The sequence below is a fragment of the Emydura macquarii genome, unplaced genomic scaffold (genome assembly GCF_026122565.2).
Source record: "Emydura macquarii macquarii isolate MOO-44397 ecotype Brisbane River unplaced genomic scaffold, CSIRO-AGI_Emac_v2 contig_3692, whole genome shotgun sequence".
Taxonomy (NCBI): domain Eukaryota; kingdom Metazoa; phylum Chordata; order Testudines; family Chelidae; genus Emydura; species Emydura macquarii.
Window position 1 is genome coordinate 10,139,115 of NW_027133829.1, and position 71,565 is coordinate 10,210,679.

At 49.1% G+C, this 71,565-nt stretch overlaps 1 protein-coding gene across 1 annotated transcript; it reads left to right on the forward strand.

Moving 5' to 3' along the window:
* Window positions 1-24,042: 24,042 nt before the first annotated feature.
* On the forward strand, window positions 24,043-34,266 carry TLX1 (T cell leukemia homeobox 1). Its single transcript, XM_067537162.1, has 3 exons — window positions 24,043-24,520; window positions 28,347-28,548; window positions 34,035-34,266. The coding sequence occupies exons 1-3, from the start codon at window positions 24,043-24,045 to the stop codon at window positions 34,255-34,257; spliced, it is 903 nt and encodes a 300-aa protein (XP_067393263.1). The 3' UTR covers window positions 34,258-34,266.
* Window positions 34,267-71,565: the final 37,299 nt, after the last annotated feature.

Here is a 71,565-nt window from a genome sequence, read left to right on the forward strand (position 1 = left end):
CCTGTGTGTACTGCATCTGCACCTTTAGGATTCCGTGGTGTAAAATATTGATTTAAATTATATACAATTTACATTGTATGCAACAAGCTGGAGGGGGGGGGGGGGGACGCCCTCACAAGGAATGGTAGGAGTGGAGGTCAGGGTTGTGTGTCAGGTTATAAGTAGACGGCCAAATCAAGCATTCCTCGCTAGGACTAAATTCCTAGCCAAGGTATTGGGAGTTTGCCTGGGGGAAAAGCGAATAATAATCTCTCGATTCGATTCCTGTTGGCAGGAAACTTGGCTTTGGATGAAGGCACCGAGCAAGAACTGGGGAGTTCAATTCCTCTCTCTGCCAAAAGTTCCCTGTGGGTCCTTGGGCTCGTCACCTGATTTCTCTGTGCGTCAGTTTCCCCTTCCACAAAACGGGGCTCGCTTTTCTGCTGTCGGTTGTCTGTCTTGTCTATTTAGACTGTAAGCTTTTCTGGCCAGGGGCTGTCTGTCTGTCTGTCTGTCTGTCTGTAGGCATAAGTACAGCAACTAGCCCAAGGGGGATTTGATCCTGGATTGTGACCTCTAGATGCTGCTATAATGCAAAATAAAATAATAATAATCATGGTTATCCTTCCACCTGCTTTAAAGGTCTGAGCCTGCTCCATTTAAACCAACAGCTGAACTCCCACTGAATTCAGTGATGCAGGATGGGGCCCTAAATGGGCAGGACTCCTAGGGCTGCCTTAAAATTGTTTCCCTCCCAAGATAATTAAGATCAAGTTTGCCAAGGGGCAATCTATTTTTCCTATGGACAATCTTTCCCCAGTAATCTATTCAGCTTCCACCACTATGCAATTTGGGTGGCTCCCCCCCCCCCCTCCCCGCATATTAATTCACAGCGGTTCAATAATTTGTAACCATAAAGGAGGCAAAAATATTGTTCGGGCAAGTTTGTAAAATCTTGCCCCCCCCCCCCCCTCTCTGCCCCCACCGGGCACTTTGTACTCATTCCGCGCAGCAGCGAGCTCCGGCGTCAGTGTAATAAGGAGAGATGCTGAATAAAAGGAGCCACGTTTCCAGTGCCATCAATTACAGCTGTCAGGGAGTGGTCCAGGGATCAACAGCGCGGGGAATCGTTCTGTGCAGCGTGCTTTATAGAGCAATTAAACATTCCCCGAATGGCGTTAATTGCTTTTAATGCGCAGAAAGTGCGGCCTGCCTTTCAAACGGATGGTTGGCAGAAAATCGGCTCCGCAAAGAGTCCCCCCCCCCCTCCCCGCCCTTTACCTGTTTGGCGGCGCTCCGGGGTAGTTTAAAAGTTCTCCCCCACGCTGGTGGGGGTCCTGGGATGGCAGGACGTCCCCCATTCTCGGCTGCCTGTCCCGGCGCTCTTCCTTCCGCAGGCCGGGCTGGAGAATTGTCTGCTGTGAAGACAGAGAAACCAACTGGGACTGGCCCACACGGATGCTGTACCTGGGGTTTGCTGTGAGCCAGGCGAGGCAGAGAAAGGACAGGCAGACTGGGAGGAGCAGAGGAGGGATGACGGACAATTCGTGGAAGTGCAGTACAACAAATGTATACTCTGCATACTCACTGCTGGGGGGGAATCCTGGCTCCGCTGATTTCAGTGGGGCCAGGATCTCACTCGGTGATTTGAAGGGACTCCTACGATGACCTAGTGTGAGTTCTCCCGCACGCACAGATCAGGGCATTTCACCTGCTACTTGGTGCATCCAGCCCCACCGCTGATGCTGGGCCTAGGGCCGCGCCGTGGGAGGAGACAGCCGGCCTGAGCTCGGATGGCCCCCGTGTGAGTTGCACCACGGCGCTGCACGTGAACAGCCCCCGGAGACGCCTCCTTCTCTGCTGTGGCGTTGTGTTGTGGCACCGCTGTAACAGCCTGTCCCGGCAGGGAAAAGAGGGAGAACACCCTTCTGTCTTCAGCGAACTGACTCTGGTTCCTCGGGTTTGGCCCGCTGCCATGCTAGCTTGACCGTCGGTGCCCCTGAGCTGCAGAACCCATTGCAGGGAATTGTCTGTGCCATAGGCACGGACAAGCCAGACATCCGAAGTTACCCCCCCACCCCCACCCCAAACCACGCTTCCCCTTCCTCGGTGCTAGATTAGCAATGCTCACATGGGACGCAAATCCCAGCCCCCCATCTCGGGATTACTTTCTGTCCAGACAGGAAGGCCGCAGGCGATGGCTCCCTTGCAGATCTGAGCTACTTGCGGCCCAGATCGCCGGCTCCGTCCGCCGCTCCCCTGACACAGACACTGCGTGTCTCCGCAGAACTGACGCCCCCGCGCGCTGGGGTGGCGGGGCGGATGCTGCGCGTGCTTGTGTTTCTGCTGGGGCAGCAGCACACCAGAAAGTATCCCCCCCCCCCCCCGTAAAACTGTCTCTTCTTGCTAGCGAGCCGGGGGGGAGGGGTAATATCTTTCATTCGGACCCACTTCGGGAGTGAAAGAGACACGCTTTCAAGTTTACACGGAGCATCTCGTCTCTCCAAGATCCTGGGACCGGCTCCACGGTCTCTTTCTAGGTTGTTTTAAACCACAGCCTCAGTGCAAAGACAGAGCTTTTGAAATTCCCCACACTCATTTTTCAGAGATTATTTACTCTCCAGCTGGCCCCTGGCCCCCATTGTCCTGCCTTTTCATCCCCTCTCTTCTGGCTCTCTTCTGAAAGATCTGCTCCAGGAATTATTCCGAGCAAGTTTTCTGGCCTGGGTCATGCACCAGACCAGATGATCCCAGCAGAATCTTTAGCATCCGCCCAGATGGATCCGGAGACCGCAGCGCCCTCAATAATAAGCCAGTGGAAGCTGAGATGAAGAAAGAAAGGCTTCATTGTGCTGAACTCTGACTTCCCACCAGGGTGAGTTTCAAGAACAATCATTCTAGCGACGTTTGTTAGCAACGCTGTGCAGCGCCGAGCACATGGCGGGTGACTCAGAATAAGGGCGACAGCAATACAAAGAAAAAGCCACGGTAATCAGTGGTGTCGCGATTTCAAGACGAATAACAATTGCAGGGACAACAGGGGAGCAATGGCTGTATCCAGCAGTAATCGCAGCAGTGATAGCAAGTGAAACAAGAGCAACCTTGGGAATAAGCGGGGAAAGGGACAAGTGTCACGGTGACACGAACAATTGTAATAGCAGCGACAACACAACAGCCAGGGTCGTAATGGTCACAGTGACCACAAAATGTGTCAGTACCAGCACTACCAAATACTGCTGCCTTCGCCTGTCCGCACCAGCGCTGCAGAGGGAAATGGGCGTTCTGGGTTTAAATCAAACGCATGCTTGAAATGATGTGGCCCCAGCCCTTTTCTTGCAGGCTGCACAGGGGGGAAATACCTCGCGTGATAGGCTCTCTCTGCATCCCTCTCCTGTCCGCAGGAGAAGCTCGGCACACCTTGACTGGCAAGCCAGCCTCGCCCCCGCTAAAGCTGAACTCTTTGCCTGACGCTTGACTAGGAAAATGAAGGCCCTGGGGTGAAAACTGCTCCCACTTCAGTGACTGGCGGATTGCTTCCCAAAGGCGGCTGAAAAGAGCTGGAAGAGCCGCCACGCACATTTCCCCGAGCCCCAAGTTTTCTTTCTAGGTGGCAAATGCACCTTTCTCCCCTGGTGTCTGTCTCTAGATACTGAAATCTGAGCTTTCTTTCTGTGGCGGAAACTCCAAGATAACATTGCAAAGGGAGCAAAAGCAAAACCTGTAGTGTGTGTGGGGGGAGGAACGGGGGAACTTTTTTTTTATTTATTTGCCCTCCCTGTGAGAGAGAGAAATTATCCCAGAGGGGGTGTTTTAGGAAAATAATCCCTTGGAAATGAAACAATTTGGTGATGTGACCATCTAATAACCACCAGCATCACAAGGCGGGGTGAAATCTGGCTGGGTTATCAGTGAGGCATTTTTGTCCATAATTTGACGGCGGGGGGGGAGATCTCAGACTTAGTTCCTCTCAGTTTGTTTCAGAGGCGTAGCCAGAACTGTTTTTTGGTTGACACAGGTGGGCGCAGGCCTTGTGTCACAAGTGAAACAGGCAGATCAAAACGCCAGATGGATTGCTTAAAATCTGCTTGGGTGGGCCTGCTAGCCACTGGCTTGTTTGCATGGACTTTCGTTTGCATCCTTTGGAAATAACCTGGCCCTTTCTTTGTTGTACTCTTGGTGGCGATGGAAAATTCATCCAAAGCCTTTTCAATGGCCATCTTAATCAAGCTGACATATCCCTCTCCGGTGGCTTTATTAATCCAGATTGAAGGAGGGTCTCTAAACACCCCCTCAGGAACGTGCGGGAAGGGGAAGGGGAGCTTCTCTCTTCGACCTGCTTGCGGGGAAAGAGGGGGATCTGCAGGAGCTAATAAAGACCAGGGCTGGAAATGGATTGTGAGCGCTCAGCAATGTGCTGACTCCAAACCGTGCTGGCCAGACTGGGGCGCCTGCATTTAACAAAAGCAACAAGGAGCAGTAATTGCCAGCATTTCCAGCCCCTGCCACGTGTTGCCGTAGTGCTCGCTCTTGTCCAAGCGCGCCCATCGCCTCCCAGCTAGATCCCCTCTCTAGCTGCAAAAAGTGTCCACTTGAATTTCTAAGGAGCGGTTCTGACGGGAAACCGGGGTGGGTTGGTTCAGAACGGGATGCTGATTAAACTGGATTCTCCCCCCCAACGCTCCCATCCATCTGTTGGGCTGGTTGGAAATTGCACTTTGTAGTTATGCACTGTCTGAGCTGCTACATTGGATCTAGTTTCTCTTCCCTACAGTCCTTCGTCAGGAAAAACTCCCCCTGAAGTCTGAGGCCTGGTCCACACTACAGAATTAGGTCAACGTGACGCTGCTTACATCAACCTAACTCTGTCTACACTAAAATACAGTTCCCACCGATGAAACTCATCCACTACACCGAAGGCTGGCCCTAGGGCAAATGGTGCCCCAGGCGAGAAGCATTTGGGTGCTCCCACTCCATTTGTTAAACCTTTGAATATCTTATTTTTATCACATTTGTGGCCCATTTCACGACTTTGAGGCACAATTTGCATGCACGATTTATCCCTGTCGTATAAGACGATACATTCGCATGCTAGAATCTGTATATCGGTATTTATTCATGCTCTATATAAGCAAATAAAATTAAAAAGTTTCTATAAGCTTGGAGGAAACTATTTTTTAAGAATAACTGAAATATACTGACACCAAGAAATGGAACTGTGCCCCCCACGATTGGGGGGGCCAGTATTAAATAGCATCACTGGAGGCGACAGCCTTAGAATGTTAATCCTAGTCCATTGGTTCAAATGGTCGCTTTTTTGGCCTTCGCCCTCGCAAATTGAAAGCACAATGTCAGAGAGATCTGAAAACTCGCCAATGGCATTTTCAAGCGCGAAAGTAGCAAGTGATCTCAGCCTCTCGTTGGCTGACGTCGATGGAAGATACGTTTCAATGCACCTGAGCTTCAAAAGGCGGCGCTCACCCCTCGCAACTGTGACTGGTGGCGTGAGCAGAATCATTGAAAACGGGAAATCAGCTGACAAAGTGCTCTGTTTTTGTTGCAAAATATCTTACAAAAATGAATAGTAGAATCATAGAAGATGAGGGTTGGAAGGGATCTAATCCCACCCTCGGCTCAAAGCAGGACCAACCCCAACTAAACCATCCCAGCCAGGGCTTTGTCAAGCTGCATCTTAAAAACCTCTAAAGATGGAGATTCCACCACCTCCCTAGGTAACCCATTCCAGTGCTTCACCACCCTCCGAGGGAAAAAGTTTTTCCTAATATCCAACCTAGACCTCCCCCACTGCAACTTGAGACCATTGCTCCTTGTTCTGTTATCTGCCACCACTGAGAACAGCCTAGCTCCATCCTCCCTGAAACCCCCTTTCAGGTAGTTAAAGGCTGCTATCAAATCCCCCCTCACTCTTCTCTTCTGCAGACTAAACAAGCCCAGTTCCCTCAGCCTCTCCTCATAAGTCTTGTGCTCCAGCCCCCTCATCATTTTCATTGCCCTCCGCTGGACTTTTTCCAATTTGTCCACATCCTTCCTGTAGTGGGGGGGCCCAGAACTGGACACAGTACTCCAAAAAATGCTCCAAATACCCAGTTGCTGCTTGCGCCTTCTGGGTATGATTACTGCCATAACTTAGCCGATGCTCTGAAGCAACATGAAAAGTCACCAGGCCATTTTACGGCCTACTCCAGATGGATGAGGATCGATCCCAGACTCAAGCTGAATGAATGCCGAGAGGCAGAAAACCAGCAAACCCAGTACTGAGCTCAGTTACCCCAAGCCTGGTAAACCCCCCAAGCCCAGTACCCCAGGTGGTGGCCAGGGTCGCCTGCCCCTAAATCCGGCTCCGTCTACACTGAGTTAACTCCACCTCTGCGAGAGGCGTAGCGCTTAGGTCGATGTAGTTAGGTTGACGCAGTATCAGTGTAGACACGGCATTGCTTACATCGACTGTTCCTGCCTTTCAGACGCTGCCCCACCGTGTCTCACTCTGACCGCTTAAATTGGTGCAAGCGCTCCCACCGAGGACACACACAGCCGACACAAGGCGTGTGGACATGCCAAAGCAGTTTAATTACTGCGGTGGCTGTAAATCAACATAAGGTAGGTTAATTTTGTAGTGTAGATGTGCTCTGACAGAGGACTGGGAGAGTGTGGCAGTCAATGGGAATCTTTAATGGAGGGTCAGGCCCCATTAACTAAATAAACTACAGCTCATTTCTTTCTTAAAAAAACCCTGGCGTAGGATGTAACAAACAACTATCAATTAGCTAGCCATTCAAGGATTTTGCTTTCAATTTATCTCAATGGGAAAGGGGCTGTTGGTACCAATACAGACAAATCTATAGTCTTTGACTTTAATGAGACTATTCCGGAGGGCATAGCTAAGCATGTGCAGAAGTTTTTGCAGGATCTAAACCTGAGTGTGGAAGCTGAGTGGAGTAGCAATAAATTAAAATCCATGGCTGATATGTTGCAGATCCGTGCTGCTCTGCATCTGGGAATTGTGGCTGTTGGCTCTTGCGTGACTTTCTAAGAACACTTGGGAAAGAATCAGCTTTTGAATTATTTGGATCTCTTTCCTCCTGACATCTGCTAAAATCCAGGGATCTGGGTTACCAGCCTCTAGAGTCGCAAAAATTAAAACAAAAAAGCCAAACCCCCCCACATTTTATTGGCTAGTGAAATGAGTTTTTCCATCACATCCTGTTTTTTCTTCAATGCAGGAGCTGACAATGCAGGAGTTGTGGAACCATCTGATGGATGAATTGTTGTTTCTTCATGGTCACCTCTTCCAAGGCTCCAAGCTGGGGATTTTTGGAAATAAAATAATTGCTTGAAGTTGTGACGTGGATAGCTTTGAAAAATCAGAACCCTCATGAGTAAGCTTAACAATTGCATGAAAATGAAAATTAAATGTCAGTGGTTCTAAATATTGTAGTACACAAATTCCAGGCTGAAATAAACTACTACAATTTGGAGTTTAAATTAGAGTTCACAGACTTTGCATTCAAGAACAACAAATCATTTGGTTATAGATGGAAACCCCTGGCATCAGTGGTGTCGTAAGTGTCTTAGACACTTGCAAAATCCCATACTTACAGTCATTCTGTGTAATAAATTATTTCACAGGGAAGATGGGAGAAGAAAAGAATTTCTGGAAAGGATTGCTTTGTCTTTGTGGTGAGCAAAGGAGTGAATAATCACACTTGATTTGCAAAGGTCTTAAGGAAAAAAAGGAGCTTCGTGGGATCCTAGTGTTTTCTAATGTGTCAGTATCAAGATGAGCCATATCGAAATTCCTTTTTGGTGTTACTAACGGTAACTTATTGAAATGAATAGAGTTGTTAAACTCTAAGGTAAACATTTCAAAAGCACTTAAGGCCCTTTGACTTTCAATGAGACTTTGATTCCTTGCGGCCTAAATCATTTTCGAAAGCAACATCTCCAAATATACTTCTTTCTTTTTTTTTTTTTTTTAACCCTAAGCTATTTGTTACCCCTAATATTGTTTATTCACTTTCTGGACATAGTCAGCTTGGAACCTGTGAAAAGAGACTGGTCGGTTTCACGTCCTGGTTCTCTAATGATAGCACAAGTCAGCTGTGCTTAAGGAAAGAAAAAATCTGTTGAACTATTCCCTCCAATCTGCACTTTCTGCTTTCAGGACTGGAGCAGCCGGTGAAAGACTATTCTTGTGTTGTTTCCTATCCAGACAAAGCAAGAAAGACCTACAGAGAAATAACTCGTCTGATTAGATTTTCAGCTCCCCGCTCCCACCTTCTCTCCCAAAAACTTTGGATAAACTTCTGAGAATTGAACATATTTTCCATTATTCCTCCCCCGCCACCACCAAACCTCTGACCTTCTTGAGAATTTTGTGCCATTACAAATATTCTGTAGAGTCTCAAGCCCATACCCTAGGTGTCCCTAAACCTCTGACTGGTAGAAACTGGGGCTGGACAACAGGGGATGGCTCACTCGGTTAATTGCCCTGTTCACTCCCTCTGAGGCATCTGGCACCAGCCACTGTCAGAAGACAGGGTACTGGGCTAGATGGACCATTGGGCTGACCCAGTACGCCTGTTCTTATGTTGTATCTACACTGTTTCCTTTATTGCCAGGGCTAGAAGCACAAAGAACTGTTGTTTTCTTGCTCCGGGGAGCGGTGTGGGTGTAATGTTGCACTTTCCACATTAGTCCAAAAGAAAATGATCAGCGGTGTATCCACAGAACCAGTCAGGATGGCTAGCGGCAGTGAAACGTTGAGCAACCACATCTAAGGATTTCTCTGCTGAGACTAGCAGTTCAGTTAATGCCTGTTTGGCAGAGGGCTTTGTGATTTGGACTTTCTTCCCCTGGGAGCTTGTCGGAGACCCATCAAGCTCAGTTCACACAGGCAACTGAATAGTCCTAAGATGGTAATTGCTTGCATTGCCCTCAATATGCTCAAAGCAGCTAAGTATTTAAGATAATGGCTGCAATCAAATCTCATGCTCCAGGGCTTCAGTTTGTCACCAGCTGGGGTCAGGAAGGATTCCCCGTCCCTGGCACTGGCCAAATGTATTCTGTGTGTGGAGTGAGATGGGAGCTGTTTGCCTTCCCCTGCAGCATCAGAGCCTGACCATGGCTGGAGATGGGACACAGGACAGTTGGACGGGTGCTCCTGACATAGTTCAGAAGATCTCTGGATGCCTGGCTGGTGTGCCTTGCTCCATGCTCAGGTCATTCCGATCACCAGTTCTGGGGTCAGAAAATGTTTTCCCCCTGGTCGGATTGGCTGCAACTCTGGGGTACTTTCACTTTCCTCATCGGAGCAGCTCGTCTATTCAATATCCTGCTACTGCAAGGGTCTCGGCCAGCGGTAGCATCTCAGTCTCTCCTGTGGTTCACAGATGAGACTCCTAAGGACTGGAATGCTGTAAGCTAACTGAAGTCGTTGGGCTCTGTACAGGGGCAGCTGGGTGGGGTGGCCTGTGATCTAAAGGAGGTCAGACTAGAGATCTAACATTCTCTTCTGGCCTTACTCTCTGTGAAAGTTCTCAAGGTCCTCACCATTCTGGCCTGGACTGGAACCAGTGATTCAGAGGTGAAAGCGCTTTGTCCCATTCCCAGTTCCCTGAGCCATCCAGTTCCCCTTAGCAGCTTTTCTTATGAAGGGAAAAGCTTTGATTATCGCTCGGAGCAATTATCAACAGCTGTGAAAGGCTTCTGCGATAGATGGGGCAGGGCTTAGTAACGTGAGATGGGGGGCCAGTCTAAGTGAATATAGGCATGTACAGTAGCTGCATATTGCTTCTACTGGCTCATCAGAGGATTTCGTGGTCCGTCCGCATGACCTCTGCTAAAATAAAGAATCTGTAGATCAAAGGTAAATCAAGCTGAAGACGTCCATGCCAGGGCAGTTCATCCCCAGGGTTTAGTGTCCTGCTACTAGGGTATATGGAGTCACAAACCTAAAATGAAGAGAAGGAAGTGGACTAGGAACTAGTAAAAGTTCCTCTAAAGGGCGGAAGCTGTATGTGTGGGACTGTTGCAGACTGTCATGCCGTGCGGCTAAGAGCTCTTCAAGACCTTTTGTGTGAGTGACTTAATAGTGAGAGAAGGTGGATGAGGAAATATGTTTAATTGGATCAACTTCTGTTGGTGATTGAGACAAGCTTTCTAGCTTCCCAGAGCTCTTTTCAGGGCTGGGACAGGTACTCGGAGTGTCACAGCTAAATACATATATCCTGGGACTGACCCAGCTACAATAGTGTCTTAATAGTGGTACTATTGCTGCCCACAGAGTTTCCATGATAAAACCCTGTGTTCAGGGTATAGGTCCATTCCTCTCTGGGTTTCAGCTAGATCTTGGCCCTGGAATGAGTTGGGGTTTTTTTGTGAGTGGGGAATGGGGGTAGAGGGGAGACAATCTGGACTGGTGTAAAAAAAGTTGTAATGGTTCCCTTTAGATTTTGCATAAAGATTCATTCCTAAGCTACATTAGATCTCTGGACTACCGTGGCAGCTGTGCTTCAGCAGGACCGGGCAGATCTGCAGGTCCTGAAACGGAGCATGCAAGAGCTGATGATAATGCGCTCTCCATCAAGAGGATCCAGTTATGGGACAGTCTTCCAGTCAGGCCCGTCCAGAGTCTGACCATCTTTAGCAAACACTGCAAAACCTTCCTCTTCAAAAAGGCCATTCCAGCATGAGAATCCTGCTCACAATGCCGAAAACCCACCTTTTGCTCCCCAAAAATCTCCCCAAAATCAGAAAAAAATTAGCCTAAAATTAATTAAAAAAACAAAAACAAAAACAAAGCTCCTAGTTGAAGTGAAGTTTTTATCCCCAAAAGGGAGAAGAGCCAGAAATTCCACTCGGGACTTTGCTATGTTTATTGATTTTACCTGGAAGGCACCCAGATCCTATGGCAATGGGCAGCACTATACAACACTAATATATATACATGAATTGCAAGGTTCCTAGACTCCCATACTTATGCCCCATCAGAGTCAGTCGGATTAGTTGCATGAGAAAGGAGTTCGCAGGGTTAGTGGCTGAGAAGTGTCATGGTTGGATAATTGGTTGATGATCACTGTGAAGTGGCTGATAGACCTTGTGACCCGTCTGTGCCTAGGGTAGCCCACTGAAAATGCCGAGAACAGGGCAGGCTGCAAAAAGGAGAGAGCAGATTCTCCGTGCTCTGGTGGCTAACACCGAAGTTAGATTCACCAACCAGTCACGAACAGTGCTCCTGATTTCCCACACTGGTTATCAAGAAGCCCCCCAAAAAGAAAGAAATACACAGCCCCCTTTACTGCATTTCAGTCTCTGGCTCCCAGTTAGCAACTAGGTCCAGTAAAGTGAGAAGTTATTTAAAACTCTGTTCACTGTATAAAATGTTTTCCTGATCTCCAAAGGGTCAGCCACATTACTAGATCAAAAAACCTTTATTAAAGATAATGTTTAAAAAAACGATCAGGTACAGGGTTTAAACAAAAGTGTTTCTCAACATCCAGGCATGATGTACAGATTATCAGCAGGTACAGAGTTTGGTTGGAAGCTGGAGCATACAAGGAAAGCATAATCTGACCCAAAATAAATTGCTAAATTACTAATACTAAATTACTAACTACTAAAGTACCCAAAATCCCACACTGCCAGCCAATTCTTTAGTAAATAAAACTAAAGGTTTATTATAAAAGGAAAGAAACAAACAAGATGAGAGCTGTTAAATGGTCAAAGCCATCAGATATATACAAATGCTTTGAAAGTCCATATATATCAGCGTCTTAGCAGTATTGGAGTTTGCAGGCTTGTACAGTCCCTCTGGTGTACATCCAGTACCTGGATGGGTCTCAGTCCTTTGTTTCACAGCTTCAGTTGTGGATGAGTTGATCCAAAGGTAGGAAGCAGGAATGAAGACAAAATGGAAATGGTGAAGCTGCATTTTATAGTTTATGCCATATGGCTTGTACATCCTGTGTTTCAAACACAAGCTCATAGCCTATGGGCAGGGAAAAGCTCTTAGAGCTCCTGTCCACACACAGGCGTGCTTCTACATGTCCTGATGACTCATAGGCATAGCCCCCAGGTTTCTCTCCCTGGGCTTATTGTATAGATGATGGCCCTTGACTGGCCTTCAATCAGGCTGGACAGTGCAGAGGTTGGGGAGGGGGGGGTGTTACCCAGTGGCACAGCACAAGTTTTGGATACAGAAATATCACACACACATTCATAGCTTACAATACAAAGCTGATACACACACGTAGAGGAGCTGATCATATTCAGCAGATCAGAACTTTTCCAACGGTACTGACATGGCATGTCTTGCAAGAATCACTGCCATGTTGTCCTCTTGATATTAACCATATTCTAAGGGGTCACTCAGATTTCAGACAACATCGCAGGCCTCATTCTGGTTCCCAGCGGACAGGTGTCAGTATCAAAAAGCCACCCCCAAAATTAGCGCGAGCGAGCACTGCAGTTTGAACGCTCAGCGCCGCACTGGGCCGCAGCGCTCAGTGTGCTAGAGCAGGCACAAATGGAGGCTGCAGCAGGTCTGTAGAAGATCTGCACGGGGGAGGAGGCTGCCCGGGTCTGGAAAGGAGAAAAATCGACGCGCTGGGGCAAGAACATCTGCTCTGACCCGGACGTAGAGCGTAGCACCCGCCCTGACCTGTGGGCCTGTCTGTCCCATCCCAGGCAGGCCGTGGTAGAGTGGAATATCTCCCCCAGAGGCACTGCTTGTGTCAGTCCTCGCCGCATTCAAGAGTCAGGAGTCCATAGACTGAAGACTGGCCACCTCTGGCCATCTTCCAATAGTCTCGAGTTGCTTTGAAGAAGCTGGTATCGCGCGTCTTGAGACGCATCTTCCGGAGTCCATCGGTACAAATGGATTATTGTGAAAGAGCACCATGTGCTGCAGTAGTCTGCCAGCAATGGAGGCAAAGGAGTTCCTGGATAGGCGTAGTGTCCAACCTGTGGGGCCCTTGGACGGTCTGGCTCAGAAGGAAAATTAGAACATAGATTCTCAGACTCTTCTGTGGATCTCTCCGGCTGTCTAAGGGCTTGATTCACCTCCCTCTGAGGTCAACGGGGAGCCGTTCCATTGACATTAGTGGGAGGCGGATCGGGTCCCAGATCACGAGCGTCACCTCTTGCCCCAAAGCTCAGAAATTCAAAATACAGCTGGCAAATCCGTCATCCGCTCTCCCCTCTGTGTAGCTGGGAGTTTCAAAAGTCCAGCGCGGGGGTGACCTCCCACCCCGTTAGTGTTGTGCTATCAACACTTTGCCTCTCTCTAGCACTTTCCATCTGAGAAAGTCAAGGCGCTTGACCAGCATGGATGAGTTTCAGCTGAACATGCCCCCTTGCGAGGTAAGGAATTATTACTGGTCTGTGTTCGGACAGCACCTAGCACAGGGAAGTCCTGGTCCCCAACCGTAATCAAATCCACGGGCCTTCCTTCCACCTGAGTGGTACCAGTAATTCCTGTGCACTTCATGGTGTCATGGCTCCCTGCCTGAACCACAAGCCCATCCTGCCCATCAAGGACCTCGTTTCAGGCCTTCTCTCCAGATATTCTTGCTCTCGCGTGTTGTGGCCAAATCCTCACCTGGCTGCTGCTGCTGTAGTTTCCTTCCTACAAAACACTCGACCATGGCTAGGCAGCTGATGAGCTCAGCTTCCCACTTACGGCCTAGAGCGGGCGGCCCACTAGCCTGGGGCTTGGGAGAGCTGAGTTCTAGCCCCAGCTCAGCCCCTGGGTAACTTAGAGCAAGTTACTGCATCTCCCTCTGCCTCAGTTTCCCCATTTGTAAAGGAATGATGCTTCCTTCCTTTGGCAAGCGCTGTATCAGAACAAGGCCTTATTACTGCCCTAGCCCTCTCTGTCTCACTGTTACCAGAGGATCCGTGTGTTGAATTCACCTCATGGACTTTAAGGTCAGAAGGGACCATCATGACCATCTCGTCCTACACATTGCAGGCCCTGGAACTGCAGCCACCCACTCCTGTGATAGACCCATAACCTCTGGCTGCTACTGAAGTCTTCAGATCGTGATGTAAAGACTTCAAGCGGCAGAGAATCCACCATTTCCGCTAGTTTAAACCTGCAAGTTACCTGTGTCCCATGCTGCAGAGGAAGGCAACCCCCCCTTCGCCCTCCCCCCCCCCCCATCTCTGCCAGTCTGACCCAGGGAAAATTCCTTCCCAGCCCCAAATATGGAGATCAGTTGGACCCTGAGCACATGGGCAAGACCCACCAGCCAGACCCCGGGGAAAGAATTCTCTGCAGGAGCTCTGAGCCTTCCCCATCTAGTGTCCCATGGCCGGCTGTTGGAGATACACCCCTGTAGCATTTCATCCTCATTGTAAACTCGATGGGCCCATCTGGTTGCTCGGTGTGTAGACGGTGCCCTGCCCGGGGCTGGGGCCCTACCACAGGGTGTATAAAGAGAGCATAACTCATGCTGCTGGGTATTCTCTTGACAAGGCGGAACCTCTGACTAGGTGTGGGGCGGGAGCTAAGTTTCCCCGAGTTACTGCACACAGACAGTGCATACTTTTGTCTGCGTGGGGCAGCAGGGCAGATCAGCCCCTTTCCCTGTGGGTTCAAATCCCGCCCAGCGCTCGGCCCTGGGGCACTCTGCAGAACACAGCTGCGGGAGTGGTTTCCACTCCAACCGGCCTGAAACCCGGCGGCATTCCTGCGCCCGGCTGTTGGGTGAACCTTCCCAGCGCCCGGCTGCCTTGGCTGGCCGGGATTCCGCCACCTCTCTCTGCTTATCTCGTCTCTCTGCCCGCTGCTTCCCGCAGCAAAACCCCCCGGCCGCGCTGGGAGCGCAATTAAGCCGGAGAAGGGGGGAAACTTCTTGAAACCGTCATCGGCTCCTTTCCCCTCCGTCTGAACGCTCCTGCGCTTCCTAACCACAAGGACTCTGGCTGATGGAGCTGGCGCCAGCAGGTTCCCAGAAGAGTTCAGAAGTCAAGAACTCCGGCAGGTAGCGGGGGAGGAGTGGAAACCCGATCCCCTCCCGGCCAAGCGGTGCAGGAAGGGGGGGACCCAGAGATGGGATCCGGGCCTTTTCTCCGGAGAGGGGGATGAACAGGAGGGCTGGGCTGAGGACACCGCCATCGGCCGAGCCGGTCTGGGGAGTGAACCTGCGTCTGGCTCGCCACAGACCCGGTTCCCCTGCGCTCTGCCGGGATCGGTCCCCAGCAGGAAACCAGGCCACTGCCTCCTCCTGCGTGGATGCAGACGGCAGCAGGGGGTGGGTGCTAGAAGGGAAAGTCCCTAGACCCCATTCCCGGGCCTTTTCCCGTCACCCCTTTCTGCGCCAGGGAGTTTGCGTGTGGCCGGTGGGGGTGAGTGTGTGATGCCTATTGCCGTTGCTCTGCGTGCATTTTTGTGTCTGTTGCGCACGTGCCTGCTTGTGTGTGACAATCTGCAGCGTTGTGTCCTGGGAGTGGTGCACATGTTTGTGTGGGTGTTTGGGGGAGGGGGAGAGGGGGGAGTGCCTGCGTGTGAACATACATGGTCGGGGGAATATGTGTGTCATTTATCTGTTGTGAATCTTTCTGCGTGTGTGTGTTGAAGCTCAGTTGAAGATCATATTATATAACTGTTGTGTATCTGTCGTGCATCTCTGTGCGCGCACACAGGTACACAACAGATATGTGTATATGTGTACACAGAGAGAGATGCACAACAGATATACAGAGACATGTAAATGAAATGCGTGTGGAGATCAATTGGAGATCGTATTATATAACTGTTGTGTATCTGTTGTGCACCACTGTGTGTATGTACACACACGCAGATGCACAACAGATAGGTGTATGTATATATACACACACACAAAGAGTTGCACAACAGATATACAGAGACATGTCAATGAAATGGTGGGTGGTGTAGAGTTGTGGAAATGTGTGTGGTGCATATTTAGACCTGACAGTACTGAAAAGCAAACCAATGAACCATGCAGCGAAAACAAAAATCTACGTTTGAGTTCTCCAAAATCCTCCCCCGCCGTGATCATTTCCTCCGTGGATCCTCAGGGTCAGATGTCCCCGTGTGTGCTGCTTCCAGAGACGAGGTGATGAAAATCGAGCCTGATACAGATTCTATTTTTCATGTCCGTCCCCCCCGCAGTCCCCCCCTCCAGTTGTTTTTCTTCTGTTTGAAAACGGGCCCCCTTCCACGGCAACTTTTGGCGGCGTGATCTTTAAAATGAACGGGGGCTGCGGGCCTGGCGGGAGGCTCCATAAATTGGTTCTGACACAGGACAAAACCATCAGTGCAAATATTTATTTAGCACTTAAGGCTCGGCCGAGGATCTCTCAGGACACGCGAGAAGGCTTTTTGGACAGAGGCGCTCGATAACTGCCTTCGATTATTTTTTTTGGGGGGGAGGGGCATCCCTGAGGTTCCTGGGGGGTGGATTGGGGAGAGAATATATTTCCGAACAGATGATTCCTTCCTCGAGAGCAGCCACTCACTTAGCATCGCCCATCTGGTGAAGGCCTGATATTCTATAGCTCGGGGAGGAATTATTGCAGACATGAACTTCTAAAATAAGTCCCAGGCATTCATTACAGAGGAAGGCGGTCAGTGCCTACCAGGGAATTTTAGTCTCCTTCAGATAGCAGGCGTCACTTTTCGCGATGCCAGATTAATCACGGAGACTAACCATCGGCAGCTCCCTAATTATAAAATGATCAACAGTGAAGAACACGCGCTCCGGTCATCATTTCAGGCCCTATCCGTTTGTCCGCCTCTCTCGCAGTCCGTTCAGACCCTGCCCGTCTGTTCAGCTGATTGCCGACTCAGCCTGACCACGCGTGAAGAATGTTAGCAGTGGAGGATTTCAGAGCCACGCTGACAAGTCCCGCGTCCTCCCCCCCTTTGCTAATTTCCCAGCCAGCCCCGATGTCCAGACGCGCTGTGAACAATTAAAGAATTCTCTCCCCGACTGCAGAATCTAGCCACATGCCAGCTCCTTCTAATGCCTCACCTGCTACGGACGAGTGTTACTTGAAAGACTTACTTACTTCTGAGAATAATTGTCTCTATATTGATTTAGTTGGGGAAGGGGAAAGTCTCCACAGCCTCCCGCAACCGTTTGCAATTAATTTCTATTTTCATTTAGCTTCTGCTCTCTCCAGCGATGGGAAGCGATGTTTCCCACCAAAGGGCTTTTGTCTCTATCCCCTGTAATAATGACTCCCAGCGCCCCTTTCTAAATAATCTTTAGGCCCTACCAGGCTAGCATCGCTTTTTAATTATTTACCTGTTAGTGAAATGCGGCAGGTTTTTGCTAATGGTCTCTGTTACGGTGGGCTGACAACTCTCCAACTCGAGGCAGCAGATCACTTCATTAAACTTTAATGTCGGTCAATTGCCCAGCATGCAAAAAAATTACAGACGGTGATCGCCTCTAAAATATTAATCCGTTAATGCTTGCTGTTAAATAAGCACGTCCCCCGAGCGCCTGCAAATCAATTCCTCAGAATGCACTCCTCATTTGGACACAAGCTCGGAGACGTTTTTCCTAGATGATTATTAACTTGTGTCAATTGCTCACCCAATTAGGGGCACAGGAGAAAGGGGGCTTCGGAAAAACTCGACTCCCTGTAAAGGCAACGCGCAATATTGCAACAGCTGCAGACTTTGAACTCTGTTGAGTTGGGGACTTGAGCTTCGAAGAGATATTTTACGGCTCCCTCTGAACAGCCAGGTTCAGTTTTGTTCACTTGACAGCGGGGAGATGTCAAGATGACGAATCACGATTGATACACATATAGATAAATAGATGCCTGCCTATATAGACAAGCAAAACCGCCCCGGTTTAATCCGAGCCACTAAAACCCCGGCGCCAAAGATGTGTGTGTTTCCCGGGTGCAACCCAGACCTGGCTCGAAAACAATCCGAAACGCTACATCGCATTTCGAAAGCAAAGCGTGCTGAATTTCCACGTCCTCGTTGGAAAAACATTTCCCTGGTTTCACGGCGCACATTTGCCAATGATATTTTCGAGCTTTAAAAATGAAAGTTGACTATGATCAGATCAGTGGCATTCTGAGGAAATAAAAAGGTTTTAAAAAAGTGGGGAAAACACATCGCAAAGGGAAGAGAAACAATGAAAACAGGGCAAAGAGCTAGTGACAGTGAGACATGCAAAGTGAACTGGAAGAATTCCGAAACTCTTCTAACGCCGTATCCCACACAACACGCAATCACACTTGCACACACAAATCAACACCGAGACACACTTTCACGCACCAGATGTCCGCAGGAGTGCCAGTTTTTGTTCTCTGAACTATCCCCACAAGAACAAACGATCTATATTTTGCCAGTGTTTTTATTCACGGTAGTGAGTGTGTGTGTGTGTGTGTGTGTGTATGTGTGTGTAAGAATGAGGCTTTCGCGGCTATTTGTAACTCTTCACCTACGTGTCTCTAGGTTTGCTTCTTTAGCAGAGGAAAACGCGCTCACACGTTAATGAATCACTTGTTCCAATTTGTGTTTGAAACTCACCAGGTCCAATGGCTGCATTTCAGGACCTACGAATTTCAAAGTTGGCCGAACAATCATGGGCGGCGATGTGCTATTGTGGATCCTGTCTCTGCTGTTATGGCTCCTCAACCTTAAAAAACCACAATTTACCCTCGGCAGTCACTTTAGCTGGTTGTTCTTTAACGATACTCCCCTAACATTTGGAAGGACTGGCTGGCGTGTCATTGTGTATTCAGGCTAGGTTCGGTAAACTTTCATCTGGGTCCCAGTCTGTACAATATGAAAACTCTTTCTTTCTTTCTTTTTGAAAGGGTCACTAAAATCCCTGGGAAAGCTTATTTCTACACCTAGGGTTGTAAGTTTAAACGAGCTCCCGACACCCCGTGGTTTGAGTTCTGCGATCACCTTTCCAGGCAGAGCTGCACGTTTATAAAGTGAAACGTTTATTTCGGAGGGAAGGAAGGATTTGGAATAAAATGGCTTTCCGCGATTGAATCTGCAGCCAGGGGAGTTTCTTTTTGCTCCGCTCCACGGAGGCTGGATTTCTTTCTCACTGATAGTTCTGTCTGTCTGTCTTTCTTTCTTTTTTAAACAAAGCTGTCCTTCTGATTTCGGTCAGGATCTCTGCTTAAAAAGCAATCGCAGAGTCAGGGCTCAGGCCAGTCAATCCGATTTGAATCCTTCTGAACTCAAAACGCATCTGATTTCTCCCCACTGCCACTCAGCTGAGGCAGTCTTTGGCTTCGCGTTGGGTAAACGGGGACGCGGAAGTTTCTTTCCCCTATTAATTAGTGTCTAAAAGTTAGGGTGGCTATTACATTCCTAATATTCGAAATGCTTCCTTGGGGAACGGCCGGGACTAGAGATGAAGGATGTCAAAGCAGAGCTGATGCAGGCAATGAAAACAAGGACTGGGAAGCCTGGTTCGGCTGCTGTCTCTTGCAGAACTCGGCCTGTCTGCAGTGGGTTCAGGGCTTTACCCGAACCGAGGGTGAGATTATTAAACGCGCTCAGCGGCGCTTCCTTTTACCAGGGCAGAGGCCAGAATTTCTCCTTTCTGACCTGATCCAGCTCGATAATTATAGAAGGGGACCAGGACAGGCGCGGAAAAAAGAGGCGATTTGCTTTTCTGCTGTTTTAGAAGGATTTCAGCCTGTTCAATGCATGGGAGTCGCATCGTTTTAGCTAACTGCCTCACGCGATTCAATTCCACTGCGCTTGAACTTGTCCTTCCTAGCTGGATATTTATTAACCCCCCCCCCCGTTCTTGTTAATACTCCCCGCACTTCAGTTGACTGATGATTTCTTTTTTAAATAAAAGTCATTTACTTTTCCCTGCACAATTTAGGGGTGACGGGAATTCGCGAAGGAAAATAATTGAACACATTTTTTTTGGGGGGGGGGCGGGGGGAGGGGGAGGAAGTCGTGGGGGAAAAAAATGTTAACGACCATTTCAATTTCCATTCGGACCGTCCCATTGCCTCGGAGTGCAGGCGCAGACCCGAAGGGCAGCGCTGAATAAACGAATCCGTGCTAAGCGGAGAGACTCGCCCACACACCAGCCGGGGCGGGGGTGTCTTTTTTACACGAAGCAACCCAACACCCACCCTGCTCCGGGCAAAACAAGCCTCTGAGAGGACAGATGGGAACGTGCGTCTTGCCCTGGGCCCAACAGAACCCACGGGTCCCATTGAAGCCTCGGTCAATTCTGTGGCAAAGCCCAGGCCCTACGTGTCCGTCGTTAGCCACCGACCCACAGAGAGACTCGAAGATCCTTCCCTCAGTCTACCCCAGCCATAGCATCTGATCACAGCTCTCCAGAGTGGCCCCGTCCAGGGACCGAAGCCCACCGAAACCAATGGAAAAAATTCCCACTGATCTCCACGGGCGTCGGGGCAGGTCCATGGGGCCCTCTGCTGCGATGCAAACTGGAGGTCCCCAGGAGCTGGCCAACGGGGGCGAGGTCCCCCCCCCCATCAGAAATGGCCAGGCCTGCGGGCTGTCAAAGCAGATTAAAAATAACCCCAGGAGCAGCCCTGTGTGTAATGCTTCCCACCTCGCTCAGAGACGTGTATGTGCGTCTGGGTAGTGTCCATCCCGGCCGACGAAATCTTCGCAACTTGGGTCTGTTTGTGTCACCTCCTCCACAGAGAAGTCAGTCTGCATACAATACCTCGGTCAGCACTAGCTGTACCTTCCCCTACTATCTGCCTTCATCGCCAGGAATCTAACAGGAGGGGCCATTGGGAAGGAGAGAAAAATACTCTGCCTTACTTTAAAAACAAGAAAACCCAGCCCCTTCTCGAAAGGCTCCAAACCGTCTTTTCTGCCAATCAAGACGGGACAAAGGTCTCTCCCAGCCCCGTCTGCGGGACAAAACAATTCTTTCGCCCTGCTGGTTCGGGCCGTAGCGAAGTGTAAAGCTGGCCCGGCCCCAGAACGCACCGGGCAGTGGGTGAGCGCAGTATGCTCGGGGGAGTTCCACATCGGGGCACTGCCCTCTCGTACAAAGACTCCCTTTTGGGGGGTGAATGTTACAAATGGGGCTATTTGAAGGGTGCTCGGGGTTTGAAATGTGAGAGGTCGGGGGCACAGTGCTGGTGAAGAGATTCTGCCCCCCCCCCCCGGGCAATTTATTCCACCGTTTATTGCCAGCGCGCAGGAATTAGGTCTAGGGGTGCGATGCCCACATGTATGGGGTCTGTGTGACGGCAACACCCCCACAGAGAGAATCAGGATTTACCAGCCCAGGTGAGACTCCCATGGACTGCAATAGGATCAGGAACAGTGCCCTATGGTTCGGACTGCGAATTAGTTTCCTCCCTGTTCATCCAAGCGGAAGAGCGTTTGGATGGTGTGTGCGTTATGAACAATGCAGGTGTGTGTGTGTGTGTGTGTGTGTGTGTGTGTGTGTGTGTCACTAAAGAAAAGGATCTCCACACGCCTCTACTGAATTATGCTTCAAGAAACAAGAAGCAGCAGACATCCCCCTTTCATCAACCAATCAATCACCCGCCCCAGCGGCTCTGCTGCCTGGCGGGGGCACAGAACGGCTGGCTAATGCTGTTAAGGTTCCTAACAAGGAGGCAGGACCAGGGCTCGTGTCCCATTTGGAAGCTGGTTTAAAGCTGGCCTGTCCCTGCTCGTCCTTCTGTTTGGAGAGAAGTTGTGTCGGCGTCTGCGTGTCGGTGTGTGTGTGTGAAGGAGCGACTGGCTCCTTCGGTGTGCGCGGGAGAGACAATCCTTGCACCCACCGGGTTGTGTAGTGAGAGGGGAGTCCTGGGGGTAGTTGTACCTGGCTTTGAATCAAAACGGGGCTCACTTTACGCGCTGGCGACTTCATCCAAATAGACACCACAAGCCAAGGGGGGCGAGGCTGGAGACAGGCCGAGTCGATCTGCTCCCTGGAAAAGCAAACTCCATTTCACTTGGCAAAGCAGGACCGTCACACACACACACACACACACACACACACGACTCAACTCGCAGCCAAAAACCGCCCCAGGAGAGGCCAGGGTCTGAAAATCCTTTTCCAGAACCGCTGGGTCCTCGCATCCCCCGGCAACCTCCCCCCCCCCCCACCCCGCTGCGGAGATCCCAGAACTCGGGGAGGCGACGGCTTGTTTCTAAAGGAGATCGAACGGATCCCTTCGTGTGGCGGAGATCCCAGGCTCGGGACGGTCCGGTTAATAACACGCCCTCCCCGTGGGCAAACACGTCCCTTTCCATTTCAGTTACAGCCCTCCCCGAGAGCGCGGTCCATAAGCCGGCGCCGGTGGAGAAGGCAAAGGGCACGTTTGTTCTGAATGCAGCAGACCCAGCGGGCTGCCGGGGGGGGGGGGCTTTCCTTGCGCCCAGCAAAGTGGGTGATTCGTGAGTGTGTCTCTCGGGCTGGACGTTTAGCAGGTAGGGACCAGCCTCCTGAATTGTCTTCAAAACGCCCAGGGAATTGACTAGTTTCTGCCTCTGGAGTGCTGACTTTAGCAGGAGAAGAGCTCCGCACCCCGAAACCGGGGTTTTTAACTGCTTGACACGTGCTGCTAATTGCAAAAGTGGGCCGTTAGCACGACCTCTCCCATCTCCCCGTGTCTTTACTTGCATTCAAGCGATCCCCCGGAGCCCGCACGAGTCCAGAGGGGCTCGGCTGGGGCCCATCGTTTTTATGTGGTTATTCCCAGTGCTTGGCAAATACGACTGAATTACTCACAGCCCGGCTGCACTTTTTGTGGGTCCATCTTCCTTTATTCCTTCTGCCGAAGCCTTTCTGTTACTCCTCGCCCCACAGTGCCCGGCCGCCTGCCCTGGGGTCATTTTTAGCGTGGAAATCACTTGCTTGGTAACTTAGTGACCGCAGGGAAAGGCGAGCCACTCCTAAAGCAAAGCGTGGACGCACCAGAGAAATATTTTACACCTAATATCAAATGGTGTGTTTCGATTTCTACACACAACCATTTCTATCCCCTCTGAAATCCCGTCTAACGTTGGTATTGTGTATTTCGATTTCTACAAACACGTTTTCTCTCTTTCTATCTTTCTATCTCCTTTGTAACGCCTCTAATCCGGTATCGTGCATTTAGATGTCCATGTGTTGTTTGCCGAAATCTCAATGCACAATGCAACACCAGAGGGTGTTCACAGGAGATCTATCTGTCCGATTTGTTTGTAGAGACCCAGACACAGAACAAAACCTTAGAAAGGGGATTACACAGAGACAAGCGATCCAGGACTGAGATCGCTAATTTCCCAATATTTCTGTCTCCTCCACCCCTCAGACTTTGGAGAAAGGAAAGGCCTCCCCTCCCTCCTTCCCTCCCCCCGCAACTCCTGCGCCGTTTAAGCTTTTACCTTCTTTGTCTGGACACGCGGTGCTTTTACACAATGGCAGCAAAATACCTGCAGCTGCTTTTTTTTTTTCCGCGTCGTGGCGGAAATGCACGCGTGTCTGTTACACGCTCCCGCGGCTGGATGGCAGGAAAGAGAAATAGACCGAAGGGGGGCCGGGGGGGGGGGCAGAGGGGCGGGCTGTGGCTGAGCAGAGGAAACGCGAGATCAGTCAATTACCCGAATAAATGCAGGGCAGTGGCTCGCCGCGCCGCCTTTACGCTCTAGTCGGGGTGACCTGACTTTATAAGGATCCGGGGGGTTTGGGGCTCCTGAAAGCAACTCCTCTGCTTTTCTTCTCTCCCTCTGCCCTGCCTGCCATTCAGTCCGCGGCTCGCAGGCCCCAGCCAATGGAGATCCAGGGCCTAGAAGTAGCAGCAGGCCTTTGGGTAACATGATTGATGCCCTCGCCGGCGAGCCGGAGTCCATCCAGAGGCGCGCACACACGCGCTCTCCCGGATCTCGGCTCTTGCCTCTGCCAGCCCTGCCTGCCCCACCTTCCAGCCTCCTTCGAGGCTCGGGGAAGAAGCGAAGCCAGACCGGCGCAGCCCCGCGCGGTTGAAATCTCCTCCCTGCTCCGGCGGCGGACTGGAGAAGGGCGGGGAGGGGGGGGGACACCCCACTTTTTAAATTTTTGTTTGTAGGGGGGAATTAGGAGCCGCGGGATGGATCACCTCGGCGCCCACCACCTGCACCAGAGCCACGCCGAGCCCATCAGCTTCGGCATCGACCAGATCCTCAACAACCCGGACCAAGGCAGCTGCATGATCTCCGGCGCCCGGCTCCAGGACTCCTCCGACTACGGCTTGGGCTGCGTCGTCAGCAGCGCTTACAACACCATGACGGGCAACTACGGCGCCGGCGGCGGCAGCTCGGCCGGGGCTTACCCGGGTGCCTGCAGCCTGGGCTCCCTGCCGGGCTCCTACAACGTCCACGCCGGGGTGGGCATGAGCGGCAACCCCCTCAACGCGGCGGCCGGCGTCATCCGGGTGCCGGCCCACAGACCCCTGTCCGGGGGGATGCACCAGCCCCTCTCCAGCGGCGTGGGCCCCGGGCCCGCGGGGAACAGTATGAACAACCTCACGGGGCTCACTTTCCCCTGGATGGAGAGCAACAGGAGGTACACCAAGGACCGGTTCACAGGTGAGTGCCTGCCTGCCTCCGGCGCCCCGCTTCCCCTTCGCCTTTGCTCCGGGCAGCCCGCCACGCCCGGAGCGACTCCGCTTTCCGTGACACACCTGGCCTGGGCGAGCGGCGCCCTTTGCTCCCCTGCACGAGGACAGAGGCGGGGTGGCACCAGGGTCACGCCCTGGCTTTGCAGCCGATTCGAATCCAGCGCATTGCCCGCCTGGGGAGCGGGGGCGGGGGGGGGGGGTCGAGATCGATCGATCGATCGATTGGAATGATTCCCAGGCCGGCCCGCCGGCCACTGAGCGGCAGAATAAAGAGGAGCGATGAGGGAAGAAATAGGGATATCAAAAGATGCATCACCCGCCATTAGTGATACTGAGCCGGCCTATTTATTAACCGGGGGGGGGGGGGAAGATGGGCTGAGATGATCAATAAAGCGCCCCTTTGCCATGTGGCTTAAATTGGGGGCAAAACTGTCCCCAGGGATAACAGGCTGTGTAAATAAACCAGCCATCGGTATACATATCTGTTTTACTAAGGGTCCGATGACAATAACTAACTAACCAGACAATCAGTAACGGAGGCCCAATTCAATTCATTTCAGCTCACCCCGGAAAGAGTTGCAAAAGTTTTTCAGATTCAGGCGTTCGTGGTTTGGTTTGGTTTGGTTTGGTTTGGTTTGGTTTGGGTTGTTTCCAGACCAGGGCTGGTTATTTTTTATCCCGAGCTTCTCAGGGCAGGAGGCGGCCAGGCCAGGATGTGTTTGAAAACTCGGGGTCACGTAGGCGCGTTACTGCGGGAGGAGAGAAAGTCTCCCGTCGGCTCTCAAGACGCAGCGGAGGGACCCCCGAGGGTTAGTCCACTGCCATTCTTTCCAGGCTCGGAAAGGATTGCGTGGCTCTGTGGTTTGTAACAAGTTTGTGTCCTGGGTTTCGGGTCCACATACCCGACAAAACCGGGTTTTTCAGCTCTCGAGCGAGCCTGGTTTGTTATACAAACCATGCCCAGACCATGCAGATGCGGCTTCCACAGAAGGGACCGGGCAACAGCCTCCAGGATTTCCGCGGTGCTCTTTTCCCTCCAGTTCTGGATTTAGTTCTTGACCAGCCCCCGGCGCCCTCCAGACCCGAAGCGGCCGGATTGTGGTTTATATGTGAACTGGGAGACAAAGCGAACACCAAAAGGAGTGGATTGAAAAGGCAGAGAAATTGTAAAAGGGGAGGGAGGGGGATCAATCCCCGTTTAAAACAGCTCCTGGTTAATTTATACTTTCCAGTCTGACCGATAGGAGGGATTATTTTTTCCATTTTTAAATCTAATTTTGCTATGATATCAATTTACTAATATAATTTTAAAGGGCAAAATAATGAAGCCTTTCTCTACCTCTCAGGCGGTAGAAGGCTTAATTGAATCCCTGATTAGAGAGCGCTTGGAGATCCTGGACTGAAAGGCGTCTTTAGAATTGCAGAATATTTTACTTTTCTTAGTATTACTAAAACTCTCCTCGCCACAAGCGGAACTTTTTCCTGAGCGGGCACTGGCGAGGGAGGCCCATAATATTACACATTATAACTGCAGGAGGCGCAGAATATTTAATTCTATAAGCACTGTGCAAACAGAGCTGCCCAGAGATCAAATTATATATTAGTAGTAGTTGTTATTACTGCTGATTATTAATTCCAGGAGTATAAAGAATGTCAATTTATGACTGTTAGAAATAGGGGAGAAATACAGAGATCAGCCCGTCTCTGATCTACTGTACCTTGTTCACTGGAATAACTCTTGGCCATGTATTCTGGCCTCTAGATATTTGGTTATTGCTGCAAACATACCACAGATCTGGGAGTTGTAATGGGCTGGGATATTTTAAATGCATGCTAGATCCTAATCTGGCAACTATCACAAAAGGCCATTTTGCCCTAAGTTTCCAGCAAATGTCCCCCTCTCATCTGAGTTTCATCTGTGCTATGGAGAGAAGCACCCTTTAACTTCAGGACATAATAGCTGCCCTAAAAGATTTCGAGGCCTATTATTTTTCCATTGCCTCCCAGCCTGATTATATTTATGTCAGAGTACAGGAGCTGGGAGAAGGGTGTACATTTTTTCTGCATTGTCTCAAAAAGGGACTGTCCGAATGGCAGTTTAATACTAATAGACAGACAGAGGGATAAGATGTCCTGCAGATACCTAGATGAAGATGTATATAGACAGAAAACACTCTAAATCGCTCTAAATAATAGTGTTTTTCTATCTTCTCTGAATGAATAATTATACCTCGCTTCAGGGCATCAGACCTGGGGTGTTATTCCACAACTAAATACAAACAGACGTAATTTAATGAACAGCCAGGCTAATTCCGAGGAGCCCTTTCTGCATTTGAACCTTCCATGGAAATTATTTCGATCCAGAACAGCGATTTCCGCCACGGAATATAGTAAGAAAGGGGAAAGGGAAACTGGTCAGATGGTAAACCGAACTTTACGGCAGGAGGTGGTAGGATAATCCGGTTTAAAGATAATTCTGAGGATTAGGAAATTCCTAATTCGAGGAACATATATGATGAGTTATTGCAGGGACTTTATTAATTGGATCTAACCGCGTGACCAAAAGGATTTTTTTAAAACAAACTAACCCCAGACAAACACAAATATTACGGGGTTTTGACCGATCGGATTTACCAGGGACTAAACGCTCGGAATTGGGGAAATATGTCAATATCGGAGCGAATTATCTCCCTCCTCGTCCCCCTTCCCCCCCCCCCCCCGGACCCTCTTTCCTAATCGAATAGGCCGTGTCTGTCTTGCTAACACCACTCATCAGATCGGTCAGACGAAGAGCGAGCCAGGGACTTTCTCGGGGCGGCGGTTCTCGTCCTGAAACGAAACGAACCGAGCTGCGTTTTGACGCCTCCTTTCCCAGCGCGGCCCGGTGGGCGTCTGGACCAGAGGAGTTAAAGTTCTCTGCGAGGAATGACAGACTTCCCCGTCCGAGGGAAGGCAAATATTGCCGCCCGGGCCCCGCGGCTGGTCACCCCTGGGTGCTGCGGGAAATTGATCGGTGCTAATCCCCCCCTACCCCCCCGGACTCTGGAACGGGGCAGCCCTGGGTTCATCAAGGGGGTGGTGATGTGAGCAGTCTGAGGTGGGCAGGAGTTGCTGCCCCTAACCAGGAGGTCTGGTAGGGGTAAAATAAATAAGGATTAAAATAATCCCCCCCCCCCCGTCTCAATATTTAGCAGATCCGGGGGCTGCTCCAGCCCCTGGTAAGACAATGGCTGAGATGAGTCTGTCCTTGTAGCAGCACCAGGCACCCCCCCCCCCAACAAAGCCTTCCCCAAAGTGACTAACATCCGTCCCTCCGTGGGTCTGTCTCGCTCGCCCCCTTCCCCCAGAAGGAGGCCTGGGTGCGCAGAGGAAGAGTTTGGCTCGGTAGGGTTTTGGGGGGGAGGGATGGTTTCCAGTGCGCCCCCCCCCCCCCGCCCCGCTCTGTGTTTGTGCTTGAGAAGGCCCTGGCTGGGAGAGGGTGTTGGTTTCTGGGGAAAGTGAGGACCGGAGGTCTGGGGGGCTGAGGGGGTGCGTGCGGCGGGGAGGGGGGCTTTGCACCATGCTGGCAGCAGATATAGCTCCCCCAGGCAGCATGAGCTCTGGTACTCACCCCCCTGCTCCCTGCCCCCCACCCCCAGGCCGGGATCTAGCCCCACATTCTCGCGGTCTCTCTCTGCTCCGGCTGGTGGACCCCTCCTGATATTTTGCCGCTTGCTTCTTTGCCCCCCACCCCCCGTCTGTCCTGTCTCCCAACCCAGTGGCCCTCTCACCCTTCACTGTAACACGCCGTATAGGTCACCCCTACCAGAACCGGACACCGCCCAAGAAAAAAAAGCCGCGGACGTCCTTCACCCGGCTGCAGATCTGCGAGCTGGAGAAGCGATTCCACCGGCAGAAGTACCTGGCCTCCGCGGAGCGGGCAGCCCTGGCCAAGGCGCTCAAGATGACAGATGCCCAGGTCAAAACCTGGTTTCAGAACAGGAGGACGAAGTGGAGGTGAGACGCAGATCCCGCTCCCCTGGGCCGATGGGGCGGGTGTGAGGGTGCCCGTGCTCTCTCTGATGTGTGTGTGTGTGTGTGTGTGTGTGTGTGGATTTGGTCTCGGGTGTGATTGTCTCTGTTGTCTTTTGCATATTGCCTGAGGTGTGCTTCCTGCACCCTGTGTCTCCGTGCTTTGTCTGGTGTGTGTGTGTGTGTCTCGCGTTCGTTGTGGTGTTGTGCTTTCATAGTCTGCTGCGTGCTGGGCAGGCAAAGCTCGTGGCTGTTGGCTGTGTGTGGCTCCACGCGGGCGTGTGTAGGTGACAGGGGCTCGTCCCCGGGCACGGGGTGCGGGGGGGAAGGGGGTGTCTCTTGTCACACGCCGCTGCCGTGAAATTGGCTCGTGATCGGAGCTGTCTCCGGCTGGAGGCCGGCTGTAAGCTTACAATGATCAGAGGCGGCTGGGTCGTGCGGCAGCGAAATGGTTAATTGCCCGCCCCCCCCTCGTGTGGTTGCTTTGCGCAGGGGACGCACCCGTGTTCCGCAAAGACGGGGCGGGTCGTGGGAGATGGACACGCGGGGCCACGGGCCAGCGTCCTCGGTCAGTGCCCGTGCGTCGGTGCAGAAACGTGCTCCAGCCCCTAGGTCACTCTCTCTCTCTCGGTGACATCCTCCTCGTGTATCGCTTTCCAAAGCACACATGGTCTTAAAGGCAGGAGGCGGGTGTCCCCACACACCAGGGCGCTGTCCGTCTGTCTGGGGCGAAGAATACTCCCCCTTCACCCCCACCAATGTACGCACATTTATGGCCGGGCAACCATCAATGCAACTTTCCAGGAGTGGGTTTCTGATGCTCCCTCTCTGCTCCTGCCGCATCCCAGCTGATGTAAATCGCCACAAACGGAGAGCCAGGGCCGCTTGTATCAGCTACAGCTTCCCCTTGGACCTCTGAAGCTCTCTGCTCAGGGGCGTAACAGCATCTTCCAAGGGTCTTTGTCTTCAAACGGGCCTCGCAGTTGTACACGGAGAACAGGACGGGTCCATCAAAATGTCAAACCCTTTCTGGAGGGGCGCAATCCGAATGGAAGTGTGTCTCGTTAAAAAAAAAATGAAGAGACGCAATGGGGAGGGAATCTAGGAATGGCCAATTTTTACTCTGAAAAGGCATCTTTGGGGTGTATTTTGGGGGAGCCGTAAGTATTTTTGACTAGAAGGAAATGTACGAAATCTAGCACGCCGTGGCGTTTGGGGCTGGGTTTTTTCCTGTTAAGACTTTTTTTTGTATTGATCAAAAGGCGTGTGTGCTCCTACGGGCATCTGCCATTAGAAGTGGCGAGCCGTACCAATAAACGAGGCTCCGGTAACGGGGCGTAAGAAGAAAACTATTTTCCTGGGACATGTGGCGAGAGAATAGACTTGTTTCAGGCTCTTTCCAAAGCATCTCAGGGAGTGAATGTTGCCATGAACTATCCCCATGTGTCAGGACGGTATGAATTGAGCGATTCATTTTCACACCAGCAAGCAGAACATTAAGATTAGTAATAAGGGATTTTGGATTTAAATACCGTGGCCTAAAAAGACAGCAATATGATTTCATATTTGTGTTAAAAGCCCCAGCCGTCCTGAAAGTGCAGGGGAAATGAACTGAAGTGGATCTGGAAGTCTTTGAAGTGAGCGGGTATGCTAAAAGCAAGGGATTTTAGCTTTGGAAAAATACCACTGGGGTTCTGTAGTTACACAAAGGAAATGTAAGAAAAGAACCCGGTCTGGTTTTCTTTGCTCACTCTCTGACGTCCAGTAACAGCCAAGGAAGGGTGTCACAATCAAGTTTCGATATATAATATATGTCATTTGAAATCGCTGAGGTGGGTTCTGAGTTATTGTTGATTTGATTTTTAAAATACTGGGGGAATTTTCTCAAGTCTTCAGCAAAACAAAATATATTCTCTACTATTTTTTAAAAATAATCCTGTAAACATTGTACAAAACTATTTACAATCCACAATAGATCCGTCCTTATTCAGATTAGGTTGATCTTGTGAAAATCCTTCAAGAACAGTAAACCTCCATTTTCCCTTCATTGCGCTAAGTACGATTTTTACTGGCATTAATGGGGGGAAGCCACAGCTGGATGTGGATTCTCGGATAGAAATAGACAATATAGGAGATGAGCTATAATATTTACACACAGAGTTGTACACAGCAGCGTTTGTAGCACTTAGTGCACGTGCCAAAAGGAATTGGAAGAATGATGTTTCAAGAAATACATGAGGTTCAATGAACGATCTTCGAGTACGAAATAACTCTTCCTACGTTCCGATCCGAATTAGCCGGCCCGGAATTAGATTGTGGTGCGTTGTCGGCTCCAGGAGTTAGGACTGAAATCGTGTTTGGTAGCTAATGAAATTGCTTTCGATCTCTCGTACACAAACATGCGGTTGGAGACCGGTGTATTCACTGCAGAACTGGTGTGGAGTCATTCTTGCGGGCCCCACAGAAAGAAAACAGAAACGAAGTCGAAGATATAGATATATATAAAGGTTAAATATAGACCCGCAGTCTCTGGTCCTCTGAAAGAAGCAATCAGTAAAGTAAAACGAGGGGCATTATTTAGTCAGCGCCCTCATTTCATCGCCCCCCAGCGTTACATCTCGTGCCCCCGGCTTCTGAAACGGGAAGCTGTGTGTGTCGCAGGGGTGGGAATCGGAAAGCGAACAACTGCAGAAGTTTTACACGGACAGTTGTTGCAGTATATGCAATTACAAAATGCAGTGGCCTTTCTCACCACGCGTAATTCTGACCCCACAACCTCCGGCTGGGGACCGTGAAACGAAATGCGAAGTAAACGAAAAGACAGACTTGGGAAACCAAGCCCCAAACCTTTAGTTTTGTAAGTCTGGCCGCGTGCGGCGGGATCCGTCGCGGGAAAGGTATAGATGATCTGTCGGAGGAAGGACGTCTACAAATGGGGGGAATTGTGCGATTTCTCGAATAGCAGGGAACGAACAACGTCCACGGAGTCCTGTTGGGTCACTTTCCGCCCCGATCCATTGAAACCCACGGGACACGCTCTCGGTGAGCATAAGGGGAATCGGATCGGGGCCATACACTGGTCCGATCCTTAGATGGGTGAAAACCCCAGTCATATGATCGCTCCTCGCTCCATAGACTTTAGGCGCAGATCCTGCAGTCACTGGAAAACTCCCCTTGATTTCAGTGCGAGCAGGATAGGGCCCAGACACTCCATGTTAGCGCTGGGCGAAGCCTTCCACAATTTCCATATTTGCAATTAAGGAAGGGGCTGTTTTAAATAATTATAGCTAATGCGCGGCAATATTTAAGCCCATTGCCTGGATCCTGGGTTATTTTTTACACCGCGCGGTGTTTATTCTCTCTTTGTTTGAAAAATGGTTGTTTTTGGGGGTTTTTTTTTGCTACGAACTGTGTTAACTGAGAATAATGTCCCCGTTTGAAATTAATAATCTGTTACCACTAATTATAAAGGAGGCTGCGTTACATTTCTCTGTGATGTCAAAACAGTATTAAATATGCATCAAGAGTAAATTCGCTGTGGAAGGAAAACTCCTCCATTATTTATGCAATTCTTTCCCGGCCTCTTAGTCAGAAAATAATTGGGTGCATACGTTGATTTGTGTCCCGTTTGAATATGTCACGCGTTTATTTCTTTTTAAGTCGGAGAAGAAGGTTCCGGGGCTGTCTCGGATTCCCCGAATCTATCCCTGACAGTTGTCAAGAAATTAGGGGCCCACCCACCCTTCTTTTACACGGTGTCTTTAATAAAAACCGTGCCTCAGACCTGCGTTTGCCGAATGAAATAGCACATTGACTCAGCTAAATAATAAATAATGCCAGATAAATTAAGCAGTATGGGCCGTGGAAGAAAGAGAGGCGTTCAGATAAAAATGTGTATTTCATGCTGCTTGTAGATGTGAAATAGACATGCCGCGACCCTGGTCAATAACATTCCACTGTCTTTGCTCTGGGAATCTACCAGGTGTCCCTGAACTTTCTACAGCCGGCAAGATTCCAGGTTCCCACAATAACCCAGCAACTCCCCCCCAACTCTAATGGGTTATGAACTGAAACCTTTCAGCGGATCAGTAGCAAAATAAAACCCACACAAACAGCAGTTTCATTATAAATTGATTTTCAAACAATGCGTTACGAAGTGTGAGGGGCCAGTACAGAGCCAGGAAAATGACAGATCGCTTCATAAATCCCGTCATTCAGAGCAGAGAAGCAGAGAAAGTAGCAGAGGGAAGGATTTTTTGTTGGCCGATTTTTGACACAGGGTTGATAGGCAGAGGAAATGCCTCTGCTCTTCATACCCCAAAAGTGAGCCATTCTGTCCCTCCTATGGAAGACACAAAGTCCTAATATGCCAGGAAAACTTGAGCTTGGTGTTGCATGTGTTCCCAGAGCCTTTGAGTCATTGATAGATAGTGCTTTCCACCCTGGATACTCCAAAGTGGGAAGACAGTGCCATGGAGCCAGTCTGCACAAGGGGGGTGGGAACTAGTCCTGGTTTCCATTTGACTCAGCGCGCTTCCAGCTGTCCTGCTTGCCTTTCTAAGGCTGGCCAACCTGGCAGCATAGCGAAAAGTAACTGGCAGGACAATGAGTTGAGCCCGTCCACAGACACTGTAACCTGAGATCCCCGGTATCCTATGGGCCGTGGGATGTGGTGTCCAGGAGAGGTACGATCAACCCCGGTGTTCTGCTATCTACAGTGGATACAACTGGAGGGATGGAACAGAACTTTCCACATGGCTGTATCCTGAGACCCTCACCTGCTGAAGCTAATGGGGTGGTGCCTGAGAAAGGAGCTTGGGTTTTGGCCAACGTTAATTCAAATGGCCTAACTGGGCACCAAAGAAAGGAGCTGTCTGTGTGCTGGGGGGCGTGCCGGGCTGAAAAGGGATCTCCCCTGAAGCCAAAGGAATTGATCTCTTCCCTCCAAGCCATTGCCAACTGAGTTCAGCACATTGGGTGGACGGATGAAGTCTTCCTTTCCTTGGGACCACTCGGGAATCAGTTCCCATGGTCCCGGACTACAGCCGTTTGCAGTAGACCGGGCAACGTCCTAGACCACAGGGAACAATCCTGGGGAGGGGGTAGCTTTGACTTAATTAGCTCTCTTCCACCTCTGACTGCTCTGCATGGACAGTTCATATCTTCCTAAGCCTTGATCAGAACACATCCTGCACCCATGGCCATGGAGGAAGCTTTGAATTTTGCTTGGTACTTTCCGTTCTCTTGAAGAGGGTAATGAAAAGCCAGTGTAGTTCAGTGGCTAAGGCCCTGGACTCAGACTCCAGAGATCTGCCTTTTGTTCCCTGTGGCCTTTAACAACAGCTCCGTCAACAAGTCTCTGACGGTGTGTCTATAGGCGTCCAGCACACTGGGGCCTTTTTCTTGGTTGCGGCCTGGAGGGCAAAGCTTTACCATGATACAAATCATTAATAATTCTTATTTTCTCCCAGGCGACAAACCGCAGAGGAGAGGGAGGCAGAGAGACAGCAAGCCAACCGTATCCTCATGCAGCTCCAGCAGGAAGCCTTCCAGAAAAGCATCAACCAGCCCCTCCAGGCAGACCCCATCTGCGTCCACAACTCTTCCCTCTTCGCCCTCCAGAACCTCCAGCCCTGGTCCGATGACGCCTCCAAGATCACCAGCGTCACTTCCGTTGCCTCTGCTTGCGAATAAAGCCCAGGCGCCGCCCAGGACACAGCGAGGCGGGCACGCTGCGTTAAGAGCCGCCCAGCTCCCTCAAGGTCAACCACAGTGCGGAGCAAACTTCTTCCGAACAGGAAACGAACCACACATACTGTCACCCAAGAGTCCCACACTTCCAGTGTGCTGAGTCGGCAAACATCCTTTTGGTGGGAAGAAAGGGGGAAGGGGAGGGTGTGGAGAAGAGAAGCTTCCAGTGACCTGTGGGATTACGCAGAGAAAAGCGGCATTTCCCTTTTTTTCATTATGAAAGCCTCCAATACCGGACAATGAGCAATGAGGACCTCCTTTAATTATTCCAAGAAAATAAAAACATGTCGTCTTTTCAGAACCCATGGAAAAAAACCTTCCCTTGGTTCTGCCCACAGCCAGTGCAGGCCTTTGGTTTGTTGGTATATATTTTTAGACAGGTCATTTAAAACAAAATAACTTCCCTTCCTCGGAATGGAGCTTTGACATTTCTTTAACAAGCCCCTTATCTCCCCCTGGGTCGCTGGTGTTCAGACTGGAATCAACAAATGGACAAAACAACCCAGTTTTACTCTTTTGCTTGGTGATTTCCGCTTTGCACCAGAAGTGAATTCTTTGGATTTCACTTTGGAATGTCTCGTCCCCCTTTTAATTATGATCTTTTTCCAGCGGGGGAATAAGAGGAAACGGATAGACCTTTGAAGACAGTAAACACCATGTTGCAAACAGTTGTATGAAGATTCCAAACTGTTTTCCTGGATACCACAGACACTGCATTGATTAACTTCTATTTTAATAACTCTTGAGACATCTGTGGCATTTTGCAGAGACAATGCAGTTTCATTCAGTGGATTATTTTGGTATTATTTACAAATGTTGTTCCATATTTTCTTTTACTTTTTTTGCTCTAGAAGTCAACTTACGTTGGGGAAAATCTTTCACTTTCGACTGGTTAACTCATTTCTTTAATTCTGTTGAGGGAAGGAGATATGATTAAGTCAAGCACTTCTTATAGCAAACTCCAGGAATATATATATATAGATATATATACACAATATATATTTTCAGTTACTTATAATCTAAAATCGCACTGCCAATTTAAGCAGCTGGTACAAACAATCAGTCAAAAAAACCTATTTTCAGTGAGATTTTTAAAGGCATTCGTTCGTTTGTTTGTTTTAAGTTATGCACTTCTAAGGTGTTTTATGTGTATTCATTTTATAAAGTGCTTGTGTAATTTATGTGGATACAAAAGAATAAAAAAAAAATCCAGGACACTGGATAAATCACCTAACGCTTTACTCTTGTTTTTGTACTGGTTTCCAGGAGGGGACTATTACACCAGAAGTCACATGGCAATCGCCTTCAAAATGAAGGTTGAGGTATAAATGGAAGTAACATTCCTCTTCTATTTGTGTGGTATCTTCTTGGTTCCAGCACTTAGAGGAGTATGTAATTCATTTTACCCCAGATCCTGCAAACTCTTTTGGGTATCAACCAGCAAAGCACCGAGCAGCTACTTACTTTACGCACATAAGCAGTCCTAATGAAGTTCTTAAAGTAAGCAGACGCTAAGGATTTTGCTGAATAGGAATGCGATTCTTCTTTTTTCGTATGGCTGATGTTGTGCAGCGACTACAATTTCACCTGAAGTTGATCGAGCCACATGGCTACATCAGGAATGGCAGAATATATTGCAGTGATGCCTCCTTCATATTTATAAATTGGGCAATAAGTGGTGATATGTTTGATGATCTGTTGTGGGGAGCCACACTCGCACGCAGGGGAGTCCTTGATTTTCCATTTGTGCTTAAATGTCCGTCAACTCTGAACCAAATCCCAACTAACCATGGTAGATGCGAAGAGGAACACAGTTTGTTGGGGAAGGGTCACCATGGTTTTTGTAAAGGGAAATCGTGCCTCACCAATCTACTAGAATTTCTTGAGTGGGGGTCAACGAGCATGTGGACAAGGGTGATCCAGTGGATACAGTGTACTTACACCAAAGGCTCTTAAGCAAAGTAAGCAGTCATGGGATAAGAGGGAAGGTCCTCTCCTGGATCAGTAACTGGTTAAAAGATAGGAAACAAAGAGTAGGAATAAATGGTCAGTTTTTAGAATGGAGAGAGGTAAATAGTGTGGTCCCTCAGGAATCTGCACTGGGACCAGCACTGTTCAACATATTCATAAATGATCTGGAAAAAGGGGTAAACACTGATGTGGCAAAATTTGCAGAAGATACAAAACTACTCAAGATAATTAAGCCCAAAGCAGACTGCAAAGTGTTACAAAGGGATCTTACAAAACTGGGTTACTGGGCAACAAAATGGCAGATGAAATTAAATCCTGATAAATGCAGAGTAATGCACATTGGAAAACATCATCCCAACTATACATATAAAATGATGGGGTCTAAAAATGGGGTCAAGAAAGAGATCTTGGAGTCATTGTGGATAGTTCTCTGAAAACATCCACTCAATGTGTCACGGCAGTCAAAAAAGCTACCAGAATGTTTGGAATCATTAGGAAAGGGATAGATAATAAGACAGAAAATATCGTATTGCCTCTTTATAAATCCATGGTATGCCCACATCTTGAATCTTGTGAGCAGCTCTGGTTGCCCCATATCAAAAAAGAAATATCAGAACTGGAAAAGGGACAGAGAAGGGCCTGATTGTATGCGGCTAGGCAAATATTCCCAGAAAGGCTTGCAGGAGTTAAGGTGTTGGAGGGGGTGGGGGGCCTTGTGAAGGTCTTGGTGGATAGGAAGACATTTGTTTTCCTAGATTCGCGGAGTGTCACGGTAGTTCAGCATATCGGCGGGGAAACCATGTTGGACAGAACAGGGAGCCATGGTGGTGGAGTGGACTTAAGGGTTCCAGTGATGCACCGCATCCCTGTATACAGCTGGGTGTCAACAAGTCGCGTGTGGCTGCATCTGCTGCATCCCGGTGTGCAATATTCAGCTACCAAATATACCAGTGCCATTGCAGATATTTGCAACACTGGTGTCGATCCAGATGTGCCTGCTGGTTTCTGAATCATGGGAGCTCTCGCTTTGATCTTTGCAGCTGCCTTCTCAAGATGGTCATGAAAGGGGAGGGTGCGGTCGGGTTTCACTCCAAGCTATAATGCTAAATTATACCTTGCTATCAAACACTTCGCCTGCTGCGAACCATGCTGAGTAATAGATGCCTACGGGGGTATACTGGTAATAAGCCCAACTCACCCTGGTACCATAAACAACAGGCTACCACGAGGCTCTCAGCTTGCACCAACCCTTTTAAATATTTACATGAGTGACATGACGCCTCCAACTCCAGCAGGAACTTTTGGCCGTGCAGGTGAATCTGACTATGACAACTCGTGCATCCAGCTTCCGTGACGCTGAGTAAGCACTAACTGAGGGCCTCCGAATTATGGAACAATGCTTTCGGAAATGGAGGCTCAAACCCAACCCCGGAAAAACAATAGTCAGCGCATGCCACCTTGAAATAGGAGTGTCAAAACCACACTGGAAGTAGCTTTCTGTGGTGAAAATGTGCGATGTGATCACGCCCCGTCACATCTCGGAGGAATGGGATGGCTCACGTGCTTAAAATTAAGCCCGTGTTTACATGCTTTGCTGGATCAGGGCCAGTCTATGGATATTTGGGCCCGAGGACTTGTTTATATGGGGAAATTGACCAGAATACTTATAGTGCAAGAGTTCCCTAGTCAGACAGTCTTATTCTGCACTAGCTGGAATGCTTTAAACTCACACCCTACCTTATTCCCCCTGTAGGCAAACCCTTTGCCAAAGCAAACCGAAGTCACTGGAAAAATTCTCTCTGATTTCAGTGGACTTTGGACTTGGCCACTAGTATTTATAATACACGGAGAAGCTGCACTGACTTCATAATGGAGCTGATGTCCACTAATAAGCATTCCTGGCTCAGAGATATGTTTGCAGGATTGGGCCCTTAGAAGGGCAGCTTCCAAATTCAGTGAGAGCCTGATCCAAAGCCTGCTGAAGTCCATGGAAAGAGTGTCCTTGGCTTCAGTGAGGATTGTGGCAAGACCCTCAATGCAGAAAGTACGTCATAAAAGAGCCCGAGTCTTCAGTGAATGTAGGAAGCTATAAACATCACTTTAGCCCAGGTTACAGCAGGGTGAAGCAAGGAAGTTTTTTTTTTTTTAACTAATTACAGCAAGAGTCGAGACAAAAATTCATGACACTCAAGGGTTTTTGGATCCTTAAACAGATGCACAGAGAGATAAATAATATATCCAGAGGAAACTGATTTCTTTTACTGATCTGTTTATATCCTACACAATTATTCACAAATAGCCACTAGAATAAAATAGTCTGCATTTTTCTAAGATGAATTCCAAGGCTTTTTGTAACTTTGAATTCTTTTCTGTACGCTATGTGCCTGTTTAAATGTGGGTAGAATACAATCTTTGATTACTTAATATTAGCAGTAGAGTTAAGATGTGATTTTTGTTTTACAAGGAACCAGAACAATAAGAATGAGGATAGTGTTTGCTATTAATTTTCTGAATATTCTGTTATTTTATTATTATGACATATCAATTCTTTACAATTTCATTCCACCACAGCCATTTTATAATTTCAATGTGACGCATTTTCTAGTTCATAATATTGCCCAAGAAAGCTACACACAGAAATGTGTGTTTGCTGGAGAAGTAAAGGCATTCATAGTTTCTAAAATCAAGTATTGCTCCATGCACGTATACAAACAATCTTTCTGGTTAGAAGAATATAATCTCAGTATGAAATGAGAATATAAGTAAAATCAAAACCATTTTACCATTCCTTTTTGTTTCTGGAATGATCATTTCTGGCAGGGTCTGCTGTTAAAACATTTTTCTTATTCTTATTAAAATGAGTTTAGTAGCAAAATGGTTTTGATGCCTGCACATATGCTTTGAGTTATTAAAACAATCTGTACCTAAATGTAAAAAAAAATTGCCTGAAATGTGATGGAATTAAAATGATGAGGAATGACATGAAATGAGATATAATTATATCTATTTGGTATGCTGACTTTACCTCAGATTTATCCAGGGCAGTTATGTCATGCTGAAGGCTGATTTGATTTTTCATATTGTACCTATTTGGGCTCAGGAATAAAATCACCCTAGAATGCATTGAACGTTGTTTTTCACTTCTATTTACCTTAAAGCCCCACAAATCCCAGGTGTGAAACCTGCCTGAGTTCAAAATGGATTTCCATTGTTTGTCTGCCAGTAGCTGGGAAAAGCAAATGAAGGTGCAACAAGCATTGGCAGAAGGAAAAAAAATCCAAACAAATCTGGTATGAAATGTGCAGTTGGATTTGTGTATGAAGTTGCCTGCAGTGACTCAAGAGTGTGGATACCAACCTCAGCGTCCCCTGCCAGGAAACAGGGCACGAACCCCGTATTGGCTGTGAGTTCTACACTTAGATTTCATCAACCAAATATCAGGTGTAAACTCCCCAGTCACTATACCAGTCTTAAGATGGAATCTCGTCCCCTTGGAGATATCTTGCTACCCAGGTGAGCCTGCTTTTGTGATAGATGGTCCCTTACACCAAAAATCACAACAATATTCTGGTTACTCCCAGTCCCAAAGGGCCAGGCATTTACACCAGGTCAATTGCACCTTAGATCTCACACCAAAGACAATGCCTGTAGCCAATGTGATAGTAAACGATATAGAGATTTATTAACTAGGAAAAGGATTAGAGCGTTATTTACGAGGTTAAAGCAGCTGAACATACACATACAAATGAGTTCCAATCTTATATTAATAAAAAAAGAAATAGAAGCTTCTATAATAAACAAGTTCTAGATGACCTTTAGGGCTAACCCAGACTGAGCCCTGGGGATCTCTCACTTATGCCTAGTAAACCTTGCCCCTTAGAGTCCAAGCAGCATAGAGCTACAGGTCCCTCTAGTTAGGGGTTTTTATCCTCCTCCTCTCTTGTGCTCTGAGCTTCAAATTCAGCTGATGGGAGGAATCCCCTTGCATGACTCATCTTCACAGGTGGGGAGGGAGGGCAAAATAACCAATGTCTTTATCCTCTTTAATGTCTCTCAATAGTCCATCCGGTGTGGATGGACCTTCCATGTTAGACAGGACATAACACCTTCGGTTGGAGACCAACACGTCACACTAGTTAAAGTCTCTCTCCGATCTGGTGATTCACAGAGTCACAGAGGCTCACAATGCAATCACTGAAATGTTACCTTACAGTATGGGGTCAGATGTTATGCCTGAGATGAATGCAGGCAGCAACTCACAAGCATTCAATAAAGTCTAAAGACATCCTTAAAATACTAATAACTATTTCAACAACACTAATGCACAGGTGAGCCCCACTGCTTCCAGCTCTGGGTTTGTCAGTGGCCCTTTGAGACAGGGTGACTGTCACTGGTCTGCCAGCGTCACAGTGTATATATTAGATATCTGTGCAGTTCTGCAAAAGACAAAGCCCCGCTGGTTGGTTCTGCTTTTGCCTGGACTTTCAGCTCTAGTTCAGCTCGGTAATTAATACCTGCCTAACTTGGGGCTTGGTCCCTGAGGGGGTCAAGGGGGGGGGGGGGGGAGGGCACTGGGAACTCTCCTCCCAGTCCAGCAAAGCAGATAAGCATGTGCCTAGTCCCATTGACTTCACTTGCACCACTCCTGTGTTTAAGGTTAAGCTTACACCGAGGTGCTCTGCTGGCTCAAGGCCAGAGCAGTGCACCCCAGGCAGGATCAAACCTTTTTAAGCACACGACTGTTCTTGTTCTTAAAGTTAGCCACTTGCCTAAGTACCTTGCTGAACTGACACCTTGTTGGCTAAGAGTAAGCACATCAGCTTAATCTTTGCTACCTCCTTTATTGGGGTGCATTATCCGATGCTGATAGATTAGACCTTGATAGTATTAGTATGGATGATTAATAAATGCATCGGGGGGATAAACACCAGGGGAGGATAAGAGCTATTGAAGCTAAAGGACAACATTGGCACAACTTAGCAAAGGGGGATCAATGTATAAACTGACGGGCATGAATAAATGTAGCTGGAAATGAGAAGAAGGGTCTAACCATCAGAGGGGTGGACATTCTGGGACAAGCCTCCCGATAGGAGCGAGGATGGGGGGCAAACAACCCAGTTGGTTTTAAGATGGAGTTCGATGCATTTATAAAGAGGATGATAGGATAGGGTTGCCTGCGACAGCAGGGAACTGGACTTGATGACCCACAAGGTACCCTTCCTGTCCTATGTCCCTATGTACAGCAGCTCCCACAAGATTATCTGTACCTCTTATTTCTCCCAGGAAGGGTCTAACTGGCATATGTGTTCGCTAATATATCTTACATATTATTGCTATTACACACACAGGCTGTGATCCTGCAAACAACGATGCATGGGGCAGGTCTATTAAACTCAATGGGACTTATTCTTTATTTGCATTTTGGTGGAATGTAGAGGGTATTGGTCTCCTGTCGTGCTAGGAGCTGTACATGCTCGAAACAAAAATATAGCCCCTGCCCCAAAGAGTCTAAGGTCCCAGTTCAGCAAGATTTCAAAGGGAGGACTTGTGTTCGTAAAGTCAGACACATGCTTAAGTCCCTGGCTGTTGGAACCTAATTATGCACGCTGGCTGGTACAAAATTCTCCGTCAAAAGGTTTTCTCAGTGGAGAACGGCTTTTTAACAAAATAAAAGTTTTAGCAAAATAAAGAAAGAAAGAAATTGGGTTTAACTGAAAAACAATAACCCTGATCATTTTCGGGTTCCCAGCCACCCATTGTTTTGGGGGGGGTTTCCAGTTTAAAAATGAACATATTCAGCCAAAATCCCAAATGTGTGGAAGAAGAATGATGACAAAAATGTCCATTTTCATTGAAATTATTCATGGTGTGAAAAAAAGGATGTCCTGGCTTACTTTCTTCTATGAAGCACTCATGTGCCTAAATATCTGAGGGCTGGGTGACATCGTGGAACTCTTTTTATTGGCACCGACCTGCCTAAAGCGTTGAAAAAATATCTTCCAGGTACTAAATTTGGTGCAAAAATAATCAGTCCAATTCCACCTGAAACTCAGTGTCTGTTACTGAGTTTTCATCTTCTTTTGAGTAAAAAAAATTAAACGATCAGAAACAAATGGAGTGTCTCTCTCTTGCGAACTTCAAATTGTTTTGGATTTTTCAGCAGGGACCAGAGAGACTTGAGACATCTTGCGTTCCCGGTTCCTTCAAAGAATGTCTCAATCCCTTGTCACTAGAATAGATTGTGGTTGTCGGGCTGTCTGGCTCTCATAGACAGCTGCCTACAAAAATAACAGATCAGTGATTAATAGAAAAAAAAATCAATGTTTTTCTTTTGAAACGACACAGGGGAAAATTAACGCACCAGGGACTGCCCTCATGATACATCAAAACATAGGGAGAGGCTAAATTTGCTGAAGATTCCATGATTTCTTCATGAAAGGCCGTGTCGCAAAGCTAGAAAAATAATTTAATTTTCAAATATTGCTCTTTGTTGGCTCATTTTTAATGCATGTTTTGATTTAGTTACACGTTTCACATAACCTAAGGACTAAACTTCCCCATAGGTTTTCAGAAAACACAGCAACCAGCTAAATGGTGGCACCCACGGTTTGTCTATACTGCGTTCTGAAACCCACTGCAGTGGTGGGGGTCACGGATCCTGGGGAGCCACTCCACAGGCTTCAGAGCCCACGTGCCAGTTCACGCCATAACATCTACACTGCTGTTTATAACACTGTAGCGCGCGCGCCCAAGTCTGTAGACCCGGGATCTGAGACTTGCTACCAGTGCAGTGTAGACATGCCGAGAGAGGCCTTAAGTGAGACTGGGGCCTCATTGTGCTAGGTGCTGTACAAATACATAAGAAGCTTACAGTGTAAGTAGGCGAAGGATAGGAGGGGAAACTGAGGCATAGGACGAGTAAGTGACTTGCCCAAGGGCACGCAGAAGGCCAGTGGCAGAACCCAGGTCCAGTGCTCTAGCCATTCTACATCACTGCTGCCCTTTTTATGGGGCTAGACTCAGACCTCAGTTAGACTGGAGTAACTCCACAGATTGCAACGGCGTCCCTTCAGATTTACACACAGGTACCTGAGATCAGAATTTAAGCCATAATATCTTCCCTCTTCCTCTGGCCTCGTCCACCGTAGCACTACTGGCAGCTGACCCATTGTCACAGCATCCGTGTCAGCGCTAATTTTAGAGTGCGTCTTCACCAGGCAGGCCGTTCCACCACTGGGAAGCAGTGATGGCTGTAAGCACTTAAAAGCCTTCTGTGAACCCAGAGGAACTGGGGGGGGGGGCGAGGTCAAATTCCCAACATCCCTGGAAAACTCCCATAATTCTCCTGGAGCTGCAGCCATTTCCTTCTGTTTCTCAGGGTGGAAAGCGAATGCTGGCTCAGACAGAGACCTTTCTGGAGGAGCGCTGAAAAGCTGCTAGGAGAGGCTGTAATCAGGTGGTGGAGGGTGTTCAATCAACATCGCAGGAGATCATCATTGGACAGTCACACTCCTCACCACCTGGGGATGATCCGCAAGCAGGTAAAGCAATGCTTTTGGGTCTGGGCTCTGGTCAGTCGCAAGCGTGCGTTGTTCCTGAGATCGGGGAGGAGCAGCAGTGGCTGCGTAACTGCAGAGTATTAAAGGATGGGACTTTACTGCACCTGCGTGGAGGGTGCGAGCCCTGAGATTGTCAGACCAGACTAGGAAGCTGAGAAATCTCCTGTCTCAGCGCTGGTCACTGCCCTGTGGAAGGTGGCTGGCCTGGATAGTCACCAGTTTGGGGCTGGGAAGCCCACAGTGCCTGCTGTCATGGTGGAGGTGCTCTTGCAGGATGGACGGTCTTCTGGCTATGACCCCAAATTTAGGAGACCTGTGTCCTTGGCTCTGCCACAGTTCTTGGCTCTGCCACAGATTTTTCTGGGTGGCCTTGGGCAAGTCACTTAATCTCTCGGTGCCTCCGTTCCCATCTGTGAAATGGGGATAATAATCCTTCCTTTCTGCCACCTTTTCTCTGTCTTGTTTATGTACATTATAAGCTCTTTGGGGCAGTGAGCTTCTCTTCCTGTGTGACCTAACACAATGGGACCCGGCCCTCCATTGGGCTGCTAGGTGCTATGATTAAATGGATGCACCTTTCCTATCCACATGCCTGAGAAGGGGTGGAAAACCTGTGGAAAAGCTGTGACGGATCTTAGGAGAAGGGGATTCTCCTAAACAACTATTGGCGTTATTGATGCCATTGTGCTGAGCGGCTGGTGGGAGTCAGAGTTGCAGTCAGTTCTTCCGGTGCCTTTAACCCCTCAGGAAACAACAGCTGGAGCTGTCTGTCCTCTGCATGCACCATCCCTCTCAGTCCCCATCTATGCCCGGGTCGTTTCCGCAGCCTCATGGGCGTCGCTCATTTCAGCCCCATAGTTACTGACATCCCCCACGAAATTTGCATTCCCCCTCAGTTTTATTGCCAGGAATTCTGTTCTGTTCTGTTCATTTTCTTTGACACATCCAGCACTGGCCGCTGGCAGAAGACAGGGTATTGGGCTAGGGGGACCTTTGGTCCGACCCACTACGGCCGTTCTTATGCTCTGCTGAGGGTTTGAAAAACTTTCCTAAGCGAAGTCCAGCCCTGATCCCTGTCCAGCCCACAAGGCCATTCTTCCTCTGACCTGCTCTCTGTCATTTTGGAGTGACTCCGTCAGAGCCCCTGGTCTCAATCTGGACTCCCAGGCAGAGCACGCAGGCTCACATCCTGCCCTCCCCCACCAAGATCAGTGCACAGAGGGGGACCCTCTGAACACAGACCTCAGCCCTCCAACACTGGAGGGGAAGGCAGCTACGTGTCCCTTTCCAAGCCTTTGAATGGGGGTCCGTCCCGGGACGCAGATCTACATGGGAAAGGCTGAATGGGTGAGGGCCAGGAGTGGATGGGGTTGGGGCCAGGCTGGGGTACATTTCCCCCTCTCTCGCTCAGGGGAGAGTGGCAAACGAAACATGGGAGGCCAGGGTAGTCTAGTCCAGTAAGGATCTTTCACTGGCTATTCCCTGGCCTTCGCCCAGGCAAACAGGGCTAGGACCTGATTTTGCTCAGCCCCTGCTCTCCTTGGAAGTGAACATGGAAACCTTCAGAAAAAAGTAGGTATGGAGCTCCCTCTGTTGGTCAACGGAGGCTCATGCATAGCCAAGGATCGCATCCAAGGGCCATCGCAAGAATCAATGGGCCTTCGCCACGTGCGCCTTTGAAAACCTCCACCCTCGTCCATGCTAGACTGTTTCCTTCACCACCTTTTTTTTCCCCACCCTTGGGATGAACGTCTCCAACGATCCGCCTCTTTCTCCCCCCCAGCAACACCTTATGTCTGATGTTCTCATGAATGAAGTGCACATCCCCGGACAACTTTCCCCTGGTTGGGGCTCAGCCGGCAGCTGGTATTTAATCAACGTCTCGCTAGGTTTCCTCTGAGCGACGCAGTAGTTTAAAAAGGCAGCTGCTGGGACAGAGGTGTGCTCCTGTCAGTGGAGGTGTGCAGGGGATCGTGCAGGAAAAGAAGGTGTGGCACGGAGTGAGGGGGAATTTAAGCCGGAGGGGCAAACTCTGCTCTTACAAGGATCTTGTTTCTCTCCACAGAGAGAGGCTATAAAACTGTAGCCAGATCATTGTGTTTTAAAAACACGTCTTTGGAATTTGTCCTGTCTATCCCCATACCTAGCTGTCTTGTTATCTCTCCACACAGCATAGCCATCAGCTGTCTATCTGTCTCGCTGTCCCCATCCATCATAATCATCTAACTAGCTAGCTAGCCATCCCCATGCATAAATATCCATCTATCTATCTGTCTGTCTGTCTGTCTATCTTCTCGTCGGGGCAGCTGCTGCACAGGTTCAACCACAAGACAGCCCTAAAACATTCAATTTAGGGTGAGATTTTCATTGTGCCCAAGGGATTTAGAAGCACAAGTCTTGTCACCTTTCTGTGAGATTTGTGCTCCCAACCCTTTTTGACGCTCTTGAAAGTTTCCCCTTTAAACTGTTCCTTTTCACTACCAGTAAGGGGGGGCCGTGTGTGTAACAGACAGCCTTGAGGGGCGTTGTAAGGGCAGGGGAAGGGAAGGCAATTTGATGTGTGCCAATATTTCCCTCCAGATTGTTGCTGAGCCCATGTGGGCAGGTCAGGTTGGGCGTGCAACAAGCGTGGGAGGCAGAGGTGGAGAGCGCGGGAGCAGGGGGGAATCATAGTGGTCGACACCCCACAGGTGACGTAGCTGGGTAGGAGCGAGCTGCTGCTCTGTCTCCATTCCTTACCTGCTCGTGGACTGGGCCCAGCAGAGGGGATCCCCTGGTACACCAAAGAGGAGATGTAGGAGGCACCTCTCCGCAATGCCCCTGCCAGCAAGCTGCCTCCTCTGGGCTGGGCAGTCACCGTTCGAGATGTGGAGGAGAGCATGGCTGGCATCTGAAGCTGCTTCCAGACAGAGATATACGGGCTGTGCTGTTGGGGGGCACCTTGCGGCTCCGCTAGGTGACCCCTGATGTCTTGAGCCCTATTTGGAGGAACTCTGGCGTGGACCGGGGCTGACGGGTTTTGGAAGCCACCAGCAATGGGGGGGAGAAGATAACCAACATTCCAGTCACTCCAGCTGAGAGATGGGAAGGGAACTGGGAGTTTAATGCTTATTTCCGGCTCTGGCAGGTCTGGAAGCCACCACCCCAGATGTTCCCTGGTCAAGTGAAGCCATGCAGGCTGAGAGGGGTGTGAGGGGAGACGGAGTGGAAAAGTGACACCTGGATAATTTATGCATCCTCCCCGCCCCCCCCCCCCCGAGGTGTTCCAGAACAGGGTGGTCAAGACACACCCGTTCTATTCCATTCTATGCGCCACGCTCATCAGGTGGCGTCTGAGCCCCTTCCACTTGGGCCTTATGCGCCGTGACTCTCCAGGCTGGTTTGTTCTCGCTCCCGTCCGCTTCCAGGGGGAGCCGGGTGTGCGGTGCAGTGGTTTGTTTTGATAGCGATTTTTCTGGGTGAAATGTCCACCCGGCTCTGTGCTGAGACCAGGGAAGGCCGGTCACCGGAATGTGACTTAGCGTCAGGGTGGGGAGTTCCTGGGGGAGTTTGTTGTATGGGCTCGGCCGGCCGGCCCGGCCCCCGAGAAAGATCTGTCTCCTGCACAGATAAGATGTGACCCCTGGTGGCGAGGCTTCCAGCGTGCCAGAGAAGCAAAGGGGCTCATCGCAATCTTCAACCCAGACCTCTAGGCTTTTAGATGTGATGGGCCAGGCCATGGAACCTCCTGAAGATCGGAACCAAGCCCCTGCCTTGCTGGTCCGTGGGAACAGCGGAGGACCGGTCGCGTGTGTTTGCAGTAGCCTGTATTCCCAAGGAGGCGTGGGGCAGGATTCTATTCTGGCTGGAATTTGCTCAGCACTGAAGGCTTCGTGCCCATGTGTATTGCATGGCTGTCACCCAGCCAAGAGGTGCCAAAGGCATGAATAACCAGGGCCAGGTCTTCATCTGCCAGAGTGGGATGGAGCCCCCGAACCAAGCAAAGATGAGAGCAAGCCCTACTCGTGGATGCCGCTATGCGGGCGCTCAGTATCCGCGAGGAATCCAAGGGTACTCCTAGACTACGGGCTGACCAACTGGGGTGTGAACTTTCAGCCAAAGGAGCCTGCATCGTGGCTACAAACTCTTCAAAATACTTTCCTCTGCCCACCAGCCTCAGGTCTATCTTGCTCGGGTTCAGAGTCAGCCAGCTGGTCTTGGTGGGCCATCTTGGTGGTTGCTGGTAGGTTGTATGTGGTGAAGGACGGGTAGAGCGGCGTGTCATCTGCCTGCTGCTGGCTCTTCAGTCCTGTTCACCTGGTGGCTGCAGGTGGATGTTGAAAAGGACCAGAGAGAGAATCGATCCTTGTGGGACACCACAAGTGAGAGGTGTAGTGGGGGCGGTGGCTACATCCCTCCAGAAAGGACTCGGAAGATTGTACGTTAACCTGGACTCCTGCCATCTCTCTCAGGCCAGTCAGCAGTATCTTGTGATGATCATACGTCAGATCTTGAAAGGAACTCAGCAACTGCAACTCTCAGTGATGTCAGTGGGAATTGCCGACACGCTCAGAAGGTGCTCAGCGCATCTCAGCATGGAGGCAACACCGATAACGTCATGTAAAAAAACCTGTGACCGTCTTAAAAACCCATGGAGGTCGCTCTGGTGCATTAAGTACTTACTCAGAACTTCACAGCTACAGGAGGGAGATATAACTCAGATCCTCCTGCTCTGAAAAAACAGGTCCCTGCCATTTGAGCTACAGGAGGATCACCACTTGTTGTTAGCAGTACAGGGCCTGGGACACCCAGTTGAGCAGTCCTGATTCCATCCACCAGAGGTCAGGGGTGACAGACTCATCCATTGTAATAGCAATAGTGCATTCAGAGCTGTTGGAGGTCGTTCAGGCTGGTGGGGGGGAGTGGATGTGGCCATGCTGGCGCATCTATTGGAGAAGGCTGGTGCAGGACTTTGGCTGAAGGACTGTATTCTCTCTCCTCCATCAGCACTTCCGAGGAGCTGCATAAATTAATCTGTTCCTTGTGGAGGAAACACAAAGCTTCAGAAACAGACAAACAAGGTAACAATTCACTTCCTCTCTGCAGTGGAGGGCGCCAGCAGAGCTCAAGGAAATCACCTTTATTTGATTAACATATCTGAATATCCTTAATACAATAAAAACAACAGGCTTCTAATCCCAGCTGACAATTCTCCGGCTTGACTCTGGTGGTAGCTGGAAGAGCACAAGTAAATTAACAGTTTAAGCAGAGCTTCTCCCTCCTCCCTCCCCAAAAGGTGAATTGAACCAGTCTAGACAACTGTGCTTCGACTCTAAGATAATTATGTGATTTAGAGATGCTTTTCCCGGCTCACATCAAACGACTTTAATGGGGCTTCCTTGAGCGTGTGCATTTGTTGAACATGTTATTGCTTTTAAAAGCTGCATCTATTCCCCAGCCGCTGTCAGAAAAATAATTTCTCTCTGAGAAAGGATTATTCGTGCTCAGCCATCGGTTTCTATTTGTTCCACGGCGCGTCTAACAGAGCAAATGGCCCTGGGAGGAGAAAGGCCGGAATGTGAGCAAAGCAAGGGATCAACATTTCTGGATAACCCAATAATTCCCCTTTGCTGGCTGCTGAGGCATGCCACACGTGAGTCCTGGTCGTTGGTACGGGGTGTGTATTTATCAGGTGTTGAGGGGCTGAAGGGTGGGAGAAGGCTGACGAAGTCCCTATTGTAAAGAGCTCTGGTGTGACTGGGATTCCAGTGCAGACCTGCTCAGTTACTCCTCCGTGGACATGGAGAGGAGATGTGATGGGGCCTCTCTTTGTTGCTGGTTAGTTCCAAACTCCTGCCCATTGCTTGCAGGGGAGACCCCTCCTTCGGCCTTTGGGGAGGCAAGAATTCAGCCAGAAATCAGTCTGCCACGGCTCTCAGTAACAAACGATCAACTCCATCCGCAATGGGCCCCTTTAGCAGCAAACACGCAGGCCCAGTGCCCTCCCCAGCCCAGCATCAGTCCTCCAGTCACCGATCAGGGACCTCTTTTCCTCTGGGCTCTGGCTGTTCCTCATCTTGGAGCAGGCTCCCCAGGTCCGAGCTCAGACTCTTGGGGTACGTCGACGCGAGTGCGCTTCCCAGCACAGGGAGGCAGACCCGGGCACGCTCCAGTAAAGCGAGCGTGCTAAAAAACAGAGCAGCGGGGCCAGGGCAGCTCAGGGTAGTTTCCTCCCCCCACAAGTAAAAAGCCGCCTGGTCAGTGAGTGCGGGACCCCTCCTCCCTGGAGTACGAACCCGCCTGACCTCCAGACGCACACGTGGGCGGCTAGCCCGAGCTGCTCCTCAGCAGACGCTCTGCAGCGAAGCGGCAAGAGACAGGAGCCTTTAGAACAGTGGTTCCCGACCTGTGACCCGGGGGCCAAAAGTGGCCCGCGGAGGCTTTCAAAGTGGCCCGTGGCTCCCTTCCCGCTGGCTGCAGAAGGGAGCCGCTGCCTAAGGACCCAGGTGGAGCGCACGGGGCTACAGGATGCATGCGGTTTCCCTGCTGCAGCCAGGGGGACGGGAGATCAACGAGGAGGCAGCCTCGTCGCTGAACTCCTTCCGTCTGGCTGCAGCGGGTGGCAAAATGCAGGCCATGGCGAGGGGCAGCTGGAAAGACTCAGGAACCCCTGGCCTTCGATGAGGAAGGAGGGAGCCATCCGTTGCCTCTCAATGCATGCTTCGATTGGAAGCCCTCTGGGACTGGGATCGTCTTGTGGTTCTGGGCCCGTACAGCACCTAGCGCAGAGGGGAACCTGGCCCATGACGGGGGCCGCCCGGGCGCGGCGATAATACAAATAATAAATAATACGACCATCAGAATAAATGTGGGATTGCGCCTAAAACCTGGGATGAGCCTTTAATTCCAGAAGGGGCTATCGCCCAGAGTCCCTCCCATTCAATCCTTACTGGAACCCCCCTACTGAGACATGCCCCGTTTAGCCACATCTCTCACCCTGCCATTCACTTCACCCCTCTGCCACCATTGAGCCCCCCTTCTCTGATCCCACATTCACCCCCCACATTCTGGCCTCCCCCTCCCACATTCGCTGCTGCTCTGCCCACTTCCTCCCCAGGGCTCTGTGCTGCTCGGGGGCCAGCCAGGGGGAGTAGTGGGAGAGCAGAGACGGGGTGGGCACGGTTTCCACGTCAGGGGGTGCAGAGCAGGTACTGTAGCCCAGTGGGCCGCTCAGCTGGCGGGGTGGGGACCCAACTGAGCAGGCGTGACAGGGCTGCCTAGCATGTGTGCCTCATGCAAGGTGCATGACGCTCAGCAACCCTGCAGGAGCGCCTACAGGTCCCAGGCAGCCAACGCTAGGTGCTGCACAAACATACAAGAAAGTGGCAGAGTCTGCTGCCCTGACCCGCTTACCATCCTAGCTGGATGGGGGAGCCCAAGGGAACAGCAGGACCATTTGGATCAACCTGATAAGCAGCGGGCACAGCACACCACTGTCCCTGGGTGTAACCAGGTCAGCTGGGGTCACACTGAGACACATGGGCGCCCTGATGGTGACATGAACCCCTCACTGGCTTTGGGCAGGCCCAAGGTACCAGCCCATAATCACCCCCTGCAACTGTATGCCCTTGAGGCCAGGGAACGTGGTTTCCTACACGTCCATAGACCACCTAGTGAAGAGTAGATTGTCTCACTGCTTCCCTGTCTGTCTGTTTTAATCTGCTGTCACTTGCCTTAGACATAGATTGTAAATTACTTGGGGACAGGGACCGTCTTCGTACAGCACCTAGCACAAAGGTTTCCTGGTCCATCAGTAGAGCTACTGCAATACAAATGAATAACAATACCAGTGCCCATGTATGTCCTGACCATTAAACCATTTCTCCTGGACCTTTATTTCCTCCAGAGGAGCTTTTTGTCCATTTGGGGGAGGGGAGACGATGAGAAAACTTGATGAAAAGTTCTAAATCCTCCAAAGTTTTAGAAACTCATCAGATAAATGATTTTTCTCCCCTTGATTAAATAAAAAAAAAACAACAAACAGATGGGAGAGGGCTGTCCAGCCAAATCCAACTTTAGGCGCCTTTAGGAAGTCCTTTAATTCAGCTCGAAAGGGTGGGGCTTAACCTAACCCTAATCGTTAGCAGCCGTATGTAGACAGCCTGCCACTCACGGGAGAACCAGTCCAAGTTTGATTTGTAACTCTAACCCGTGTTGTGGCCCTAGCGTCTGTGTACAGTTTCCATGTTCTCCATTCCTGGATTTTGCTCACTATTCTCCTCTTCGTTTGTGGTGAATACTCTGCCCCGTGATCTGTAGCTGCCTGGGGTGGAAGTCTGCTGTCAGCTGTGGATCCAGCAATAGTCACGGAAACATGGGACTTCACAGGTCGCCACAGCTCATCCAGTTCAAAGATTCTGTGAAAAGCAGAAGAGACCATCATTCCGATCATCTACTCGGACTTCCTGCATAGCACAGGTCAGGGCACCTCTCTCTGTGACCTCTGCGTCAACCCCAGACCTTCTGTCTGAGTTATGCTACCATCCGATCTTGATTTGAAGAGTCCACGTGGTCGAGAACCCACCATGCCCTTCGGTACATGGTTCACGTGGTTCATTATCCTCACTGGTCAAAATGCGCACCTCATTTCCAGTCCGAATTTTGTCTCGCTTCTGTTTCCAGCCATTGCCTGCTGTTGTGCCTTTTTCCGCTAGATTAAAGAGCCATCTACTGTTAGACTTCTCCTCCTTGGTAAGCTCCCACCTCTGCCCTTAGAGGAAACCAAGTTTCCCCCCAAAACTTCTTGGACCTTGTCCAGCACAGACCCATGCACACTGCCCCACCAGCGTGTGCGTGTGTGCAGGTGTTACTAAGTGTGAGCGCCTTCTCCTATATAGGCCAGACCCGGAAATAAATTCACTCTGTCTCTCCACCTCCGGGAGTCTTCTCTTTACAAATCTGAGCTGGAAACACATGCTTTCTCCTTCGCTTGGGCCCCTTTGATGCTCTCTCCCTCTGCTTCTGCCCTTGTGCCTGAATCATTTCATGCGCTGACCACGCAGTGTCTTTGCATGGTTTTTATTTAATAATTGATACCCTGGGCCGCCTTGTATTATTTAATTCTGTAAAGCATTTTGGGTTACAGTGTGGGTGTGAAAGACGTTGGCCGCATGCCCCACGAGGGCCTGTCTTGGACCCGTTAGGAGGTGAAGGTTGGTCCATCTGTCAGGGGAAAGGTCATTTCCCCCAGATTTGCAGTAAAAGCTTGGCTTTAGTCTATGACCTTGATGTCTGGCTGTTTTCGTTATCTCCATACAGGTAATATACAGGCAAACAGACACAGCATCTTCTGTCGGCTTCAGGGATAGCTTCCCACAGTCCAGTGTCCTAGGCACACTGTGGCACAGGGGCCAGGGCAGTGAGACGGTGTCACCTTCTCCCCACAGGAGTGGCAGTAGGGTCTCCCCTCCCCTTGGGAGCAGCAGTGGCCCTCTCTCCCCTTCCCCAAAGAGAGGCAAGTGTGGGAGTGATGGGGGAAAAGATGCACAGCAACTCGGGTGTATCTGCTTGAATGGTCTGTGCCCTCTGCTGCACATGGAGTCCTCTGTTAAGGCAGTGTTGGCTGGGCCTTCCAGGGCAGTGGGGCTTGGCGTTCACACCCCATCAGGTAGCTCCCCCCCCCATGAGCTGTTGTTTCAGGCTTCCTGCAGACTCAGGCAGATATCACTGCGTCACTTACACCCAAGTCATGTTTTCAAGTTTGTCTTCTCAACTATGAGGGCTAGACATTTCTTTTTGCAAGCCGAGGGTCTGTAGTAATCACCTGACTCCAGGAGCTGGGGGCCTAAACATGGGCGTCTCGGCCCCACTGCCTTAATCCAGCCCCGGTAAACTTGCGAGGGTGCAATTCGTTTACAAGGATGAATTCAATGAGTAGAACTCATTCATTTCTCAACTTGCATGAATTTATGCTGAATATACCTGCACTGAGCTCAGGGACAGATTAGGAATAGCCAGAGAGTTGTGTCTTCTCCCCTTAGAATCCATCCCTGATCTTACACTGAGGCTATGTCTACACTACTTCTTACGCTGGCAAAACTCATGTCGCTCAGAGGTGTGAATAAACCAGCCCCCCGAGTGACGTAAGTTACACTGACATAAGTGCATAGCCTCTGCCGTTCGCGGAGGTGGTTTCATTATGCCAGCGCGAGAGCTCTTTCCCGTCGGCATGGAGTGTCTTCACCAGATGTGCCGGAGCGGCACAGCTGCTTCGGTACCGCTGCGCTGCTGCAGCGCTGTACGGGTCGACATGCCCCCAGCCCCGGGCATGCTGGGCCAGGACTTTGGGGTTTCAGTACAGTGCAGACATGATCGAGAAAGCTCCCGTCATAGCAGGGATTACTGCGTCTCGGTGCCTCGATTTAAGTCATTTAATATTACTGCCAAGGGCAGCTCTGCTAATCGAATATCAAGTTGCGTTGCCTAGCGGTCAGTGGCTCAGAAGTAATGCACCAATGGCCACGCAGTGTTAGTGTCTATCTCTGTGGGAAAGTGCCTTGTGCCTCAAGTGACTGAGGCGTCTTTAAATGAGATTTGATATTAGGGCTTGTAACTGTGACGCTGTCCAGGGGCAGCCGAGCTGGTGCGATGCCTCCCCACTGCCTCACCTTAGCGTGAGGAGGTCTCGTCTGGGCCTGCAGTGGATCAGCTCCGTGAAACCATCAATCTCTGGCAATACAGGCCACGGCTGACCTCACTGTCTGGGGACAGCTTAGTGATAGGCACTCGCCAACCCCTGAATCTAGCAAGTGTCCCTCCGGAGTGCTCAGCTCCTGGTCCACTGAACCTGCACAGAACTCTTGGATCCGCTGTTCCCAAAGGAATAATACACAGCAGAATCAGTTCAGGATCCCTGTTCTACTTAACACACAGCACTTAGCTATAGATAGAGCGAAAATAAGAGTTTGCTGATGCTCAAAGAACAGAGATTCAAGTGATGGAGAGTCGGATGTTGGAAACAACAGGCTACATAGCAAACAAAACCATAACAGACTTTCTAGAAACTAAACTGAACTCACAAGGCATTCAATCTCTGACGAGGTTGCTTACCCCCAAGTCCTTTCCCTCAATGTTTGGCTGAGATCCCCCCCTCATCCGATCAAGCCCGCTGGCAGCTTGCCCTCACAGATTAAAGGAATGAGAATGTACCTTTATACCCTTTCATTCATTGTTCTTCCTTGTCAACAGAGCTCTGCCCTGCTGGGAACCATCTTCCTGCCAATTTCTTCTCTTTGAAGGTTTCACACTCCATCATTAGATTGTAAAAGGAGGCCCACTGTGAACCAGCCAATATTTATTTTACATGTAAACAGACAGACTCTCTCTGCCAATTTTTGTATCATCTGCAAACGTTATCAATGATGATTTTATGTTTTCCTCAAGGTCACTGATAAAAATGTTAAATAGTGTATGGCCAATAACCAATACCAGCAGGTTCCCACTGGAAACAGGCTCACTTGATGATGTTTACAGTTACATTTTGAGATCTATCAGTTAGCCAGTTTCTAATCCATAATGTGTGCCATGTTAATTTTATATCATTCTAGTTTTTCAATCAAAATGTTGTGTGGTCAAATGCTTTACAGAAGTCTAAGTAAATTACATCAACACTGTTACCTTTATCAGCCCAACCTATAATCTCACCGAAAAAAAAAAAAAAGATACCAAGTTAGTTTGACGAGATCTATTTTCCATAAATGCATGTTGATTTGCATTAATTACATTTAATTATGTTTAATTATTTATTAATAGAGTCCATATCAACCGTTTCATTATCTTGCCAGGGATTGATATCAGGCTGACAGGCCTATAATTACCCGAGTCATCCCCTCTATCCTTTTATCACAACATTAGATTTCTTCCAATCTTCTGGACCTTTTCCCCAGTGCTCCAAGACATATTGAAAATCAATGTTAATGGTCCAGCGACCTCCTCAGTGAGCTCTTTTAAAATTCTTGGGTCCAAGTTTCCTGGCCCTTCTGATTTAAAAATGTCTAACTTCAGTAGCTTCTGTTTAACATCCTCCCACAGATTCTAGGGGAATGGAAAGAGTATTGTCATTACCATATGCTGAGAATCTATCATCAGGTTTTTTTTTCCCCCAGTACAGACCAGTAAATAATATTTATTGGACGCTTCTTCCTTTTCTCCATTATTATTGATAATTCTACCATTTCCCTCTAGTAATGGACTAATACCATTGTCAAGATTCTCTTTGTTCCCAATATATTTTTAAAACTCCTTATTGTCCTTAATTCTGCTGGCCATGGATGTCACTTTGTGTCCCTTTGCTTCCCTTATCAATTTTCTGTATTGCCTAACATCTGATTTATATTCATTACTATCAACCTCTCATTTCTTCCATTTGTTATATGTTATTGTTTTACTTCACTTCCCTTCTAAACCAGGTCAGTTTTTTTAAACAGCATGCCCTTCTTCCTCAGTTGTGGGATTGCAGCTTTTGGGACACCTAGTAACGTGTTCTTAATTTATTCTCGATGATCATTCACATTTTTATGATTAAATTCTTCCTCCCAGCTGATTTGGCTCATAATTGTTTTCTGAACAATGTCTTTGTGAAATTGGCCTTATTAAAGCACCAAGTGTATATATATATATTACAAGTCTGGATTTTATTCTGTTTGCACATTATAAATGTGATCATGTTGTGATCACTTGTACCTAACCTACCATTAACTTTTAGTTCTGTGAGACCTTTTAGTTCTTTATCTGTTAGGACAAGGCCTAATAAAGAATTCCCCTGTGTTAGCTGCAACACTTTTTGAGTTAGGAAACAGTCATCTATAAAGTTTAGAAATTTCAAGGATGTTTTAGTACTGGCATCATGAGACCTTCAGAATATGGCACTCAACTTAAAGTCCTCCATGATTATGCAGGGTTTTTTGCCTACACATTGCAGATAGGTGCGTAAGCAGCTGGTCATCCTGTTGCCTAGTGTGATTTGGTGGTCTATAGCAGACACCAACTAATACCCCATCTTGTGCTTTATCTGTTAAAACACTGACCCATAAGCAGAGACTGGCAAATCTGTGGTTATCTGACTTATATCGTGGACCAGTTTTTGTGGATGGTGGATCAGATACAGATCTCAAAGGTGAGGAAGCAGCTGTCTGCAGCTCATAGCTTTTGAGGCTGCTTCCCCGCCTTTGAGATCTGGGGGCGGGGGCTGACCGCCAATCGGCTGTTCAGTGCCCCCCTTGCGGGCCACCATCAACTGTTCCTCAGGGTCCTGCCAATCAGCTGTTTGGCAGCTGCCTGCAGGGACAGACCCCCAAACAGCTGACCAGGGGCTGAGGTGGCAGCTGGCCTCCAAAGAGCTGACTGGGGGCCCACACGGCTGCAGGTGCAGTGCGGACGCCAGAGAAAAGACAGACTTCGGATGACGAGTTGGATATAAATTGGTTCTTGCAGATGTGGATCCACATTTTTGTATCCACGCTGGGCTCTTCTGAGCTATCAGTGACTCTGAAACAAGTAATGCCATTTTGGATGTAAAGTGCCACTCCTGCTCCTCTTTTGGCTACTCAGACCTTTCTAAAGAGGTTAGAACCATTGATTTTTACATTCCACTTGTGCGTATCATCCCGCCAGGTTTCAGTATCAGCTGGAATTCATTCTCACAAATGAGCAATTCCAATTCTTCTCATCCATTACCCAGGTAAACATTTTCTGCTCTTCATGGCCTTTGGTTCCTTGATTAATTTTGTTTCTACATCTCAATTTTGTGCTGACTGACTGCTCCTGTCTTCCCGCCCCTCTTGCTATTACAGCAGAAGCTGAGCGTTATGAACGCCAGCCTTACAAACTGACCGGTCAACCACACACCTCATCTGGAACTGGAAGTACGCAAGCAGGAAGCAGCAGAGGTGAAAAAAAGGGGGGGAAAAAAGCAAATCCAGTACGGTACTGTGTTAAACGTAAACCACGAAAAAAATAAAGGGAAAGCAGCATTTTTCTTCTGCACAGTAAAGTTTCAAAGCTGTGTTAAGTCAATGTTCAGCTGTAAACTTTTGAAAGAACAACCCTAATGTTTCGTTCAGAGTTACGAACATTTCAGCGTTACGAACAACCTCCAGTAGAATCTTAGAAGATAAGGGTTGGAAGGGACGTCAGGAGGTGTCTAGTCCAACCCCCTGCTCAAAGCAGTATCAACCCCAACCAAACCATCCCAGCCAGGGCTTTGTCAAGCTGGGCCTTAAAAACCTCATTCCTGAGGTGTTTGTAACTCTGAGGTTCTACTGTCGCTTAACTCCCTCCTGACTACCCTTGCCAGCCTGTCCCGAGGAGATTGGTCCCCCTTCGACCCAGGTGGGGCCCTCCAAATTATACAGCCTCTCTCCCTACAGAAAGGGGACCAATGTTCTGCAGAACAAAAGCCCTCCCTTCTCTACCACTTACCTCGCTAATGATTCACTTCCAGAATCTTCAGCCTTCTTTCTGTCTTCCTTCGTAGGACAGAAGGACCTCAGAGAAGATCGCACGGACATTCTTTTTCTTCAGCACGCTTCCAGGTTTCCTGAAGTCCTCTACTATCTGTGAGGCATCCCAGAGGGCAGTACTGTTAGTGGTGGTATGGATCCTTGTCGGTCAACTTCAGAATCTTCAAGTGACATCTCGTGTCCTGGTTTCGGGAAGGCAGCACACCATCCCTGTTGTCCGCCTGTCCCTTGCAGACTGTTCTTGCAGAACCCGCATCTTCTAAATCACAGGTTAGTCCCCTAATTACTGGGCCATCTTTTCTCTCCTGCTCTCAGCTTTCTCTGGCTCATCTTATTCTTCTGCATGTGGCGTTTAAACCTCAGTGTAGGAGGGAAGGGGTTAGGAGCACCAGTGACATCTATTTGTTTCGGAGACAGCTGTGAGAGAGGATAAGGTAACTAACTGGGAGCTGGTTGCAGCCATCAATTTTGTGACTGATGTGGTGGGAAAGGGTGTTGAATGATAACCTGTCTCACACACAGTCTCTGCAGTTAGCTTGGTCTTGGATTAGCCTTTTATTTCACTTCCCCCTTGTTCTCATCACAATACAATTCAAAGTAAAATTATTTGAGTACAACCACAAACCCGGGGATATATCACCCGGAATGGTGTCGGGCTGTCATCATATATAACAGGCTGCGCTCACTATTTATAGAGTTACACACAGCACAAATCATCTCCAGAAATCCTGCGGAATTGGAGCACGGGGTATAAACTCCAGAAATATCGCACGCCATCCTTCACTGCAGATTGCCTGGCAGACCCCGCCGGCCGTAGATCACACTCTAGCGCCAGCTGAGTCCCAGCTCAGAGCCGGAGTGTTCAAAGGTCACCGCCAGCCTTTTATTTCAGAAGTCCCAGGCTGTGGTTGTGAGCAAGGTTCGAGGATGGGTGAACCCCTGTTCAGTTTCTGAGCCCCTTCCGGGTGCTGCTTCACATGCCGTCCTGTTGACTTCATCACACACTCACCCTCTTGTGGCCATATTCCCTGTATTCTTCCACCCCTCTGGCCCCAATCCAGCTGTCTTGCCTAGGAGTATGTGGGGGCAGGTCCTGTACTGAATGACGGACCTGGCAGCCCAACGGCATGAATTTGGAGGACACATGAGCTGCCTGAACTCGCCCTGTTTCTAGATCTGACCCGCCACTGCAGGCTGCTGCTCTCTGATGTCACATCCTGTCCTCCCTGTCGGCTGCCAGCCGCGCGGGTCACTTCCACACGTCAGCCCAATGCCACTGAGTCTGCTAGAGTTTCCCATTTCAAATCCCAGCAGACGGAAGAAGGGTGGAGGAATCGCAGGGCCTCACATCTGCTGCAAGCTCTGTCACCTTGGCAAAGGCTCAAGAGGAAAACCTGCTTCTCCCCGCAGCCCCTCTCTCTGCCTCTCTTCCTTTCCACGCTCACTACATTTCTTCTTGACATGACATGCCCGGAAATAACGTCTCCCCATGTGACAAAGAGCGAATCTTGATCACTCGATGCTCTGAACGGCCCATGGCTTAGCCACCGACCCAGCCATTGCTTCTAAGGTCAATCTAATACGTGTGCAAGCTGCGCTGGACTGATCATCCTGTAGACAAGAGTCTTCTGTTTAGCTGAAGAAAAAAACACAAGCAAGGTCTTTCCCACGGGCTAGGTCTGCATGGGATGGGGGTCTGGTGTCAGTGCTGACTTTCAGACATGGAGCCAGAAACGCGCGTGGAGCTACAGAAGTTAGGGGCTGGGCGTCAAGTCCCACGTCAAGCCTCTAGCAAAAGCACAGGTCCCCCCCAAAAAGCATGATGTCTAATCTCCGTTTGAGCATTCCCATCGACGGAGCACTCACTCTGGTGGCCAGTCCATTGCTGAGTTAGGTGTTCGTTCCTGCAGTTCTTGCCTCATGGCTAATCCAGATGTGCCCCCAAGGCCATGCATCTCACAGTGCATCTGTGGCCAGCTTCGAACTATGCATGGGGGAGTGAATTGTGATGGTGCTTGTTGTTCTCCTTGAAAAGTGGACAATTGTCCGCTAGGATGCCCCAGACTCCTGACCTGCAGCTGCACCTCATATCTAGGGTTACCAACCCTCCAGGAGTGTCCTGCGGTCTCCAGGAATTAAAGATTGATCTTTAATTAAAAAGTAAAGATTATGTCATGTAGTGAAACCTCCAGGAATACATCCAACCAAAACTGGCAACCCGGTCAGACTTGACCTGAAGAACCCCCTATCGACGTCCCTGTTCTGGAATCCTAGACAGCTGTCCGAACGAACCTCAGACTTGACCCACAACACCCTTTGCCATTCCAGTCCTAGACCTACAGCTCTGCAGTTGCACCTCAGACATGACCCGTAGCTTCCCCTGCTGCTATTCCAGGCCTGGAACCCTCTACAGATCTCTTAATGCATCTCGATCCTGGCCCTCAGCACCACTCCAGTCCTGGGTCTCTCTAGAGTAGGTGACCACGCATGAATCCCCAGAATACCAGACCTTCCAGTACTCCTGGGACCAGCGGAGGCCCACCCCTGCCGGCCCAGCCCCCCTCACCGGTGTAACCTCACATGCGTGGGGTTTGTAAGGTCACGCTGGCAGAGATGAAGCAACATGCTCTTCAAAATAGTCTCCGCTGTCCAATACGGGACAAAGCCACGTACCTTCGTCTCAGTACTGGATGGAGGACAAACCACTCAAAAAAGGAGACGTCTCCAGTTCAAGTGGCCCTCCCTGCTCTAGAATGGAGACCGCCAACGGCAAGGGAGGCTGGACAGAAGAGAGACAACCTCTACGCGGGAGGGAGTCCTTGGGCAAATGGACAAATGCTACGGCTAATGTTCCCCTGACTTTCCAGCCAGAGCACAGGGGACATGAGCTAATCGGTTCCTGTTTTCCTGCAGCACTGCAGGCAGCGTTTGACATTAAACCAAATAAAATCCAACCTTTAGCATTAAGTAAAACTCCCATTGTGATGGGTTTGTAACTTGCAGCAAGAACTCAGCAGGGGCGTGTTAAAGCTAGTCTCCAGCGAGTGCAAGAATGAGACGTCGGAAAACCCTGACGAGACAAAGCTCTTAAAATAACAATCGAATTAAACTTAATTCATTTTCGCTTAATACCCTAAGAGTGCCTTTAGCAAAATGAGACTATTATTATTTTGGAATGGAGGATAGGAAGGTATTGACTGAAGCTCACAGCCCTCTAACAAGGCAGCAGAAATCCTGGCAAAAAATTGTGAGGGGTGGAACCTCAAAAATTCAGAGGTTACGTTTCAAGGAAAAAGCCCAGAAGTGCAGCTGCTTCTTCTAGGTGTATCCAGAACTCTTGGATCTGCAAAACTGGACTGGAAATCTCCGGTTTTGTAAAATTATCTGGACTTTCTTGGTCCTGGAAGAGGTAAAAATACAACCAGATTCTGCTTTTACTCCTCTTTTTACCACCTGTCTGTCTGTCCAGAGTATATATATACATATATATACATGTGTCTTCATGGCCCTCCACCCTGTCATGAGAGGATTTGTGAATCTCCCAAGTGCTTACAGATAGAAATAACAATTTCTCTCCCTTTCCTAGATTGCCAACAAGAGAACATTATTGCTTTTTGGGATTTTAAACATTGTATTTATGCTTGGACCTGTGCGTGTTGTGCGTCTGTGTGAATTTATTCAAGGAAAGCTAAACTGAAGGAATGAATTTTGCATTTTGGCCCTGCTTCAGCAACACACCTACGCACACACTTACTTTAAAGCCTGGGCTTAAATCCATCCTTACTCATTAAAGCACGGACATATGTGCTTCAGATTAAGCACACTTACTTGAACTGGGTGCTGACTTCTGAAAGTGCCATCCACCTCCCATATTAACTGTTGCTAATAGCTAAGACCCACTGAAAGATGGATGCTTCCTTTGGCTATTTTGCTCAGCCTGCTTTGGAATGAGACATTATGGTGTATTTTTTTCTACAACGATTTACTATCTTCCTCTACTAAGTCCCTACAGTTAACTCACACATGCAGCAAACAGACCCAGGAGCTTTATCCTGACCCTTTAATCCAAACCTCCCCTGAATAAAACCTCATTCTTTCCTTTAGCCAATCACAAACAAAACCAGCAGCAAAATGGCTCCCAATTACTAAACTACATTTCCCAAAAGGCCACAGGCCAAGGTCAGAGGTCGCAGGAACCTTCAAAGGTATAAAAAGCCTCCATTTCAAGCTGCCTCTTCATTACAGAGATCTTGAGACTGCAGAGGGATTTCTGGGACAGCAGCTTCTCATTACACTGGCTATGCTGGTGCATAAACAAATCCAGGCTTTAGAGAGACTACAGCAGAATTAATTTCCTCTGACAATACATGACTTGCTACATTATACACAAGCCCTCTCTGGGTTGCATTATATATCATCGCACAGATAATCAGCCAGCCTCTTATTTATTAATCTGCTGCAGGAAGAACAAACCTCTCCTTAGCTGAAAAACAGACAAAATGTTCACTTTAGGTCACAGAGCCTTTTTTCACATCTTTTGCCCAGCATAACCCCTGCCCTGGCAGAAAACTTACAAGTTTCAGGCTTACTTCACAACCTACCAACAGAGAAACACTCCAGGCTAGCACAATGAACTAACAAAAAACCCATTCCGTTCCCATGTATTGGCCTGCCTGTTCCGCTAGTGACCTGTGCTTCCTGGGACATGGATTTTTAGGGTCTGTGCACCGCCCCCAGCTGCCCTGCTGTGGATAGACCAGCCTCGTTAGGCGGGCCCTGGAGGACACAATATTCAAAACAAGCATCTCTACCCACATGTGATACCAAGGTAGCAGAGGCGAGCTCTCCACAGAGTATCTGCCAGTGGAGCGGCAACACTGGGTGGGAATAGATTATAGTGGGGTAGCGTGTGACAACATGCTCAATTTTAGGGGTCTGGATTGGGATGGGGGGGGGGGGGAAGAAGGGGTAGTTAAAGTTCTCGCTTTCTGTCACTCACTTACACACACACTTTGGAAGCCCCTGATGTCTTAAGGGGGCACTTTAATATTAAATAGCTCTGGTCCTTGGTGTACTGAGAGCCTGGGGGAGATCGTTTAACTTCATTTCCATCCCATCCCTGAGACAATCTCTAAATACTCCCATTTAACAACAGAATAGGCATGAGAAGCCAGCTGACAGTTACAAGCGAGGTTGGCAAGGCAGGTGAAAAGTGAAGCCTGAAGGTGGTTCTGGGGAGGTGAGCGTCGGAATGGACAGCAGGATCCCATTGTGCTAGGTACTGTACAAACACAGAACAAAGAGATGCTCATAGAATCATTGAAAATGGGGGTTGGAAGGGACCTCGAGAGGTATCTATTCCCAACCCCCTGCTCAAAGCAGGGCCAACCCCAACTAAATCATCCCAGCCAGGGCTTGGTCAAGCCAGGCCTTAAAAACCTCTAAGGATGGAGATTCCACCACCTCCCCAGGTAACCCATTCCAGTGCTTCACCACCCTCCTAGTGAAAAACATTTTCCTAATATCCAACCTAGACCTCCCCCACTGCAACTTGAGACCGTTTCTCCTTGTTCGGTCATCTGCCACCACTGAGAACAGCCTAGCTCCATCCTCCCTGGAACCCCCTTTCAGGTAGTTAAAGGCTGCTATCAAATCCCCCCTCACTCTTCTCTTCTGCAGACTAAACAAACCTAGTTCCCTCAGCTTCTCCTCATAAGTCTTGTGCTCCATTTGTTACCGGCTGCCAGGTAGACATGGAGCCATTGATCAGTACCCGTTGAGCCTGATGATCTAGCCAGTTCTCTATCCATTTTATAGTCCATTCATCCAGCCCACACTTCTTTAACTTGCTGGCAAGAATACTGTGGGAAACGGTGCCAAAAGCTTTGCTAAAGTCAAGATATATCACATCCACCAATTTCCCCTGCATGGATGTTTTCCCCCAAGGTGTTCTGTCTGCCACAGCCCTGATAATATCTCTATACCCTAGATTAAGATATTAACAGCCAGGAGCATGCATGTCATTCTCTTTGGACACGCTCATCTGTCAGACAGATGCGGGGAGGAACTCCAAGGAGGAGGGATTCTCTCACTTTCTTGGTGAAGATCCTTGAGCAGCACTGAATTGCCACGTGCTGGCTGGTCCCCAAGCAGTGTGCATCAGACCTCAGCAAAAGGCTTCATGCTGTTTTGAATGAAGGGACTGTGGGAGCTCTAGCAGCCAAGGGAGATTTGTATCTCTTCCACTCCTGGCCCTGCCACTCCCCCGGCTATGCTACGCTCCTTTCACAGAATCATAGAAAATTAGGGTTGGAAGGGTTGCACCGCAGGAGGCCGTCTGCTCCAACCCCCTGCTCCAGGCTTTCGGGACTTCGCAGATAAAATGAATGGACCTTCCGGACTCCCCCAGCTCTGTGTTAAAGGACATTCATGTTGCAAAGTCCAGCACTCAAAAGTTGGGAAAAGCTAGAATTAAGGTGCCCTGTGCAATTGCAATTCCCCCCTTTGTGCATATGCTTTATGTCACAGTGTGAAGTTACATCAACACCTACTGTTTTTTCTGCAGGACCCCTGCCTCGTTCTGCGCGCAGGACAGGCGGTGCTCACTCAGCGAGCAGCTATTCAGTATTTTGTTCCTCCTCGTTGTTCAACGTGGGGCCCCAGGTCTGATTTACTGCCCGCTGTTCACACCCTGCGTTGAAGACAGAATGATTCCCTCCTGGGCTTTTCTGTGAGCACTCCTCCCCTGTAGTGTCTGAGTTCTTCACAGGCGATGAGTTTATCTTCACCACACCCCTGTGAGGGGTGATATTATCCCCGTGTCACAGATGGGGCAATTGAGGCACATAATGTAAAGTACAAATTTCCACTCATTTTGGGTGCCCAATTTGAGGCACCCGCAGCCTGATTTTTCGAGTACGTGGCTTTATACAGCACTGTGTATAATCCAGAGAGCAGCTTCCCCCGACTTCTCCTGCAGCGGTGAATCTCAGCCCTTCTGCCAATCAGGCCCTTGGTTCCCAAGCCAGGCACTCAGAAAATGAGGAACACCCAACTGGTGACCATCGGGGAGAAGTTTGAGTTCAGTCCTAGTCTCCACCCCTTGGCTCTGTATCCCAGTCCCTTTCTCCCGGCCCATCCACCCCCCAGGTCTAGCTCTTGACCCCTCTGCCTGGGGGACCTGCAGTGGAGCACTGACAGATGTGCACAGGGATGACAGGCTCCTTGCTTTCAGTTCCCGTGCCCGGATCCACAGTGATCCCATGCGTCTAGGAAGAGCAATTGCAGGGAAAATCCTGCTCAGCGCACACAGCCTGTTCGGTGCAGATGGAAGCTTCAGTGATTTCCCCCGCCCCCTCCTCCCGCCAATTTCCAACAAGTCTCTATTGAGATTTTCCCAAGCATTGCAACTTAGCCAAATGTGGGTGGGTTTTCACAGCAACAGCAAAAGGAGCATTCCCGACAGCAGGGCAGCGCATTTCGAGTCTCTGATCCAAAGCGTGGAGGCTCTAGTGCTTCTCAACATGGGGACTGTAAAAATTTTGAAGATGGGCAAAACCATGCATTTTTCCTCTACCCTTGTGCTTGGAAATGGCTGACCCGTTTTAGCTGACACTTTCCAGACCAAAGCAGCCTGAGGCAGACACCCAGCAGGGGAAACTTCAGACTGGATGGTTACAGTTTAGCAAAGTTATAAAGAACTAAAAACAGGGTCTTAGAATGGGAAACATTGCTCAACCTTAACTATACGTGGTGCTACCAGTTCTGACTGTCCAAGCAGATAGCCTTTTCTGTCACCTTTCTGACAAGTGGTAGCAGGTGTCAGGGCCTTGCAGGTCAGTTTCCCATTGGAGTTCAAATCAGTGATGCGGAGTTGGGTATATATTTAGTGTCACTTGTTTATTTCCACTATATACGCCAATCCCTCAACAGAGGAGATCATACGCAGCATGCAAGCTATCTCCTCTTTCAGAAGGCTCAGCCCAAATGCCAGGGTTTGTCCCTGAGGGATCAACTCTGCTCTATGAATTGTCTCTGGTTAGAGAGAGGAAGGCATTGAACAAACTCTCTGCTGCTTGAAACAGCTCCCCCTCAAAAGGACTGGCATGACAAACCAACAATGCAGAATCTCAGCAAAGAGTGAATAGGGCTTTTACACTAAGAGAAAGAACAAGGAAGACAGTAAATCTTGCCATAACAATGTGTATATAATCCAGATGTGGTGGTCAGAAAATCAGTTATTTTCCTGTGAAAAATGCCAAACTTTTAGCCAAAAAATATGTATATATTGGCTGAAAACTGAATGTTTGATTCAGAAATGCCAGCACAGAGCCTCATGGAGTTGTAGTTGGGATGCCTCCTCTAGTCAAACTACATTTCCCAGGATGCAGTATGGTCTCCCTTCTTGATGAGGGAAGGGGGTGCATCATGAAAGTCCTGTGGCCAAGGTGCTTTTTGGGAGATGCAAGGCACGGATTATTTCCTACAATGTGCGTGTACAGCACCTAGCACATTGTGCCCGTTAGGTGTGACTAGACTGCAAACAATAAATGATAACATAGGACATAAGACTGGAAGGGATCTTCTGGGTCATAAGGTCCAGTCCCTGCTATTGCAGGCAACCCCATCGTATCATCCTGTTCATAAATGTAACAAGCTCCATCTTAAAACTAGTTAGAGTGTTTGTCCCCAGAATGTTTTAATCTAAACAATATATATATATATACATTTTTTTCATTGAAAGTTTCGACAGTCATAGTAATGAAAGCATTTTTACTCCTATTAAGTTTTGAACATTAATTAACATTTTGACCTCTTTAGCTCTCTTTAGCTCAAATCTGGTCCCTCTTCCTAAACAGGGTGTCAGTGGAAGATGTTTTTTGTACTCCAGTCCAGCAAAATCAGACACATCAAGAGTTTTCCATTCGGTGCAGGCAGAAAATGTCAGAAGGCAGGAAGTCATTTCCATCTCTTCTGGGATTCTCCTTGACTGCTCACCTTCTGGATTTCCGCATAGAAAAGAGATTTTCTCCGGCATGGGTCCTTTGCAATCCACATTCCTGATGCTGGGTACATGCCCAGAGGTTCTGAGAGCAAACAAGGAAATATATATTTAGAATTCTTGACCGAGCTGCTAACAAATGTGGATTTCCGTGCCCTGCTTACTAGACCCGTCCAACCGTCAAATTATTACACCCAAAAACACTCCTCACAGTCATGCAACGTTAGTGTTAAACACTTCACAGGCAGAAAAGGCCAGAGTTATGGCTGGCCACATGACTTGAACCCTGGCCCTATGCACTGGGATGAGGGACCTGAGTTCTAGCCCCACCATGGCAGCTTTGTGCATCTTCACTGCTAGAAAGCAGCCAGAAAAGCCAGCTTGACTTTGTGTCAAGGGAATCCCTATTGCATACCGCCACCATCCAACGCTACCCCAGGCTCTGACCCGCTCTGCTTTGGTTACCCCAGCTATAAAAGGGAGGTCATGGTAGCTGATTCCCTGGAGGGTGGTGGAAACCTTCCCTAGAACAAGGGTGGTGCAGATCAGGTCAGTCAGGGACTGAGGGGGGACTGAAATCAAGACCTAGAACACCCCTTTGGCCAAACCCTGGGTTTCCTGAAGTATCTGAAGCATGGTCGGGGCTGGCATGGAGTCAAAGGATGATAGAGGTATGCAAATGCAGTGCAGGGCTCCCCAAGTAATCCCCTAGGGGCAAATTCCCAGCCCAGCTCCTGGCCTGAGTATCTGGGCTGGGTGCTGAGCAGATGTGCAAGAAGGAGAGAGACATTTTCCTCCCCAAGCTATGCAGCGGCTCCTCAGCTTCTCCTCCGAGGCTGTTGAGCCGGGGGTTGGACTAGATGATCTCCTGAGGTCCCGTCCAACCCTCATCTTCTAGGATTCTATGGTTCTGTTCAAACCGAATGGCCCTGTACCCCCCAGGGACATCCCTGCACACTAAAGAGGCGTCTGCCGTTGGATCCATGCCGCAACTGGCCCTTTGCCATGAGCCCAGCCATCCATCTTTCTCTGAAATCTCGGCCACCACCTGGTTCTTCTGCCAAGGGGTCCCCCAAGGCACTCAGCACCACGGATAGGTGGTGCAGGCATAACTCAGTGTGTGTTGTCTCCACTGTGCACCATCCATGCAGGAGGTGTTGGGGCCCTGAACTACAGAGCCTGCTTTTTTCGCTCAGGCTGTAGCAGCTCATGCTTTCTGGAGGTCCATATCTCAGTCCCTGGTGTGGCTCAAGATAGCAGCTGTCACATAAGTCCCTTTACTTAGCACAGCAAAAGAAAAAAAAATGAGCATGCTAAGTAGATGATTTTTGAGGGGCCTTAACTCTGTCAGCTCAGTATCCGTTTTCTCCGGAGCCCCTCAGTGAGAGTTATTTCCATGTCACATCACAGTCTTCAAATCTCAGCTGCTTTGACTGTTAGAAAAAAACTCCCAAGAATGTTTTACTTATGGGCATGGTTTTTTTTCATTCTCTTCGTGCTCAAAAGTGGCTGGACTGGTTTGGCTCCAACTTTCCAGGAAGAAAAGAAAAGAAAAGAAGTCACCTGCGTTCATAGACCGAGCCTGGCAAATTTCAGTCTAAAAACTGACTGTTTCACCAAGTTCTGAATGACAGAATTTGGGGGGTTCGAACAGCAGGTGTTTTACAATCTTCGCCATAGAGGTTGCTGCTGCTTCTGCTCTAATAGAATTGCAAAGCTAAGGGAGCAAGAGAAATAGACGCAATCACCACAAAATAATTAAGAGCAACTGTGGATTTGGAAGAGGGAAAGAATAGGGTTATGTGGGCTAAGCATTATTGAAACATAAAATACTTTTAGAAATGTAAGAAATAACAGAGCGCCAGCTGTTTACGGGTCTTAGGACACTTCCCTTCTGAATATTGCTACCGATATCGACACGCCTTAACATATCCTGCAAGTTGTGTCTCTTATTATCTTGTTATGCTAGAAGCCTGCTAATGGCTCCCAGATAAGGTGAGTCTGAGCTCCAAAGACCTCATGAAAGCCAATGGGCATCAGGCACTTTCTTCCAGGCTCAGTGGAAGAAACAATGAACCCCCTTTACGTTGTGAGAACCGCTGCAGAAAATTGGGGCTGCTGCTTGAAGCTCTAAGCCTCAGGGCCAGGCCTGAGCTAACCCAGGTAGATGAACTGAGGTTTCCCTGGGTCTGAACTCAGGCTGGCTAGGAGATGGAGTGCAGGCTGGATGAGGTAGGGGCAGGAAGCCTGGAGAAGTGGTGGTGAGTGTGACCTCTTGGGAAACAGAGACAGGGCTTTTTGGGCACAGAACTCACTGGAGGGGCAGCCAGGAGCATTTCTGAGCAAGGGACTGAATTGCTGCTGTTTGTTCGTGTTCAGGGAAACAGGCCTGGGTTGGGTGTACCTTTTTTGTGAATGAACACGGTTACACCAATAGACCTGAATCCCAGCACTGATTTCTCCTCCTAAATGGGAACCGCCCTGCCAGGCCCTGAATTAGAACTGGGGTGGGGGCAGGGGGAAATGATGCCTGGTTATTTTGGCAAATAAGAGTGCGAGCCTGATTCACCATCTTTCACTGGGGTGGGGTCATATTATTCATTACACACCAGTGCTCCAAACCTTCCCCGGGTTGTCATGACATTGCTGCCAGCCCAAGCGTTTCACAGATTCTCCCGTGAAAGATCATCTGAAAATTTCCAACCAGAAAGTGCATTGTCCGTTATTAGCTCCTTGCTAGTTTCGTGCTTCAAACGTTTCCCTTATCTAATCAGGAGGCAGAAATGGCACCATGTGGCTTATGTGACCAACCACACGCTGGGGAGAGACAAGAGCCAGCTAGATCTGTCTGACCTATTCAGTGAATGTGGATGAATCATGGGTAAAGTTACAAGGAAAGCTCACACTGGGAAACCCTGGCTGGAGTTTTCCCCATCAGACCAATTTGCTCCTCCAGCCAATAGGATGCACTTTCACTTTCTGGGTGGTTTTGTAAATTACAATTTATTTTTACTGCCACCAGTGGGCATGTAATGGGAAATTCATCGCTAGATTGGCGACTCTGTGAATTGTTGGTAATCTGCCCTTGCTGGTTGGCTTTCCAAAATGCATGTAGGTGTCCTCTAGGGGGCTCTTAGATTAATTTCTTCTGTGGTTCAAAAAACTTCCCCGAGGAGAATAAGGTGACTGCTTGGGAGGTGCTTTTTCCTCACGGTTCTGTGGCATGGAAGGCAAAATAACTGGCACCGGTAGCATAAAATACTTCAATGGCGTGAAGAAGCTGCATTTAGAATCTCTGCAGGCAGCCTGACCAGAGGCACGGTTCTTCTCTGCGCATTGCTCATGTGTCCTCTGCATGGAGCTCATGGTTCGATGGAGGTGATTTCTGGTTTGATGTGCGTGGCTCAGAGATCTCCACGCAATGGCTTCAACACGTCTTAAAAATCTACGGGCCATAAGTGCAGAGTTATAACAGCAAAGGGTATAGAACCTCAGCCCTCAAGCCAGTCTCTTGGTGAGTGTGAGACCTTCATGGGAAACAAATTACCCCACATCTGCTTACTGCGGAGATTCATACACCTTCCACTGAGGCATTGGTCCCAGGTCACTGGGCTAAATAGACTGTGAGTCCAATCCAGTCTGGCAATTTCTGTGTTCCATAAAGGATTAGAGTTGGGTGAATCATTTTTGAAAAAGCCGTCAGATAAGGGAAAAAAAAAATTCCACAATGAATCCAGTAACTATGTAATGAATAATCACCCTGTTCCACAAAGCAACAAGCTTATTTTGGAACAAAAAGCTTCGCGGGCCCTGAAGAGCCGTTCTGTAACCGGATCTATAGTGCATTTGCCAACTGGTGGCCATGCGCCTAGGTGGGCAGATCCACTACGGGCATGCAACCCACCAGTTACTATTGCAAGGAGATTTAAACAGGGTTTGAGGTCAGTAATGTCGTGGGCAGTAACAGACCACAGATCTGGTTGGTTGCCTCTGTACCTGAACTAGGACAAGCTGATCTGGTATCAGCTTAATGCTGCATATATTACAAATAACTAGAAAGATGGTCCAGGGGTAACGGGACAAGCCTGGGATTTGGCAGATGTGGGTCTGGGCTTTGCCACAGACTTCCTGTGTGATTTTGGGCAACTCACTTAATCTCTGTGTGCCTCAGTTTCCCCTTCTGTAAAATGGGGAATGATGATCCTGACCTCCTGACCCAGGG

Excerpts from the sequence above, each read along its gene's own strand:
- TLX1 (XM_067537162.1), top strand. The coding sequence starts at position 24,043 with ATGGATCACCTCGGCGCCCACCACCTGCACCAGAGCCACGCCGAGCCC. Across the intron at positions 24,521-28,346 it reads CACCAAGGACCGGTTCACAG|GTCACCCCTACCAGAACCGG; the intron begins GTGAGTGCCTGC and ends CACGCCGTATAG. Across the intron at positions 28,549-34,034 it reads AACAGGAGGACGAAGTGGAG|GCGACAAACCGCAGAGGAGA; the intron begins GTGAGACGCAGA and ends ATTTTCTCCCAG.